Source organism: Sylvia atricapilla, chromosome 14, assembly GCF_009819655.1.
Source record: "Sylvia atricapilla isolate bSylAtr1 chromosome 14, bSylAtr1.pri, whole genome shotgun sequence".
NCBI lineage: Eukaryota > Metazoa > Chordata > Aves > Passeriformes > Sylviidae > Sylvia > Sylvia atricapilla.
Genome location: NC_089153.1, coordinates 16010727 through 16080807, shown reverse-complemented (window position 1 = coordinate 16080807; position 70081 = coordinate 16010727). Strand labels below are relative to the sequence as shown.

Sequence of the window (70081 nt, the reverse complement as noted above, 5' to 3'; positions counted from 1 at the left end):
CCAACAGGAAAGAGCATGTTTAAAGCAACAGAAATGCATGAGCAAAGTTGAAGCAGCACTATAATAATGATCTTTTTTGTTTGTTGGTTTGGTTTTTTTTAAAAACTCTTTTAAGGGTTTTGAGGCTGAAATTTTAGCTGGGTGTGTATCTGACCGTGCCTCTGGCTACCACCCACATCCAAATTACTAACGAGATAGGCAGAGCTTACTATATTTTCATCAAAATGATTACATTTTAAGAATTCCTGAATGTAAAAGTTGAGTAAAGTTACTACTGAGGGGGGAGTGCACTTTTTTTTTTTCTTTAAGAGAACTCAATTGTCTGGTTACAGCCCTAGATATCCTACCAAAGCTAGAGTAATGACAACTAGTGAACTGGCATTTCCTCTCCTGAAGGATAAATATATAGATTTTATTTTTGATGGCTATATATAACTCTATATCCTAATATACTAACATTCATCAGGGGCCAGCCTTTGCTCTCCATTTTGACGCGAAAAAGTAGAAAACCTAAAGATACCTCAAAGGATATCACTGATTTTTACTGGAGTTTTGCTATTCCATTGTGGCACACAAACTCAAATTGGCTGCTTTACTGGTTTCCCATCTTGGCTGTAAAGTCAGTTTTCAGTGCCCTCAAATTTAGCTGTAACAGGAGGCACGAGCCCGAGGAGTGTCCAAAGCCCACTTTGGCTATACCCTGTGCACGGAATGGTGCACGTGTGCCCATGCCTTCCTTAACTCTTCCTGTAGAAAGAATCCCAGCTCAGATCCCAGCTCTTCAGAATTAATTGTGGGGAGATAAAGACAAGCAGGTGGAAGTGCCAACAGCGCTAATTAACGCCGGCTTTATCGGAACTCAGTCCTACCTTGAGAAGCATCAGCCCAGGACACGCGAACGGGACGCTGACCGCTGGGTGCAGAGGGTTTAGTTTGAAACACGTGAATGAAGGAGTAGTTCTGAAAATTTATTTTTTAAGTACTTTTGAACTAAATGCCCTGGCCAACTTCTCCACCAAGGATGTAGCAGTGTGCAAACAAAGTGATTCTGTGGCAATCTCTGCCCGGCCCCAGGGGCCTGGGATCACCCGAGAGTCTCCCAAACCAAAGATTTGCCCTGGCACTGCTTGGAAAACATCTGCTCCCTTCAAAGCCCCCCTCATCCCTTTCCCCCAGCCCCCATTATCTTTATGAGAAGCAGTTTTTTCTGTTCAATACAGGCTTTAATGAACTGATACCTTACCGAGTTCCAAAGGTCAAAATGGAGACATTTGCTGTCTATTAGTCAAGTATAGCAAGGGAGCTGCTTTTACTGAAATCCCTGAAAATATTGACAACAGTAATGCAAATGCAGAGTGCTCTTGTGTAGATTGTCAGGGACTTTTTTTTCTCTGAAGTACATAATTCTAGTTGGAATGTTCCTTTCATTTTTTTAATGCTTGTAGGTGGCTTGGGGTGTGCTATTGTGCCGATCCTACCCAGCAAACAGGCGAGGTGGGTTTCCATTACAAGAAAATAACACTGTTTGAGAACTAGCTTTGAATAATAATTTTTTCCCTTTGTACATGACCTGCTGAATTTCGGTACAGTGTTTTTGTAGCTAACTTATTTTGTCATGCACATAATGTATATTTGTTATGCACTACTTTTGTATATCTTGTTTTTCCAACAGTGAGCATTTTTAGGCACACTTTTCACTGACGGGATATCTCTTTATGCAATACCTCAATTTTTTCATATTGCAAAGAGTAGCTTTTTGTACTTTTATTACTGAGAGATCTTCATATACTTCATTTTTTAATATAAATAATTTTAATAAATTTTATTTTCTTATATTCTGCTTTTTATACATTTCAGTGCTCTGCATACATTTTGAATTATGGATGTTGTGCACTGGCAATGCTATTTTAGAATCTGCAGAGAAAAGAAAGCATGTTGCTTAAACATCTTAGCCCAGCACCAGGTATTTGGTGTACATATAATTTAAGAAATAGTATATGTAAAGTTGAGAATTAAAGAAGAAAAAGCATGAAAGTGACAAATGACACTTGTCTTTAGACCCATGAAATTTAAATGCATAAATATAGTGTAGAAAATTTAAAAGTCAAGAACCATCAAAATTGTCTACTGCTTCTTACTGAGTTTTTAAAAATTATACACAAATGCAGACGTTTTTGGTGAATGTTTAGCCATTTTTATTATTAATAAAGAATCGATGTTAGGTGTTTGATGCAGAACCGTGTCTGCTCTTTTAAATTATATTTAAAGAATAAAAGAGAGCCTGCTAGGTGGGCAGGCATGTAATGTTAGTATGCATGACTAATGTAAGAAATCGTTATTCTACTAATATTCACTTGTGATTGTGTGACAAGCGTGTTTACAGATCCTTTGGTTACACTTCGATTTACAGGGCATAAAACAATTCTTCTCCATTACTCTGTGCTTCGGCAGTGCTGGCCCAGCCTCCTGACTGCACGGGGCTCGCTGGGGTTACCGTGTAGCCCCAGGCTCATTAACGTGCAATTAGCAATCGGTGGGGGGGTGTCATTAATGAGCAGCGGCGGCGGCGTTCCCGGGGGAGGGGGGGGAGTGGCAGAGTAATTCCATGGTTATTTTTGCAATGTACAATAAAGTGTTTCTGATTATTTATATGTAAAGGAACCCCACTGCCCCGTGCTTTTTGGTATAGTCTCTACTTCTCCATACACAGACCTCTGCAGAATGCAAATTTTCAACCTTGCAGTGACTGAATTTAGCGTTTTATATAAGGATGCTGTTGGAAAGACTTGATAATTCACCCCTTGTGTTTTTGAAGAGTTCAAACCTTCTGTTCAAAGGTGATTTAAAACTTGAATGTGATGAATTGTGGCAAGTTAACTTCAAGTTATGTGCAATACCTATTTCAGACTTCTGGAAGATCTTTGCAGTGTAATTCTTTGTTTTTAATTGCAGACATTTAAAATGTCATTTCTACTGTTCTAGTAAATCCTCTTTCTTGCTGGTGTTTCTAAAGAAAAGAATCAGAAATCAATCTTTCTACTAATGTAAATTTGAGATTATTTTTAAAAAAAATGGAATAAAACGTTTTGGTCATTTGCTTTATTTTATTATCTTATTTTAAAGCTACTGTGATAGCATTGTAAGAATTGGGACAATATTGTATTCAACTGTTTTATTTTTTATATTTTTAAATTTTAAAGTATAATTAGTTTTTATAATTTTCATCAGATTTTTTTGTTATATTTTTTGGAAGTGAAACTTTTAGCAAGTGGGTGTCTAGTTTTTACTAATCCCTAATATGTTTTTTCCCCCAATGTATTGCTCATATTATCAGAAGGAAAAGTTATTTAAGTATGTCAGTTAATTGTACTACTTGGCTGAATTTCCATATAGTTTTTACTGTGTATGGGGAGGTTGTAGTATTTATTATAGCATTTTAAATAAGGGTAATTCATTTTTTATTAAAGTCATTTTCACGTTTAAGTTCATATTTTTGTATGTTCTACTCTAAGTTATATAACACAAGTTACTTTTTTTAAAGAGTTCATTTGTTGAAGTGCTAGTGAAAATTAATGTTATTAAATAGTTTGCAAATGACTATTTATACCAGTATGCATATAATTTTTAAATATTTGTAATGTGAGATGTTGAATGAATAAAACTTTTAACTCAATGTTGCTCCTTAACCTTTTTATTTCGAGCTTCCTGCAGGAACTCCTTCCTTTGTGGCTGAAGCTCGTGGGGCTTGGGGAGGGGATTTTGTGGGGCTGTGTGGGGGGAAAAGGGTTTTAGGGGAACTTCTGCTGCTCTGCTCTGGTCACAAACACAGCAAAGGTTCCTTGGAGAGGTGAGGAGAGAACCACTGAGGCACAGGTAAACCCACAGCACTTTGGGCTGGAAGGGACCTTAAAAATCATCCAGTGCCACCCCTGCCATGGCAGGGACACCTCCCACTGTCCCAGGCTGCTCCAGCCTGGCCTCGGGCACTGCCAGGGATCCAGGGGCAGCCACAGCTGCTCTGGGCACCCTGTGCCAGCCCTGCCCACCTCACAGGGAGGAATTCCTGCTGAATATCCCACCTAACCCTGCTCCCTGTCAGTGTGAAGCCATTCCCTGTGTCCTGTCACTCCACCCCTTGTACAAGGTCTCTCTCCATCTTTCCTTCAGCTGCTGGAAGGCCACAGTTCTTTTTTCCAGGCTGAACAATCCCAGCTCCTTCAGCCTGTCCGAGAGCACAGAGCAGTGGGACAGAACCAGAGCAGGGCCAGGGCAGAGCCCAGCAAGGGACAGACACGGAATCCTTTTATTTGTCTCACGCTTGTGATCTGACAGTAACGAAGGGAAGGGATCTGACATTTTAGAGAACTTTCAGCTCATTTCAGCCTTTAATTTAAAATATCCAAATTTGAAATACCTGGAAAGTCTATGAAGTGTCGCTGCCTCACAGATCTGCTCTTCAAGGGCTGTTCAACACCTGCTTCAGGAATCCCGGAGTTGTGCCGCTAATCTCGAGTGCCATCACTGCAGGAATTGTGGTGCAAATGCTCAGTGCACGGTCAGTCTCATTCCTTTGTGTGGGCTCTCCGGAGCTCTGATGGGATTAATCCTGCCAGGCTGATCACTTCACTGGCTTTTGCCTTCATCTGGTGCACTTGGAGCAGCCCCAGCCTTTGGAAATCGGTTTTAAACAGGAATGCGAAGCTTTGCTGGTGGTTCCATGCCATGATATTCCCAATTCCCTTGCCGTGGCTGTTTGAACAGAAGGCTGGGATGCTTGGGATCAGGAGTGGCTGGAGGTGTATTTCCTGCCCAGTGGGTCAGGAATTCCTCAGTGCTCAGTGCCAGCCAGGCAGCACCAGACACCCGCCACCACTTCCAGCGTGTGACTTGGCTGGGAAACGTCATCCCTCTGTTCCCTGCACTGGGATTGTCGGGAATTAGCACAGCTCTTGACGTTGTTTTTGAGTGCAAATGGTCTTCAGACAACACGTGCTTACTTTATGTTCGTGTTGTTTTACAAGTGTGACAGACTTGAACTCTGGTCCTGGAGTATGGGAGGTTTAAGGCTTTGGATGGCGGTTGTGGAATCGGCAACGTCCTTCACAAAGTCCTGCAAACTTTGAGAGTTTCTCAGGATCCAATATCTGATTTACAGTTGGGGATTACAGTGTCTATTCATTCTAGAATTCTCCTGTTCTGAAGATTGCAGAATACTTGGGGAATGTTTAAGTTTTCTTACTAGGCAGAGATTAAAACATAGCAATCAATGAGGGGAAAGGTCTGGATCATTCAAAACTCCAAATAATCACTGCTGGGTGTGATGGGCTGATTCTGAATCGCTGCTGAGCTTCTTGGGCAGATGACACAACAAATCCACTTGGGGTTTCACTTGCACTGAAGCTGTAAGAAATGCTACAGGCAGACTCCAGAAGATGGAGGTAAGCCCTGCTGGGTGGAATTCCAGCATTCCCACCCTGTGTGAATCCCAGCTTTTCCCTTCCAGCCGGAGCTGCCCCCATCACAGTCCCCGGGAGCTCTCTCGAGTGCCACTTGCACTGAACGAGCTGCCACATTCCAGGCCGGTGCAGGAGGTGGATGGGACCGATCTCCCCCTGATTTAGAGGCTGAGCTTGTCTCCAGGACGGGCTCTGAGCTGTCAGGTTATTGTGGGACATTTTCTGCTCAGCCCTGACTCTCCCAAAACGCTCAGTGCTGCTCCAGGGAATCTGGGACGAGTCATAGCCTCGGAAAGGGGAGATGAGGAGAAACGCTGCCATCCCTTCCTGTGTGTGAAATAAGCTGATTCAGTTTGTCAGAGTGAAAAACAGCCTGTGGGATAAGAATATCCTCACAGCTGTCTGTGCACTCAGAGGAACTGAAGGGGGTGAATCAGTGCTTTGAATACATCACTGAAAGTCTTCCTGCGTCCCCATGCTCTGATTGATGCCATCAGATATCACCTGTTTTCATGGCACAGGAACTATAATTTCCTGGCTTCTTGTAGGGCTTGTCAGAGAGACAATTTGATACTAAATGCTGATTTATTTGAATGCATCTCTCCCTAAGGGAAGCTGCCTCACAGTCACTTTGTTCATGAAGCGTGGGAGACCGTGTTCTGTTAAGGTTCCTCCACGAAATTTGCTGGTCCAAAGTTCTCAGTCCTCCTGGTATACATAAAATATAAAGATGTATTAAGTCAGTGTTTGATCGCATTTTTCCTCCTGAAATTTAGTTTTGGTGAGTCATGAAAGCTGAGATTAAATCCTCTGAGCCCAGCACAGGTCAAGGATGACAGCGAGGACACATTTTGGGGTTTGTATTATTCTTAATGTTTAAAATGGACATAGTTTTATTGCTCTCAGCTGTGGGGTATTTTGTAATCCCAAAACTATGAGTTGCTTTGCTTTTCATGGGCATGAAGAGCATTAGTTTTAAATGGCAGAGTGATGGGGTGGATGCAGTGGACACACACTGTGTCCTCAGTAACTCAGACCAGATCTGAAATCCGTAAAAGGAGAGCTATGCATTTAAAAAAAAAAAATCTCTGCCAGCCTTCTCCAGCCCAAGGCTTGAAAAAAAATGTTTGCTCAGTGTAAATCACCATCTGACATCGCTGCTGACTCACGGGCCAGGATCAGTTTGCTCAGGGATTGTTCAGGCCTTGCTGTGCATTAAGTTGTCAGTTTGGCCGAGTGTCACTTCGCAAGGCAGCGCTTGTGGCTTTAAGCTGATGCCCAGCGCTGGGCTGCGTTGGGAGCACGTTCATGCCAAGTGTTTCTGAGTTTAAATGGCATTCCTCGGGTTCCTGAGGCATTCCCCTGGAAGCAGCAGCAGTAGCCCCCAGCTCTGCTGCAGTGGGCCAGCTGTGCACGGACAGATGTTGCTGTGTACACACAGAATCAGCCCAGCTCTTCTCTCGGTGGAAAGGGAATTTGCTCAAGCGTTGCTCTTACAGGAGGTGTCTGTGAGGGCAGAACAAAGCAGAGACTGCTTCCATTTTCTCTGCAGAGGAAGCAATCCATGGAGACAGAGCCCTGCCCTGCTCCTCTCCTGGCAGCACCCTGGAGTCTCTGGGGGAGGGATGGAGGAGGGAATGCTCAGTGCCATTATAGGATGGCCTTGCTGCTGAGAATCCAAAACCTTTGGGGTTGGAAAAGACCTCAGAGTCCATCGAGTCCAAGCTGTGCCCAGTCCTCACCTTGTCCCCAGCCCAGAGCACTGAGTGCCACCTCCAGCCCTTCCTGGGACACTCCAGGGTGTGTTGGTGGTAACACTTTGGCCTGGGATCCTGTTGGATCTCAGAGGAGAAGTAAGAAATTGTGAGTTTTCTGTGCCTGGTCTTGGGTTATCTACATGAATGCTGAATCTGGGGAGGATTTAGTGATTTTTGCATTTTACATCCTGCATGAGCCAGGATTCTTTCAGCACCTGGAGGGTTATGGCAGGTAGGGCTGAACTTCCTCAGCTGTGTGTTCTCTCAGGATCTAACTGCACATTCCCCTGAACAGGAGACTTTTAATCTTTAATATCATAGTCTCTGCAGCCTAAAACCTGGTAAAGTTTCTCTGATTTGGAAACAAATACCAGTAACTTGCACTTTTAGTTCATTTTTCATTTGGAAAATGAAATCAGAGTGAAGTCCTCACCTGCCTTCTGTTCATCCACTTGACTACCAGCCTTTCCTGGAAATCAGGCTGTGTCATTCTGCTGTAATCTCAGGGCTCATTTTGTCTCCTTGAGTTCTCCCCATAGTTTTATTTCCAACTGGCACTCTGTTGAAAAGCTGTAACACAAAAGTTCTGCTAAGCCAAGAGGTTTGATCTCCTTGATGTGGGTTTTGTTGTAACGCCTCTGGATCTTCCAGGTGATTTAGAAATCTCTCCAGGGGAGGGCTCAGGCTTTTCTAACACAGTTTGTAGTCTGCTAAATAGTTTTATGCACAGCATGAAGAGATGGGAGAACTGGCTTCTACTTGTGAGTGGTGTGGAGGAAAGGATTCCCATGTGTGTGGTTTGTAAAGCAGTAGGAGCTGTGCAGGTTCACTGCTGTGAGATGCAGGTGCTGTTCCATTTTCTCTCTCTGCTGGCCCATTACTGCTCACACAATTAACTGAGAGCCAGGCTAAATGATGAAATTTTACAAGTAAGAAGAAGCTGAAGGCAAATTCATTGCTTTGACTTAGCAGAAGTCGTGACTTTTGTTTTTATAATGATTCCTGGTTACATTAATAAATGGTCCCCAGTGTCTTTTGTGCAGTAACCACATACTAATGAAATCCCTCATTCCAGTGACTTATTTAATATTCTGTGAAAATGAAGGTGATAGAATAATTGTTTGTGCTACTGCTGAGGGTATAATTAACAAGGTTTGAGCGTAGCTGTTGTCAGAAAGAGCACGTTTTTCCCTGTTCACAGTGTCAGGCTCCTACTTCAGATGTATTCACCCTTTGTAGTTGATCAAGATAATGTTACAGTTAATGAGCAATGGCCTTGCCTGAGTTATGTTGAATTTAGGGTGAGTTTAGGTGAGATGTATGGAAGAAATTTCTCCCTGTGAGGGTGGGCAGGCCCTGGCACAGGGTGCCCAGAGAAGCTGTGGCTGCCCCTGAATCCCTGGCAGTGTCCCAGGCCAGGGCTTGGAGCCACCTGGGACTGGAAGGTGTCCCTGCCCATGGCAGGGGATGGCACTGGATGATCTTTAAAGGTCCCACCCAACCCATTCTGTGATTCCATGAATTCTGTGGAATCATGTGAATACTTCCCACTGCAAAGAATGCTCAGAGAACCCCAAATCTCCACCAGCAGCAGAAGGGTGGGATTTTCAGGGAATCCCTGACCATGCATGCAGCAATGCCCCAATGGCTCCCTCCTTCCTTCTCCTTGGCACCAGCTGTAGGCACCAAAACCTGCCTCATTTTCAAGACTGCCAAGGTTCATGGATGATGGCACATCCTTGGCCAAAGCAAAACTGAAACAATGGAATTCAGGAGCTGACACAAATCGTGAGATGGAGGAGCTGCCATCAGAGCACAAAGCAAACGAACGATGAGGTGCAGGCTGAAAGCTGGAATCTGGGCTATTTTTAACTAGATGTTTGCTCAGAGTGATTAATACAGAGATAGTGGCCAGCTGGTAGTCAGTTCACACGTGTGGAAAGGTGAAGAGCAGTGTGCAGCTAAAACAGCTGAACTCGACAGATCTGCAGAGAGATTTTAGGTGGCATTGATTTTCCTGAGCAGCAGCAGATCCTAAAAAAAGGATCTGAGCAGAATTTGCATTCAAGATCAAAGTGCTGGCAATGTGCTGTTGGGAAAAGTGGACAAAATGTGCCCCGCGAGGTCTGTGTGTTTGCATTAGCAGGGTGGAAGCATTTCTGTGAGCACAGGTGCTGAGAAACCACTGCCTTGGCAGCCGTGGTGCCCTGAGGAGGCCGGAGGAAGGAAGCAGCTGCCAGCTGGCACAGGCAGCTCCTGCCCTGGCAGATACAGCAGCGAGTGTTCCTGCACAATGCAGAGACAGTCATGGAATGAACACGGGGCTCTGTAGGTTTGTGTGTGAGGATTCACTGGGGGGTTGTGGTGTGGGCAGCACTGCAGCTAAAGAAGGGATTTCTTTGCCAGGGCTTTGGGATGGATGGTCCTGGGGAAGTTTCTAGGCCAGGACCAGTTTTTGATGAAGCTTTTGGGTTTAATATCCCAAACTCAACTCAGCGGCTGCTGCCTCATTGGTCAGTGCTGGTTTTGACAGAGGAGGAAGGAGTTTGGGTTTGTGGAGGGGTGGATTTGAGAATTGTAGAATCACAGAACATCCTGAGTGGAAGGGACCCACCTGGATCATTGATCCAGCTCCTGGCCCTGCACAGACCCCCAAAATCCCACCCTGGGCATCTCCTGGAGCTCTCCTGGTGCCCATTCCCTGGGGAGCCTGGGCAGTGCCAGCACTCTCTGAGGGAAGAACCCTTCCCTGATACAGGAGGTCACATTTGATATTTGAGGTCACAGTTGATCTCAAGGCTCCTGCCTCAGTGCTTGCGTCACACCTACCACCTCCTTTTTACTCCTCGCCCTTTGGAACCTGCAGGAGATGCCCTTTTATAAAAACAACAAATCACTCTGGCGAACCGTCAAGCCGTGCCTCCGCGAGTTGTTTTTCCCCCGTCGGCAGCCGCACGGGCGCCGTGCCGTTTGCCGCCGGCGGCTCCAAGGCCGGCGATCCCGGGGCGCGCGCTGCCGGCGCCGGTTCCGCGGGAGCGGCCGCCCCCTGGCGGAGCCCGTCCGCACTGCGCCGGCCGCTGAGGGGGAGAGCTCCGGCATCGGCGAGCCCGGGCTGCGCCACATCGCCGCTTGTCCCCAGCCCGCAGCGCTGAGTGCCACCTCCAGGGATGGGGATCCAAACCTCCCCGGGCAGTTCCCATTCCTGAGCGCCCTTTCCATGGAGAAATTCCTGCTGCTGTCCCCCCTGAGCCTCCCCTGGCCCAGCCTGAGGCCGTTCCCTCTCCTCCTGTCCCTGTTCCCTGGAGCACAGCCCGATCCCCGGCTGTCCCCTCCTGGCAGGGACTTGTGCAGAGCCACAAGGTTCCCCCTGAGCTCCTTTTCTCCAGCTGAGCCCCTTTCCAGCTCCCTCAGCCCATCCTGGGGCTCCAGCCCCTTCCCAGCTCCATTCCCTGCCCTGGACACATTACAGGGACGCTCAGCTACTTCAAAGCCTGAGGAATGACCACGGTTTGCTTCGTGGTCTCTTCGGATCTATTCCTGAGGGCAACACCATTCATGCTGCCAGTGCTGCTGAAAAAAATTAGGGAAAATAGGTATCTTCGTAGCATTTATCATTTCTGACTTGCAACCCTGTGCAAATTGAACTGTGGGAAGTGATCTGGAGCAGTATTTTAGTGACAGAGAAAACGTCAGTGGAACTTCATGTAAATTCCTCCCTGTGAGGGTGGGAGGCCTTGGCACAGGGTGCCCAGAGCAGCTGTGGCTGCCCCTGGATCCCTGGCAGTGCCCAAGGCCAGGCTGGATGGGCTTGGAGCCACTTGGGATAGTGGAAGGTGTCCCTGCCACGGCAAGGCATGGAACTGGATGGTGTTTAAAGTCTCTTCCAACCCAAACCGTTCCAAGATTCTATGACTTGAGCCCTTCAGTGGTTTAAGAAAGCCAGTTGTCACTGTCCACATCCAGCAAAGCCATGGCCGAAATGGGACACGTCTCTGCTGAGCACCTGCATAGGCCAGACTGATCCTGCCAGGCATGCTGTCAGTGTCACACATCCGTTGCTGCCTGAAGGACAAAACAATTATTTGATGTTTCATTATTGTTCAGCGCATGTCTGGAGCGGGTGCACTGTTTGGAGAGGAAATCCTTGTGTCAGCGCAGGCACTGCAGCAGCACCCATGCCAAAGGGATGCCAGCGGTTCCCCTGCTGCAGAGACAAAGCAGACATCAAACAACCTTCAGCCCGGAGTCCCCTTATCACTGGTACAAACAGATCATTAACTTGCATGAAATGTATCGATACGTGGTTTCAGGCAGCAGGAATGTGTACTAGCGCTGGCCCAGGGACGGGGCGACATCCAGCCCCTGAGTCCCCGGCTCCTCTCACCGAACCCTCGCTGCGGCCTCAGTCCCGGCTGGTCTCACAACCCTGCGTTCCTTCCACTGCGATATCTCTCCGGTTCATCTCACAGACCCCCAGCCCGGCTGCCCTCAGCCCCGGCTCCCCTCACCGACCTCTCTGTCCCCGGCTCCCCTCACCGACCTCTCTGTCCCCGGCTCCCCTCACCGACCTCTCTGTCCCCGGCTCCCCTCAGCCCCGGCTCCCCTCACCGACCTCTCTGTCCCCGGCTCCCCTCACCGACCTCTCTCTCCCCGGCTCCCCTCACCGACCTCTCTGTCCCCGGCTCCCCTCACCGACCTCTCTGTCCCCGGGCTCCCCTCGGTCCCCGGCTCCCCTCACCGACCTCTCTGTCCCCGGCTCCCCTCACCGACCTCTCTGTCCCCGGCTCCCCTCAGCCCCGGCTCCCCTCACCGACCTCTCGGTCCCCGGGCTCCCCTCGGTCCCCGGCTCCCCTCACCGACCTCTCTGTCCCCGGGCTCCCCTCGGTCCCCGGCTCCCCTCACCGACCTCTCTGTCCCCGGCTCCCCTCAGCCCCGGCTCCGCTCAGCCCCGGTTCCCCACCCTCAGCCTCAGTCCTCCGTTCCCCTCAGGCCCCGTTCCTCTCACGGACCGTCGTTTTCTCCTCACTAAGCCTCAATCCCCGGCCACCCTCACAGCCCCCAGCCGCGCTTCCCCTCATGCCCGCGGCCCCGCCGCACACGGAGCGCGGCCGCCCGCCCGTGCCGCTCGTGTACGTGAACAGCTTCGGCTCGCACCGCTGCGGCCCCGTGATCCGCCTGGGCTGGGGCAGCCGGCGGAGCCCCGGGCAGAGCGCCCCGGGCCGGGCTGGGGCCCCGAGGGCCGCCCCGGAGCCGCGGGCCGGGCACAGCGCCGGGCAGGGCGGCAGCGGCAGGCGAGCGGGGAGCGGCGGCGAGCGGAGAGCCGGCAGCGGTGCGTGAAACCCCGGGACAGCCCCGTCCTGTCGGGCTCTCTGAGGGCTGCAGGTGGTCAAACGTTGTCTTAATTGTCTGTGCCAGGAACAGCGGGGCCGGCAAAACCCCGGTGGGTGATTCTTCCCCTGTTCTGGGCGCTGCTGAGGTCACACCTCGATTGCTGTGTCCAGTTCTGGGAAAGAGGAAATTAAAAGCTCCCAGAAGACTGTTGTCTAAAGCGTGGGTGCTGTGTAGTTTTGAAATCTGCTTTGTGGCGTTTAAGAGACACTCAGTTAGCTCCCTGGTTGTAATGGAGTAAAGAAGGGGACAAGCTGCAGGATGTAAGGGTTGATACCCGAGAAGGTGACAGAAATAAGGATCCCTCTGGAATCATGAAGTAGTTTGGGTTGGGAGGGACCTTAAAAATCATCCATTTCCACACCCTTCCTAGGGACACCTTCCACTGGACCAAGCTGGTCCGAGCTCCATCCAACCTTTTCTTGGACATTTCCAGGGATGGGGCAGCCACAGCGTCTCTGGGCAACCTGTGCCTGTGATCAACATCTTCTTTAGGAACATATTGTAAATACTCAAAAAACGCTTTCTAAACTCTTTCTAGGTGACCCTCGAGAGGCTAAGGCTGACACCTTTGACTTTCCCATCCCTTCAAGAAACGTTGATAAAGTCATTAAGCGAAAGAAGAAAAAGGTATCAAGTGTGGCAGCTCAATTAGCTGCCTTGGCATCTGAGAAAGCTGCTTGTTCTCTGTGTGTGAGAGCATGAGGCAGATTAAAAGATGGAATTGGTAGCGTGTTACTGAAAACCTTACTTACAGAAAAGAAAAAATGGTATTATCTTCCCTCTCTGGAGGCTTTAAAATTCTGGCTCTTATTCAATAAAGCACTTAAGTGTGTGCCTACCTTGAAAAATGAGACTGTGCTGTTGACTTAAAGCCTGTACTGAAATGCTTTGCTGGATTTGGGCCAGGGTGCAGCACACCTTGGGGGTGAAACCCAGCAGGAAAAAGCTCTGCAGCTCCTCTTCTTCTCAGGTTTTAAACAAAGAAATCCCATGGGTTACAAATAAACGAAGGCAGGAACTCGAGCCATTAACACCATCCTTGGAGCAACGCAGAATTACTTTCTGCTTCACAAATGTGTTTCTGTTCCTGTTCAGTAGTTTGACGAATGCTTGAAATTTTAAGAGGGACATTTGTTAAGCAGTAACTCATTATAAGATTCTGTAATGTGTGAAGTACAAGTAATCAGCTGGACTAGAAAAGAATCATGTCATAGAGACTTGATTTAAAAACAGCAAAATGCTACCAGCTGCAGAGGAGCAGCTAATAACATCCTGGGATATGGCTCTCCTGGTGCATTGAATAGTCTTCAGAAACAATGAGGAATATATAGAATGGTTTAGCAATAAATGTCCTCGAGAAAGGAATCATCTTTAGATTTAAACAAGTTTCTCAGATGAGGTCCAGCAAAAGTCCAAACATCAGCACATCAACACCAGTTTCTGTTTGTTAGGCCACCTCTGCCTGAATGCTTTTGTCCACAATTCCAATTTAATCTTTTCAATGCACAAGTTTGAAACGTGCCCACTACGGGCAGAGCTTTATGCCTCTAAAATAAAGGTTTTCAACATCTATAAAACAAATTAATATCGATTTGATATGAAATAGGCAAGAGTGTTGCTATTCAGGACTCTGAGCTTGAGACCTCAGTTATGCTGCTGCTGAGGGACCACATGGGAAACTTTTTGCTCCTGGAAAACTGCTCAATCTCTTTTCCCCCCACATTTTGGATGACTTTGAAGAGACTTTAACAGCTCTACACATATTTTCATGAGCTTTGCTTATGTAGAAGGCCACTTCTCAAGTCCTGAATAAACAGGAGAGTTCTAGGTAAGAAAGGAGGTGGAGATCTCATGTAAAAAACCATGGAGGAATTTATATTTCTGGCTTTTAAACATATATCCCACATTTATATCCATTCTTCCCTTCTTTCCCAGTCCTGAACAAAACCCCCCAGCTGGACTTCATAGTCATTCTGGGGAATTCAAAGTTCTGCCCTATAGATTTTTTAATGCAAACTTTTTGTATGCTTCACATTTTATTTTTCAGTCCAAAGTCTGGCACAAGGTCTGGAAAGTGATTTCAAAAATGCTTGAGGAAAATGAAAAGTTCAGAAGTCGACTGTTGACCTGCAGGCACTTTGATGGAGAAGGTGGGAAATGAACTGATAATGTTTTATTTTACTAGAGAAAACAAATTGTTAATACAAGTGAAGATCCCAAGGTTTAAGGTCCATTCAGCTGTTTGGTTTGGGTAGTAGGTTTTACAACTCACAAATGGAATTCATTCCATGCTTTAGGCACTCTCAACTTTTTTGGAAAAATCCCTTTTGTTTCGTGGAGGGTTTTGTGTGTGTTAATTTGGAGGAAGGATGGTGGAAGTGTTTGCTGCAGCCTGACATTAAAGACATGCACATAAAACATCTGCAAGTTTTTCTGAACATGTGAAATACGTAATTAAACTTATTCACAGATGGGTCCAAGGCAGTAGTTGTATGAATAATAATTTATTTTTCCACGTAGGAAAATAGTGGTTGATTTCATACATACAATAAATAAATTAGATGCTCCCTAAAGGTTGCTGTAACACAATTTAACAAAACCATCGAACATGTTCTCACTCTGTGCCCTGAATGCAGCTCTTTCATTACTGGAAAATGACTTGGGAATTAAAACTGGTGCTCTGCATTCAGCCAATTTCAATTAGAGGCATTGTAGCTGCTGCACAATTTAAGATAATACAGTGTATGCTTACAAATGGAATTGGAATTTCTGGCCTCACAGTTGGATGAATTATTAGGAAAAAGAATATACTAATCCATGAAGAGCCACCAGGCAAGTTTAAAAATGCCACTTTCACCTCCAGCACTTTTTCTTCCCTTGCATTGGTGCTGATGGAAGTTTTCCACGTGGGAGTATGTTGGGGTGTATCCCAAAATGTAGGATCATTCCTGCCAGTGTCTTATTTTGTAAAGTGTTGGATTAGATTTCCACATGCATCACAAGAAAATACTCCCTCAAAAATCTTATTCATAAGAACAAAAGAAGTGCAATTCTGGTTCAGAACAGAAATCTCTACCCCAGTGGATGTTATTGAATAGGAGAAGAAATTCCACCGAAATATGCTTCAAACAACTTCTGCAATTATTGTGCAAATATTCTGCATTGTGTGCAAAAACACTTCTTCTGTTGGCTTGAAACCCGATTCCTGATTAATTCTGGAATTATGATATTAATTATTCATTATGTGCTATTCATATTCAAGGTTCCATTGGCCTCTGTCATATTTCTGTGCTAAGAAGTTCCAATCTAATAAATCTCTCTTCCCATGGAAATTGTTCCATGTGAGCTGAGATATTGCAGAAGTGCTTGTGCAAAGCTGTTAATGTATATATTGGACATATATCTATGTGTAAGACACACGCATCCATGGATATGTAGTGAATTAAAAAAAAAGGAGTCTTCCTGGATTAATGTTTGCTTGATTTCAGGAAAAAGAAGAACAAGTGTCAAGAAAAAAAGAAGAAATCTTTAACAGATTAATAGATTACAAGTTATTGTAAGAAATAAAACCTAAAATCTTGCTTATGTATGATTTCCTGGGTGGATTTGCCATCTTACCATAGTGGCTGTTTTTCTGTTTGTTATGTGCTGTATCACCTTGGATTTATGGACAGGGCCTGTCCCCTTTTCAGCCACTCATTTCTTTCAGAGAAAGAGCATTTTCTTTTTTATATCATTTCCAGTGACTTGAAAAACTTCACCAACCAACCAATCCCTTCTCCTCCCCTCTTACTCCATCCTTAATTGTAATTTCCCCCCTTTTCTCTGGAGCTTTAACTGAGAATTTCCAATTAAGTCCTATTTCAGTGACAACCATCAATTCTTACACCTTCTTTCTAATTAGCAGATTTTGCACAACATCAAATCTAGGAGATAAGTCTCCTATTGATCTGAAATTTTCATTAATCAAGAAGCAAATGGAATAATTGTAGAAGATATTTAGATAGGGATCAACAAGTCTGAATAAACTGGGTTCATTTTGATCTTTTTTTTTTTCCCCTAGATTAATAAATCCAGAAAATTAATGCTGCATTTTATTGCCTCTATAAATAGGGGTTTTTGAGAGAACAAAAGTCTACTTGAATTTTAATGTTACCCATTTAGTCCTTGGAATGCTGCAATTGAGATTAAATTCTATTCTGTGACTGCAAATGATGATTTTCCTCCACCTGATGTTCTCCTGCAGGCTCTGACAGGATCCAGAGGTCACAGAATGGGGCATACCTGGACAGGGTATGTGCACAGTCCAATACAGGCCAAAAACACCCACCCTAAAATAAACAAATTAATAATATTAAAAACGTGCACTGATCTTGCTTAGTGTTATGATAATAAATTACATTCTGAAGTATTGCTGACACTGAGCTCAAATTTTTCCTAGATTTCAGTGATTTGGGGGCCAGAGCAGCTCCATCCTCACAGGGAGGGCTCTGTGCTTTGCCAAGGCAAGGGGAGGTGGAATTTGCCTTATTCTTGAGCTAAATCCTTCCCTGATGGTCTAAAGAACAATCTGAACATTCTGAACAGTCTTTATTTGTCCCTCTTGATATAGAGACTTTTTTTTTAATATATTAATGGGAATGTACCAATTAATTTCTATCACTTTTTTTTTCTCTAGGATGAGTCCATCTTTGGCTGGGTGTAGCAAGAAAATAAAGGAAGATTCAGCCCCAGAGGAAATATAAACAAAGTGAAAGCTTTTATTTTGATCTAGTTCTTCCTGGAGTCAGTGCAAGTCTGCAAAGTGACTTCAGGGAACACAGGTTCTCTGTTGTTTGCTTGGTGTTTGTGCCTCTGCTGTTTAAGAGGTTTGTTTTTACAGTGGCTTAAACAGCTCTGTTGCAAGATATTTATCTCAAGCCATTAAGTCTGGTGTTTCACTGAGCTATTAGTTTCAGAAAGCTTTTTAATGAGCATAATATTGGGACAGTTTGCTTGCAAAAGAAGAGATACACATTTACTGTTGTCTCTGTATTTATATATTTTATTTTTGTAGCTTGTCAGAATAATAAACACAAATTCAGTAAGGCAGAACTCCCCACAAGACATAAACCCCACTTTCCTTTTTTCCTGGTTTGAATAAATTTGACTTTATGATATTAAAATATTACACAATAACCCTCTCTGTTCTTTCATCCATTGATACATGAATCTCAGTGAATATCTGGAATATGAAACCAGGTGAATGTTTTTTCTCTCTCCTGTTCATCCCGAGGCACATAATGGCACCATCACAATCAGGAGGTGTTGTTTATCTACCTGACTTTAATAACACAATATAATTTTCTTCTGTTCTGCAGCTTAATACTTGAGCCCTTGATTGACTGTTAAAGCCTTTTAAGCCAGCAAATTGTGTAAATGGAACATGAAAACTGCATAAAAATAGTTATGTATATGGGGTTCATCCTGGGAGTAAAACATTCACCTGTCACTATGAGACGTCCTTGCTTTCAATAAAAGGATTGTTTCCTCCTGCCATAATGTCTTGGTGTTTGCAGATATAATGACTACAGTGTCAGAGTGTTGAGCTTTGATAACACACTGGTGATTGTGTCATTAGGCAGCAAAGCACTTGGAAATGTTTCATCTCTGTTTTCTTCCCGGTAAAACTGGAAGTGTGGAACTGGAATGTGCCTTTTCAGGGACAGCTGCAGCATCAAGGTTCTCTCCTGGTTTGTGGTCGGGTAATATTCGGATTTTACCTAAAATAGTTGACATTTCAGCTTGGAAAAAGAAATGAGAAGGCAAAGTATTCAGTCAAGACGTGATCATTTTTTTCTGGCAGAGCAAAAATGTCACAGTTCTTTGGTATTTTCAAAACACATGTTTAGAGTCACACGTGGGATTTTTGGAGGGGTTGAGAGGTTTTTTGACTAAATGAGATGGTCTCCCTGTCCCCACAGTTCTATCAATGAAATGTTTGCATTTGCAATATTTAGTTTATAATCCTGGTTTGCCAGTTGTAGAGTTGTTGCTCTAACTTTTCTTTTCTTGTAAACTGCAGCTGCAGTTGGTACTTTACTGGCACAGACTTCAGGGGCCCTGGAAACACTTTTCTTCCAGATGCATAATTGCTACTTTAACAGGATAGATGAGGTGCATTAACCTCAATCTCTGCACAAAGTTTAGCCGACACATTAAGATTCTTTGGGTAATACAGACCTCTGTCTGTGGGACTGTTTTAAAAGAAATTATAAAAGATAAGTATGGCCCTAAATCATCCCTATGTACCTCCTTCAGTCCAAAGAGTCTGTGTGGTGGTGATGAGATAATTAATTGGTTGGGATCTACTAATCAAGAACTTTCATTTGGCTGTATTTTGAAAGGCTCTTACATTTTGCAAATCACTTTGGGCCAGAACAGCTGTTGCAGTGGGGAAAAAATGCTGATTCAGGTTCAATTTTTGACATTTTGGGTAATGAAGTTCAGCTTTCTGCTGTAGTGACCAGATTTCAAAGGTACAGTTGGGAACAAGTGTCATCAGAGCAGTTAAACTGCTGGAAAAAGGGCCTGGAGAAGAACCCAGCTCAAGCTCTGCAAACCATCCCCATCCACTCAGACCTCTGTGCATTCTTTTTTTTTTTTTTTTAATTCATGTGATCATTTAAGTGTAAAATTCAAAAGAAATGTCATTGCAGTGTTGCATTAAAATACATGTTAAATTAAAATTACATGTTCCAAGTAAGTAACGTGCTCTACAAGGAGAAAAAGGGATGGATGAAAAGCTTTATTGAAACCCTCTTTGTTAAAGGAGGGAGGAGTAAATAGGGGACCCTCAGGGCACTGGATCACAAGAGTAGAGATTCAGAAAAGAGCTGGTTCTTCTCTGGAGACCTTAATCTTCACCGCAGAACCAAGAGCAAGTGTCACACTGTCCTGCTGTGGCTCCTGAGCAGTGCTGCTTTTCCTTCACATTCTTCAAAATGCAGATCAGTTACCTGAAGTTTTTAATAACAAATCTCCCTTGGAGTGTGAACTGAAGCAGATGTGCAAATACAGAGGTCACACTTTGTCTTTGCTTTGCCTTGCTCTCAGTGCATAATTTACCTTTCTATACAGAGCACAAACTCCAGCTTATTCTCAAAGTTTGACATTTCTTTATCTCTGTGAACTCTTTAACTCTGTGAACAGTTGCCAGGAGATCTGAGGAGGCTCCTCATTGTACAGAGGTGGAATGGAGCAGCCAGGACACAGAGTAGCCAAAGGCATTGCTGCTGAATTTCTGTTATCTGTAAATAATGGTCAGACACTTATCTTGTGATCCAAAAGCTGGTCTGGATAAGCTCTTTTCCTGTGTGTCATAAATACAAATGACTTTGGTTGAAGGTAAGCAGTGGAGAGTAAAGCCTTTGGGGTTTGTATCACTGTTCCATGCCAGCTGGAGATTAATTGGTCAAAGTTTGGCTGGAAATAGAACATCCTGACATGTTTTGGTTGAAGTTTTCCCATCTGAGGAGTTTTTTTCTGGTTCCTGGAGCAGCTCAACTGAGGCAACTCTGCCTTGGAGTTCTCTGTCGAGGGCCTGGGGCTTGAAACTCCAGCTGGTGGCCTTGGGCTACCACTTCCAAATGCTGTAAAGCTGAAAGCAGGGAAATGCTGGGAGCCTGAACTCCACAGTGATTTCCATGAGAGCTTGGCTGAGGCAGGACTGCTGGAGCTCCTGCCCCCCTGCCATGGAGCTGTGGCTCTGGGCTGTCTTCCCAGGGTGTCCTCAGCATCCCCTGCCCAGGAGCCAGGGAGCTTTGGGAGCTCCCACAGCTACTGTGTGCTGCTGCTGCCAGAGACCATGTCACCCATCAGCTGCAGCCTTGGGGAACTTGGGGATGGTGTTTTGGGAGTGTTTTGATGTTTCTGAAGTGGCCTTTCTTGGAATTTCCAGTTTGTGAGCATTTTCAAAAGGGTTTGTTTCCTGCTTGATTTGGCCCAAAGGCGCCAATTGAAATAAAACCTCATTTCCTGCAGGCTGGAGGCTTGGCTTGCCCAGCAGTTCCTCTGCTCATGCCCCATCTGCTCTGGAGCTGGGAAGAACCGGGTTGCTGTGTCCCACCAACTGAGGCTCTGCAGCCCCATGGCCCCTGAAGTTATCACAATGTGGCCATTACAACATAATCAATCACCAAGGTTAATGATATTTCACTTCTGATTCCTTCCGTGAAAAGATTTCAGCTCTGAAGCAAAACTTGAGAGCAGGCTGTGGAGTTTCCAACACGGTTTGATTTTTGGGAAAGTAGAAGGTGACCTTTGTCTTCACTGAACATTTACATCCAGAAAATGTCTTTGTCTTTAGGGGCCTCCCTGGTAGTCAATGTTCATGTTTTAACTTCAAAGCCTCTAATACAATTTTGCATGGACTCTGGCTAAGGAATAGCCTTCAGCAGGCAGCTGAACTGTAGTTTCCTTTTTCTTTGGGAGGGGGAAATGACTGAAAGCAAATTTTGGGCATATTTGACATTTTGCCTGTGCAGTAGGCCCTTAACTATAAAGCAAAACAGAACTTTGATTTATAGCTCTTGTAAATAACTCTCAGTGACATGGGCAGGTTTGTGTATTATGTTTCTTTTCATTGCATAAGCACTTATATAACTCTGATGGTTGGAATTTACATAAAAACCAAAGCAGCCATGGATGGGTTTAACATCATGGGCTTTCCAGCAAACTGAAGTAGCAGGAGAGCCTATGGTTGAAGAGGAATTTTTCTTTAGGAGGAAAAGAGCAAGTTTTATTGAAGTATATTATGCCACAGTGGATTTTTAATAAATAGTCACAGGATGTTTCTCACTCATTAGTGACGGCATCAGGACCCTCTGATCTGAGGCAGGAAAATTCACATGTGAAAGCTTCAGCCCAGGGAAAATGAATGTGGGTAGCTGCAGTTTCATTTTGTTGGGAGAAAAGTTACGGAGGCCCCTAAGGAAAAGAAGGAATATGCCTTGATCCAGGGAGGGTGATCACCCCCTGGAAGATGCTGAGTGCTTTGTCCTCCCAGTGACTGTGGCACCTCTTTTATTGTGTCTCTTGTGCTGAATACGTGGAGCAGATTAAGAGAGGATCTCTTCTTTTTTCTCTAGATTTGGGCTCCACGTTTGTGTCTCACCCGAGGGGCTCAGCTGAGCTGTGGATGCTGCTGGGCTGGGCTGTGAACAAATCTGATTTGTGTCGTCTCCCAGAGGTCATGACAGGATCCCTCCATGCTGGGAATGTGTGAGATTTATTGCACTCCTGGCAGTCTTGTTTGAGGATGAACAGAGGCAGACTGAAAGAGCTGTGCAGGAAGGCTCAGGATGGCACTGACAAATGTTCCCTCTCTTCCGGAATCTTTGTAATCTCCTGCTTTTTGAAATGAATAATAAACTAACATGGCTTTTAGTTTTTTCCCCTGTTCTGCTGTATGATTGTTTTCTGGTTCCTCCTGTGTGTGACAGGGAGTCAGGAGGCGCTGGTGGAACTCTGTGGAATGGATGAACTCCTCACAGCAGTGGCCACGAGTAGTTAAACCAGCTTAGAATGGACGTGGTCACATTTTACACCTCCTTGTATTTAAATTCCTTCAGCTACAGAAAGGGTAAAAAATTTTGAGTATGGTGCTACGTTTTCTGTGATCTCCCAAGAAAAAGAACACTGTACTGGTTTTCAGGGCTGTGTTGGACTAATTTTGACGTGAACTCAGGTGAATGTTTGAGAAACAAACACGATCTTTTGGTAGGACAGTCTGAGGTGGATGATGTTACTCCTAGCATTGCCCTGTCATGACAGTCGTGACTTCCTCAAACTTTGTCCTCATTCAGTGCCTTTAAGTTTTGTAGTTTCTCTTAGTAACCCCTACTTCCCGTTCATGCATTTTCCAGTGCTTTCATTGAAAGCCTGGTCCAAGATTTTCAATATATGAAACCAGATAAAATATTGTTCCTTGTACTAATGAGCAGGAACGTTATAGAGAAAAGTGCTTGGTGTGCAGGAAAGGTATTTTATGAAGTGAGACAATAAGTGTTTCATAGATCAAGGAGCAAGTGAGTAGAATAATATTCATTAACATTGAAGAGAAGTTGATTTATGTGTTCAGGCTTGAAGTGGGGAGAGGCTGAACTTGTGCTGTGACTGATGTTTTGTTTGCAAGCTGCAGAATTGGCAATACAGTGAAATGTTTGTACCCAAGCCCTGTTACCCTCCTTTCTTCCTGGGCTCAGCTTCACTTGGGCTTCACCTTGGGCTTCAGGAGAATCTCAGCTCTGGCACCTGGAGAATTTCCTTCCCCTCCTTCTCCCCCATCCTTGGTGTCTGCAGAGCTGTTCCTCTCACATATCATGCAGCTGGGCAGTTTTACCTCCCCATTCTTAAATCTTAAACTTCTGTTTTCCAGAGGTGTTACCCCCTTGGAGCTGCTCTGTGGGACATGGAGGAAGCTTCCAGCAGCTTCTCACAGAAGCCATCCCTGCCACACAAACCCAGTGCATTGATAATTGTGGGAGACTTAGGAAAGGAATAAAGAGAGGCATATATTTTTTTTGTTGACAGAAGAACTATATTGTTTATTCCTCTGGAGTCTCATGTTGCTCATATCGCTGCCGTGTCTTATTGCCTGTCACTGAGCTGTGCTGTGTGGGCGGAAATGTCAGCCTCTGAATTGGCTCTGTAAGAAAATCTGTGTGTTACTCTGATTCCTCATACTCACTTGGGCTTGTTTTACTCTTGTCCCCACAGAATGTTCACTTTTTGGGATCTTGCTGGCAACTTCAGACATCTGTTTTTTTGCCATGAAGCATCCTGCTAAGTAAATTTACTCCTGGTAGTCTGTTTGTTCGTTTGTTTGTGAGAGAGGGATTTTGGAAAGAAGTATTTTCAATATAAAATAGGCCACACTGACCCTTAAGTAGTCACAGGGCTGGTTCAGCCTCGTGGAGGAAATGGAAGTTACTGGATGTAATTCCAAGGGAGGCTTTGCATTATCTCTCTGCTCATCTCCCTCCACCACACTGCCAAAATTCTCAGATGGTGCCACTGAAAAACGTTGCTTAAAATGTGCTTCCACCCTGAAAAGTCAAAAGGTAAAAGGAGCATCTGCTCATTTTTCACAGGTTCTTGCAGAACTGGAAAGCTTTTGGGGGAAAAGTGGCTCCTGGTGCCAGTGCTGGAGTGCTGGCCATGCTGAGCTGGGTTCTCTGGATCACATGGAATATCTCCAGCAGAGCTGAGCTCTGCTTGTTATCAGGAGATTTGCAGCTACACAAAAAAACACAGGAAAGGTGTTTTACAGTGGGAGCAATGCACAAGAAGGAAGGGGATTCCTCTTATTGCCTTTTAGGTTTGTTACCATGAAAAACACTCAGGCCTAACCAAAAAAGGTTAATATATCAAACTCTGTGAGTTCAACTGAGCAGAGGTAACCTCATTGGCAATCTTATTTTTTCATGATGCAACCCCAGTTCCCATGGGTTTGCCCAGGTGACTCTGGAGATTTCACATCACTGTGTTTGTCAAGTGTTGCTTAAGACCTCTCTGAAGTCAGAGCCTCAGCTTAGGTGTCATTAATGTCATACTTTGGCTAAGCAGGATATTCATTGCCAGTGTTGACATGGATGAAAATTATTTGCTTTTTAGATCACAGGATGCATTTGAAAGCTATGAAAGACATCACTTTGCTTTTCAACAGAGCCCTCAAGTTGGTAATTACCAGACAAAGGTGGAAAACCCAAATGCCATTTTCATGGAGTTGCAGTGTAACACACCTCAGATGGATCAGATCCAAGAGGATCACTGCTTAAGAAATCATTCTTGAATTTCCTGAATGTGAACTCCCCAAACCTTCAGATGTGATTGATTTTTTCCCCCAGATATTCTGAGAACATCAAAAAACCACTTGCCAAAAATTCGTAACACTCCAAGAAAAAGTTGTTCAAGGTTAAGTTGTATCTGTGGCACAATTTTATTCTTAAACCCAGAAAAAAAAGTCTTGGCTTAATTTTACTGTAGAAGTTTGGCCTGAGGCAGAAATGTGATAGAGAAAATTCCAACCCAAGCATGAAAAACTGGTGAAACTGTTGGAAACAAGATCTTTAATGGGCCGTGTAAGGTGATGTTAGTAGCAGGTAGTTTTAGCTGCCCTTCTCTACTCCCTTCCTCTCAGCTCTTCCCACTGTACTGTGAACAAGCTCTACCACTGCAGTCAGCACTTCCCCTCACTCTGCCAAAATACAGCTTTAAATGAGTTTTCACAAGTCAATTCTCAAAGGCTTTATTATGGAAACAGTTCACGCCTTCAAGGAGTATATTTAGGTCTCGTGAAAAATGCCAAGTTGCGAGCTCTGGAGGCAAATTCTAAATTTATAAACAAATCAGGCTGAAGTCATCCCAAAGTATCCCGTGTCTCCAAGAGGAGCGCTCAGCCTCCTGCTGCAGGAGAGGGTGGCTGTGGTCCTGCCCTGTCACCCCAGCGTCTGAGAATCACAGAATCCCTAAGGCTGGGAAAGACCTCCAAGATCACTGAGTCCAATAATTAACTCAGCACTGCCAGGTCCTCTGTTCGACTGTAAATGCCACGTTTACATTGTTGTTGAACGCTTCCAGGGATGGTGATTCCATTGCTGCCCTGAACAGCCTCTGCCTGACCATCCTTCCAGGGAAGAAATTCTTCCTAATATCCAATCTAAACCTGCTTTGGTGCAACCTGGGGCTGCTCTTGTGACCCACCCCCAGCCGGCTCCTGCCACGTATTGGGGTGGGCACAGGGGACAGCGGCCGAGGGCCAGGAAGCTGACAAAGGGATTGGGAAACCTTCCCAAAATTAGGGCTGTTCAGCCTGGAGAAGGTTGTGTGGAGAACCCACCGCACCTTCCAGTGCCTGAAGGGGCTGCAAGGAAGCAGGAGAGGGACTCTGCATCAGGAACTGGAGTGACGGGACAAGGGTAAATGGCTTCATACTGAAAGAGGGGAAATTTAGGTTCAGATATGGCCAGAAATTATTCCCTGTGAGGGTGTTGAGGCCCTGGCACAGGGTGCCCAGAGCAGCTGAGGCTGGATCCCTGGCAGTGTCCAAGCCCAGGCTGGAGCCACCTGGGGCAGTGGAAGGTGTCCCTCCCTGTGGCAGAGGGGGAACCAGGCGATCTTTAAGGTCCCTCCATCCCAAACCATTCCACAGTGCTATGTCACTGTGTGACACCCCAGTGAGGCCACACAGCGCTCACCACCCACCGAGGGCCAGACCGCGGCGAGAGCGCTCCTATCCCCGGTGACGCCACTCAGGATTACCTCACGCGTGCCGGGGCCGTGCCGTGGAAATGTCGCTGGTGTCCCCTCAGGCGCGGGGACGCGGCCGCTCCCTCGGCCGGCAGGGGGCGCTGCGGGCGCGGCGCGGCCGCCAGGGGGCGCTGAGGGCGGCGGCGCTGAGGGCGGGGGAAGGAGCCGCCGCCCCGCCCGCCTCAGTCTCCGGCGGAGCCGCAGCCGGCGCAGCGCTGTCCCTTCAGCACCGCTCCCCCCGCGGACGCCGCGGGCTCCACACCGGCCCCGCCGCCGCCTCTCGCCGCCTGCTTGGCAGTAAGTAACGGAGCCGTGCCCGCACAGCCCCCGCTCGGAGCTCCGGCGGCCGCGCTCCCGGCGAGATGGGAAGGGAGGCTCCCTGAGGGCTCCGGGATGGGCAGGGGAGGAGGGTCCGAACCCTCAGAGGGGCTGCGAAAATGGGAGAAGGGTATCAAAACCTCTCCTGAGGTCAGTGAGAGACGCTCCGTGTCCCCGTGTCCCGCTGCGTGTCCGCGGTGGTGGCGGTGCTGGTGACATTCCCGGTGGTGCTGGTGACATTCCCGGGGGTGCTGGTGACATTCCCGGGGGTGCTGGTGACATTCCCGGGGGTGCTGGTGACATTCCCGGGAGTGCTGGTGACATTCCCGGGGGTGCTGGTGACATTCCCGGTGGTGCTGGTGGCTCTCCTGCCAGCACTGGTGACATTCCCAGTCGCCTTGGTGGCATTCCCACCAGTGCTGGTGGCTCTCCCGGCGCTTCGGGATGTGCTGTGTTTGGGCTGACAGCGAGGGGTTTAGATGCTGTTTGTGGGGTTTAGATGCTGTTTGTGGGGTTTAGAGGCTGTTTGTGAGGTTTAAAGGCTGTTTGTGGGGTTTAAAGGCTGTTTGTGGGGTTTAAAGGCTGTTTGTGGGGTTTAGATGCTGTTTGTGGGGTTTAGATGCTGTTTGTGGGGTTTAAAGGCTGTTTGTGGGGTTTAGATGCTGTTTGTGGGGTTTAAAGGCTGTTTAGAGGCTGTTTGTGGGGCGTCTGTGTAAGGCAGACGCTTTGGTGAAGTGACATTCCCTGAAACCCAGGGACCGACGGCTGAAGCCAAGAGCAGGGCAAGGCAGGAATTGTCCCCTTCCCACCGCCCCGGTGACATTGCTCATCTCCCCCGGTTTCAGGTCTGGAAAGCCGGGTGCAAGGATGGTGAAGCTGGGGAGTAATTTGAACGACAAGAACAACAAACAACCATCCAACGAAGATGGTTTTCAGACAGTTCCTTTGATCACGCCTTTGGAAGTAAATCACCTGCAGTTCCCGGCTCCGGAAAAGGTAAAAAAAACCAAAATCAGAATGTGCTCCTGCATGGTTGCGCACACGTACGTGCCCCTCGGTTGTCGCTGGGCTCTGGTGATAGGAATTGTGGCACGTTTATTCAATAAATAAAAAGGGGTTATCTTTCGCTGTGTGTTTATCTGTTTTAACGTGGCAAATAAGCACGCAGCAGAACCCCCAGCGCCTTCTCTTCTCAAAAATGAACCCCAAATATTCATAAATACAAGTGGGGGAAAAAAAAAAAAAAAAAAAAAAAAAAAAAAAAAAAAAGCTTGGTGTGTTTCCCTTGCAAGCGCTGGGGAAACTGAGGAGCAGTGTGCAATATGTTATTATCAGTAAGATTAATGGCCTGCTTTGAGAGGAGGTAATGTGATAACTCTAGCGAAATAAGCAGCTGTTTTAATTATCTCAGTTAAGCTATTTTTTTTTTTTTCTGTGTGGCTTTGCAGAGCTGATTTGGGCACTGAGGATGCTGATTTCTCTGGGGACAGTGGCTGAGTTCCTGGGGGACAGCCCAGGGACTCATTTGGCCCCAGGGAGGGGACATTGTTCTCTCCTGCCCTCTCAACTCTTCACACACCTGAATGCAGCACTAAAACGCCCGGGAATGTGCGATTGGCTGCGGGTTGTGTCGGGATTTTTTTTTTTTTTGGCTGCAGCGTGAACTAGAAAATCTTTTGTCTACATCCCTGTGGGGATGATACATATCAGTGTAACCTGGTGAGGACATGATGAGACTGTAAAAATCCGTATTCCCCAACAGCCCTCACCAAAACAAAGCCTGTCTGCAATGTAGTTCCCAGATACCACAGAGGTGGAGCCAGCCCACCCCAAAGTACAGACGGAATGATTAGATCTCGCAGGATAATGGAATAACAGCAAAATTAACGCTGATGGTTATTGAACATATATCCTGCTTTTACCGTGGTACAAAATGAATTTTCCCTTAGTACATTAGGAGAACATGGTGATGGATGTGCTAAACCTCTCTAGGTAGACAAACCGTGTTTATTTTAGGATAGAGCTGAGTCAACTGCCTTGACATCCTGGGAACCAGAGCGGTGCCAGACAAAGGAACTGGTTCCATTTTCCACGTGCCTCGTGGCAATCAGGAGCAGCTTGGCTGCGTTCAGGGCAGTTGGACTTCTGTGCATTGTCGTGAATCAGAGACTAAGCCAGCCCTTATCTGTGACTCTGATAAATAAGATTAAGCAAAATAATTCGGGCAAAGCCATATGATTTGTCACAAATGTCGGAAAAGCTCAGAGGGAACTGTAGGTGTGTATAAGTGGCTCCTTTGATGGCAGTACAAAGGGCTCGTTGAGATCACCCAGTGTCACACGACAACGTGGCATTTAAATGACTCGGGGAGCAGGTGAGACGCGGATTACCCAACAAAGATCACTTTTCAAGCTGATCAAGTGCGCTTCTCAGCACTGCCACAGTTCCAGCTGCCTGTTGGTGAACAAACACTGGCGTGCGTCGGTGTGGTGTGAATCCTTGCTGATTCTTCTGTTGAAACATGCCCACATCAATAATTCACGTGTTGTTAGGTTACATTACCTTCATTAGCATGTATTACTGCCAATGCATCTACCAACATCCATAATTTTCTTTGCTGGAAGTGTGGGATGTATCTCCAGGTGTGCTGAGCGTGATTCAGAACTCATTAGAGCCGGAGCTATTGATTTCTGCAGGCTGTGGTTCATCTCCTCCGTGCTGCAGGCCTGGAGTCAACGGGCTGGAAATCCCTTCCCCAGGAGGAGGAGAGGTTATTGATGATAAAAGTGATAAAATAATTCATGACCTGTTTCCTTTGCTCTCCATAAAAGGGCTTCTGGAGGGGTGAGTTCACCCCAGGGCTGCTTAAAGGGCTGCTGGTAAAGAGCTGAGGATGAGGTTAGGTGAGAGCGCCAAATTGCAGCTTTGTTCTTGAGAAAGCAAAGCTGCTGCTGAATTCAGGCAGGCTGTTACCCTGAGGAGGGGTGGACATGGATTTCAAGTCATTCAGGGTATATTCTTCTTTGGACTTGCCTTGCTCTCAGCAGGCTTGGTTAAGAAAACACCAAAAATTGACTTTTTTCCCCCCGATTCTTCCTAAAACCTGCGAGCAGTTGATTTTTAGCCCGGGAGAATGAGACCATGAGGCGAGGCGCTTGCTGTGCCTGCTGGGATGCTGCAGGAGCGAGCAGAGCCGGGTGTGGGCTGTGAGGACAGCTCCCGGCTCCGCGGGGCTCTGCAGCCTCGGGGCTTTCCTGCCGTCCCTCTGCCAGCAGCCACAGGGAGCAGCGCTGCCGGCCAGCCCTCTGTAAGTGAAACCTAAAAAAACCCCCAACCCTGCTAAAGATTCCCCTTTCTGGGCTTCTCTTTGCTGTCAGAAAGGATCTTCATTGAGGAAATTCTGAGCTTTTGACCTGGATCTAACCTTGGGGTCAGGGCAATCCAGAGTGCATCAAAACCAGGGCAGGGAGGTTTGGGTGCAGCTCAGGGCTTTGTCCTTGCTCCTTCTGGAGGAGGAGTAGTAACAGCTTTGGGTAGTGATCCAAGAGTGCACAAGGCTTGTGCTGGCAGCCCAGCTGCTGTCCCTACAGTAATGCCTTCACCTGGTGTGTATTGACATGTTCTGTTCCTTTATAGGCTTTTTGTTTCAGTTGAGTCTTAGATATTTGCATGCAAGTTGAAGAACATCAAACCTATTGTTTTTTGTATCCTTAAAAGCACCCCACAAAGCCTGTGAATCTGCAGACTGAAAATTGTGACTTAAGGACCTTGAATTCTTGTTTTCTTTTTCCATTTTGAGGTCATTTTTGTAGCTGAATCACTTTGAGAGTCACTCAACGTGACTCTCAGCGTTAACCTATGTAGATGTTTCACCAGTGCTTTCCATCATCTCTTGCCAAGTGTTTTTTGTGTCTGGCTCTTCTGTCAGAGAAAGGATGCAGAGAGAATATAAAAACGAGGCTTTTGCTGATGTGATGTAACCCCTGAAATCCAGCTCTTTTCAGATAATTCCTTGAAGAAATCCTATGGAGGGTGAGAAAGGAAAACTCTTATTAAAGGTGTGCTTAACTTTCCTGTCTGTCCTTTTGGGTGTGCTTTCCCAACAGGCTTGTTTTCCAAAGCCCTGGGAGCTTAGCAGCTCTCTCTGAGTTCCACCTCGCTGCTGTTGGAAAAATGCAGGCAGGACTTCAGGAGGCTCCAGCTTGGCAACCCTTCTTTTTTAAAACTGCAGGCCACTGGAATGTCTTAATTCCTTCTCCCACCAAAGGAGGATGTCCCCTGCTCGTGCTGCTCCTGCAGCATCAGCATTCTCCTCCTTCTGTCAGCACTTGTGTGGCTGCAGGGAGACAAACAGACCCAGGACAGGAATTGTCCCCCTAAGGTGCTGAGCCTGCTGTGCATTTAAATTTACTGGCAGTCTTCAAGCATTTCCCTTGTCCCCTGTTCCCTTGCTGGAGCAAAAGGCACAGTCAGGTGCTCCTAAATCATTTTTGCGTGGCCTTTTTGGTGACACCCGTCCATGTAACAGCAATAATAGCCCCATCAACAATGACAAGCCCTTGACCTGGCTTTTTATGTTTCTGAATTTCATTTCTTCTGATTCAAAAAATAATAATAAAAAAAAACCCAAACCAAACCCAACAGAAGTCTTTTATCTTTCAAGACCAAAGAGAAAAAGAGAAGCTGTTGCCTTGTTTTCCAAGGCATAGACAAACAGCTTCAGCTGTGATTGTGTCCCTGCAATGATAATGCTGAAAGATGTGCAGCTTTTCAGGGACCATTCTGTTCACTGAAATGTTAAATGAGACCAACAACTGGGGACCCCTTGGTCTCTTGGCTCGCTTCCGTATAATTTAGCAGGAAAGACCTCTGTTCTGGCAGTAAAATCCTAATTTTACGTAACACAAAAGTGCATGAAAGCTCTTGTCAGGCTGTAAAAAACATCTGGCACCTCTTTTGTGGTGAAGGCTGCAGAAGGCTTATCATGTGGTCCATTGTTCTTTATTTTAAATGCATCAGGAGGCTCGAGAATTAATTTCTCTAGTGGCAAATTCCTGCCACCAGCGCCGGAAAGAAAAAAAAAATGGATGTAACAGCTCTTTTCAAATGCTCTTCCCCCCCTGCACTCTGCCCCCAGCCACAGCCCTCTCTAGGCATTTACACAGAGTTCCTGGAGATCAGGGGGGGTCCCTGGTGTTCACAGCCTGTCCCTGTTGGTTTAACAGAAAATAACGTTTAGTCCTGGCCAGCTGAGCAGGAATAATTCAGAGTAGCTGGATGAGTGCTCCTGTACCTCGGGGACTGCTTGGAGCTGCGTGCTGGATCCCGGTGTCAGGCTGCCCTCTGTGCAGCCCTCTGAGCTGTCAGGGCAGCGTGGGGCTGCTTTTTGGGAGCTGCTGCTCGTGCTGGGGCTGGAGGCAGCTCAGCATTCCCGGCTGAGCATTCCTGGGCAGCCGCGGGAGCTCTGCCGGGGACAGGCGGCTGCTGCTCCTCTGCTGGTGAGGCTGGGATGGAGCAAATGGCAAAAGGAGGGATGGAGCAAATGGCAAAAGGAGGGATGGGGCAGGGATAGGGATGAGGCAGGGGGAGGGAGGAGGAGGATGCAAAGGGAAAGAAAACATGGATAAAACAAAGGAAGGGGATAACAAATAAAAATAAACAGGCTGTCTTGCCTTTCCCCCATCCTTTCCTTTCTCCGCTTGGGATACTCTGCCTCATCCCTCCACGAATAGCAAAGTCTGAGCCTTCTTCTCATCCCCCTCCTACACTGTGCAAATTCCTTTGTCCTCCGGGTGTATATTAGAACTGAACACAACCCCTGCTCATTAGGCTCATTAGGCTGTAATAAATCTTTTCATAGCAGCGTTTGAGGAGCCTCCTTGATGCTGTTTGCACCTTTTGGACAGCCCCGCTCAGGTCCTTGGCAGTTCCTGCTCCTGTTTGGATGTCCCTCTGTGCTGGCCTTCCTCTCACACACCAACTCCTCCACTAGAGCTGTTCACAGGGTGCTCACAGGGACCTGGAGCAGCTTCCAGCAGCCTCCCATCATCCAGAGAATGAGCTGCTGCAGCAGAGCTTCACTCTGAACATCCCAGGATTTGTGTAGCCCGGGCACAAATCTCCCTCCTTAACTGCTCTGCCGTCAGTGCCTGAATTAGGGGCTTTAAAGCTGCCTGGGTTTGTGAGCTCCATTACCTCTCTTAAGCCCAGCTATGTCTGCACTGCAATTCCTGGAGCTGCATCCTGCAGAAACAGCAGGAACGGACTCAGGGAATGGGTGCTGGGCTGTGGAGGCTTTGGCTGAGCCTGTTCTTTTTTTCTACCGTGAAATCCCACTGCTGGGGGTGGCAGTGATTTCAGCAAGGCTGACAACTGAACCCCACATACCAGTTCCTTACTGGGCTGGAAAGGAGAACGGGGCAGGAGTCTTGGCTGCTGTAAATCAGGACGCTGAAGGGAAATCAGTTCATTCACCCTGGCCAATTTGTGATTGATTCTTTTGTCTGCTTTGCTAAACCCTCTCATGGATGAAGCTACTGAAATCAATTTTTCTCACCCCACCTCCTGTGGGTTCCTGGTGGTTGTGGGCACCCAGGGGTTGGCAGGGAGGCTTGGCTGAATAGATTCCAGGCCCCTTTTGTTCCTGGGGCTGTGCCTTGCCCTTCTCAGCTGCTTTCAGCTCCCAGTGCAGCCTTTGCATTCTGTGCTGCCTTTCACTGGTGATGCCAGGGCTGATTACATTTGCTGTCTTTGTCCTTTTGCCATGTTCCTTATGCCTGGAATATCCTCCTGGCACTGAGTCAGGAGACTACTTTTTTCCTACCTCCCTCTGTGAAACTCATTTCCAGCACAACACCCATTAGATGAGCTGATACAGGGTAAAAAAATAGTACAGCACTGACCCTGGCTTTCTCCAGGGGCTACAGATTTGATCCTAGGCAGATTTAAAAAAAAAAAAAAAACAAACAAAAAAAAAACCCAAAAAAACCCAAACAAACAACAAACCTGATATTTTTACTTTGCTGCTTGATATTTCAGGCACTTTATATATTCAAATAATGACTAGGATGCCGTTACCTCCATCCCAAATGCCAATTTTCATCCCAGCCTTTGGGAAGTCTGCCTGCTGAGATGTGTCCATCCTGTAGATTTGGAAGCAGAGCTGCCATTCCTGTAGGATGGGAGATAGCTGTAACCATTTGGGGAAGCTTTAAAGACCTGATTCTCTAAAATCTGGGAATTTGCAGCATGAGGATTGCCAGGTAATTTGAGATTTGTGCACTTTATCCTGTTTCTGGCAGTAGCCAGGGCAACAGTCAGGAGGAGGTACAGGAGATGCTGCATGGAGCTGCTCATGCCTATAAATGTTTCATCCTAAGCCTGCAAGGCCAGAGATTGTTTTAAGCCCTCAGACATGATTTCCCCATCTCTTCTCCTCTATTCTTTTAATGCTAGACTATTTTAACTTCAGCTGCTGTTGGCAAAGTGCACATCTCATTGGCTCCTTGGAGCTGGCTCTGTGTGAGGATTTAGCTGGAGAATTGTGTGTGCAGGTGGAGGATTCTGGCCATTGCTTGGCTTGGAGCACACGAGGAGGGGAGAACCTGCCCCAGTCCCAGCAGGTTCAGTGCCAGCTTTAGCCTGGGGACACCTTTTGCTGTCACCTGTGCCCTGCTGCACCCTGAGGTCCTGCTGAGCTGATGCTTTGGTGGGTAACAAAGGAAACCACGACATTGGTGCCAGTGAGAAGTTGGTATTTTCCCTTCTGTTTCTGCGGGGAATGGAGAAAGGTGTGGAAAGGAAGGAAGCTGAGTCTCATTTTCATTTAAAAGGCAGCCTGACTAATCCGCCTGGAAACGGGTGGGGGTTTTACAACCATTTTGTGGGACTACAAAGTCCGGCTTTGAACTTGGAGGGAACCTTTCTCCTTGGTAGCAGCGACACATTTTGTTTATCACTTCTGTCAATCTGGCAGCCACTCCGACTGAGAGACTCTTCATTATTAATAATCCCAGGAAGTAGTATTTTAAATTTTTATGGTCTGCGCTTTGCAGCACCTGAACCACAATATATTACATGCACCGTGGCAGTGGAGTGGGAATTACAGCAGGGCTGCATGTCCTTTTCCAAATGAATAATTTAAAGTTTTCACAATGCCAGTTATGTTAAATATTATTACTCATTTCTTCAGGGAAAACCATAGAGCTCAAACGCAAATATAAAGTGGCAATAAATGATGTTACATTTAGCCAGTTGGAGACAAGGCTCAGAATTCATATCAGTTCATTTTCTGAAACACTTACTTCATCCCTTTGCTGGAAAATCCTTTTCAAGGTTCCGTGCTTAATGGGATATTTTTCAATTTGTCACATTTCACATCTACTCTGCTCCTTCCTCCTCACAGCAAATGCTTTTAATATAGCCCACTTGGTTAGAAGCTTGCTTTCTTTTCCCTTTCAGCAGCCCAAATCCCTGGATTTCCCAGCAGCCTCCCACTGTTTACCTTCTCAAGGTTGTCGATGATGGATTTCCTGCTGGTGTAGGCAGACTCTCATCTGTTGTTTCTCACCTCAGCACACCTATAATTTTCCAAAGCATCGCTACAGAGAGGGTGCATGGTCCTGCATCCATTAGAGCTGAGGAAAGATTTCCTATTGATCCCAGCCGTGGCACTGGCATTAAGCCTGGAATAATAAGAGCATTTCTGTTTGGGGCTCAATAAATGTATTAGCAAACAGCATCATTAGAAACATCTTGTGTGGAGCAGAGTGATGGATGTGGCTCGTGGTCCTCTTGTGCTGGGCTTTCACAATTTCCTCGGGCCATTCCCTGCAGGCTGCTCTGAGCTCTTCAGAAGTGTCTGAGGGACTGCAGTGAGCATCCAGAAGATCCAAGGAAGAGAACAGAGTGTCAAAACCTTTCCAAACATGGGATGTTACTGCATCTGCTGACCTGGGATGGCTGAGGGGGACAATTCTGCAGAGAGCTGCCATTTTCCATAAGTTGTCTGACTGCCTTCCCACCCTGATATCCTTTGCTAGTCCCTAACCCCAAAAATGTGGTGTTTATATGGAGAATCTGCTGGAGCTGCCATTCTCTCTCATTGATGAAAGTCTGAGAAAACATTGCCTTGTAAGCAGTGAACCAAGTGGTGGGAACTCCTGACTCAGCCACCAAGTGGGACTCAGCACATCGTTAAGATTCCTTTTTTGTCTTTTTTTCCCCTACTTTTCCATGAGTACTATGGGATGCTGGGGTCCTGCTGTGTGCAGAGCCCCTGAGCACTTGATGAAGAATTCCCCAGGATCCCCAAGTGTCCGTGCTGGAGCTGGCTGTGGGAAGGAGCCTGAAGCCAGCTCCGATGGGCCAAAGCCTTTAAATGCACACTTAACTTGAAATATCCGGCTCGTCCCCTGATGTTAGCAGGACTACTTGCATTAAGGAAAAGCTTAAGTGCTTTGCTGAATCGGTGGTTAATTAGCTCAAATTCTAAACAAGCCTGGTTAAGGAGGAAGCTGTGAGAACTTCAGTGTGGGTTCCTGTAAGTAGATGTGACTTTTTTGCTGGTCCACGGAAGCCCTTTTCCCTCCTCTCATGTTCTCACAACCACTCTGCAAACCCCATCTAGGAAGTTTCAAAGAACGAAGAGCTTTATTTTGGATGTAAAATGAAGAAAGTCCCGGGTAATTTATTGATGTCTCCTTTACCACACATGCAATGGACAGCTCCCTTCCCTCAGCTTCAAGGCGCTGTATCTCTGGGAAACGGTGTGGAAACTTGAGGAACAGACCACAGGAGCAAGATAATCTGCAGGGAGATTCCCTGAGCTAAATCCATGTGGAAGTTCCCCGTTAGAGCAACTCTTTTCCAACATCCCCGAGGAGAGAAGGCGGAGATGGAACTGGAGCCTCCCCAGGACCCCAGTTTCCTTTTCCCTGTTTCCAACCCACAATTCCCAAGCCAGCTCCGCTGCAGAACACCCAAGGAGAGGGGTCGGGGCTCGTTCTGTTGCTGTGGGCTGTAGCACACGGCGGCAGCTCTCCCAGGAAAGCTGTCGTGGTGTGAGATGGATGTTCCTTGTTTGCACGGGAACAGTGGGATCTGGGCTGCCTGCGACTGCTCGGGGGCAGCGGCTGATAAACGAGCGCTGATCATCGCCCCGACTGCCGAGTCAGGAGGCTTTTATTACTGCGTGTTCAACAGCAATTTGGGTGGAATTTCTGGAAGACTTCACCGCCAGGAATATTTTTTATTTTTTTTTTTCTTCTCTCTGATAAAATGGAAAAAGGAGGTGAAAAAGGAGTGATGGCAGGGAACGGGGGAAGGCAAATCTTTCCCACCCAACTCAAATCAGAAAAGCTGGAATATGAAAACAGAAAAAGCAAAAGAAAAAGGCTAAAAATGAAGAAAGATTTCTTTAGAAGATTGATTGTTCCTTTTCTAAATTTGCACTTTTAACTCTGCAAGAGTGAGATCCATGCTTAGGCTGATTTATTTTGCCTGTGGGGGACTGAGCAAGAAGGAGCTCTGTTCTTCTCAGTGTACACCCCATGCCCTCAGCAAAATTGCATTTTTATCATTGCTGCCACCATACTGAATGGTCCCCCCGACTGCAGGTTTTCAGTTTTCTGTTTGACCTTTGTCATTTGATTTCTGTGCTCTCCTCTAAAAAAGGAGACTTCGCTGCCTGCCCTTTCTTCTGCTGAGTAATTCCAGCGGGTGTCTGACAAAGACACTTCTGGAGAGCAGGTTTTTAACTTCTGCCATGCTAAAAGCCCTTTAGCAAAGGTGCTCCTTCTCTCTTCTACCAAAGTTTTTTAATACCTGAGCAAAACGCTGCCCAGGGTGACTCTGTGCACACTTTCACTGCTGGCACAGACAGAAAACTGTGTTTCAAATACCTTCTGATGTGGCTGGGGCCTGAACTTGCTTGTTTATTCCCAGATGTGACAGAATTGCTGCTGGACCTGAATCTGGTGATTGATGAAGGGAAGGGCTGTGGGGTTAATTTTCAGACTCTGTATCCCTACAAGACTGCATGATTCAAACTTTCATGCTCGTTGGTGCAATGGAACAGTTAAAAAAATAACCATAACCAAATTGGTGTTGATGATGAAGAAAATTAAATTATAGCTAGAAACAAGGGAAGTTTTTAATTTGATTTTTTTTTCTTATATTCTTTCTCCATGGTGTTTCATTAAGACGCAACGTTACAGTTTGTGGAAAACCTCTCACATAAATTTTAAAAAATTGTCTGCAGCTAAGATTGATACCAAGCAGGAAGCATGAATTTGGGAGAATTGGATATTGTCTGAAAACAGAAAGAGCCATTTCCAAACACTGGCTGGCAGGTGCTGCTGGCTGATGCTCTGTAATTTACTGTACTGGCATTACAAAAGGCCAGGGAGAAGACTGAAGGCTGGCCAGCTGCATGAGGCTGGGTGCATTTGCCTCCTTCTGAGGGGGAAAATGAGTTTATTGCTTGTTTGGAGCTCAGAGCAGACCTGTGCCACTTTGTCTTGGCTGCAGAGAGAGCTTTGCTTAATTTTGCCCACAGTGTGTTGGACAGGATGGGGAAAATGGGGTTTGATTCAACAAATGGGGTTCAGAGCAGGGTCAGGATTCACCCCAAACCTGCCCAGTTTCTCCTCGTGGATCATTTCTCATTTTCTGTGTTGTGTCATCACTAATCCTGAGCTCCCAACCCTCATAGAAATGGACTTGAGTGGCTTTTTGTCCCTTCTTCTCGCCAAGTATTAATATTGCAAATGCTCCTGTAATAAATACTATTGAGAGGGATTCGCTGGAGGGTGTAAATATTCATCAGCCTTTAATGATTTGCATTTGAATCCAGAAAATTGGCTTATGACTCCTCACTGCTTTTCTCTGGCTCTGATTTCCACATGCATTAAATGCAGGAGGATTAAATACCTGGGGTTCTCTTTGGTCCAAAGCAGACTTTGCTGTCTTCATTTGGAAATAAGTCCTTGATTAGCTGAGAACTCAACCCTGTGCATCACTTAATCTGTTCCAATCCTTCGCCACGGTTTTGTTTCTAACGAAGAGCTTTAGGATCACTCTTGTCACTCTCATCTGCAGCAGCCTCCACTCCTGGAGTTTTTCATTTCCACCAGGCTGCAGCTCAAAATGAGGAGCCAGAAAGTGCAAGGGTCTTCTGCACCTCATTTTATAAGATTAGTAGGACCTGGATTAATCAGACACAGATCTTAGGGGAAAAGCCAAAGTGATAATACAAGATAAATATTAATAATCTGGAGCCTGAATGAACTGAGATACCAAATTGCCTAAATTTAAACTGGCTTCAGCAGAACTTGTTTGGACAGAGCTTTTAATTAGTGAGGCTTTTCTCTGGCTTGGGCTGTTCTCCTGCCTGTTGAGCATGATATAAAAATTAAATACTCCTAAACAAAAGTGGGTGTCAAACATTTTGCTGTCAGCTATTTTAAGGCTCAGTGTGATAAGCTCACTGTCCTAGTTCTGTGTATCTGCTGATTTATCTGCCTCTCTTATTCCTGAGGGGGTGAGGGGTTTGTGTTCATTTATGATGCTTGTGTAGGTCCAGGGGATGGTTTCTATAGAAAAGCTTTGATAACAACCCAAAAATCTCTGCTGTGGGCAGAAGCCTGAAAACTGTTGTTATCTTCCAGGTAATTGTGAAAACAAGAACAGAATATCAGCCTGACCAGAAGAACAAAGGAAAACTCAGAGTGCCCAAAATTGCTGAATTCACAGTCAGTTTCACTGATGGGGTAACAGAAAGACTAAAGGTAAGAAATGGTTGTTCTGCTGCCTTCTGATGCAAATGCCACTCATTTTAAAATAACTGAATCAAAGTGACAGGAAAGACATAACAAATTTAACACTCCACTCATCACCAGGGTCAAAGAGAGGTTTATCTGCATGAGTGTAAAGGGTTTTTTTTAGGACAGGCATGAAAATACCTTCTTAGCTACAACTCAAGTAGAAAATGCTTTTCTTTCCCAAGAAAAGGATAAAAATACATTCCAGCTCAAACTGAAAATAAACCAAGTTTGACTCTTTTTTCTTCTCAAACACTGGTGTTAAAAATGAAATTAAAAATCCCAGTGAAGACTGATTAAAACATTTTGTTTAGCCTTTTAAAATTCCTTTTGTCTCATAGCCAGACAGCCCTTTTCATATTTAAAATACTTTGTTATAATTATTATATTACTACAGATTAAAAACTATTTCAAAATGCACAGGGAAAAAAAAAGCATTAGAGAAGTATCCAAGCATATCCTGTCCTGTGAGCAGTTTTGCTTCACAGGAATTGGAATTTTCTGATGGAAAATGTTTCCTTGGGAAATTTTCAACAGGCTCTACTCAAACATGGAAAGAAACTCATGAATTATTGAGTGCAGTCGGTTCCTGTTGACTGCAGCACATTAGAATGGCTCAGTTCCTCCTAAAATTAGACTCCAAATGTGTAGCTGCCAGTTTTTCCTCCCTTTTCACTGGGAAGACCTGGTGCTTTTTCTAAACCACAGAGCATGGCAGTGATAGAAATGTGAGATCTGATTGCTCATTTTCAAAGTCAGAGGGAATAGCAATCATTTTGAGGAGAAAACAGAGAAAGTGGGCAGTGCCTGGTGACATTCCTGCTCCTTCCAAAGCATAATTTATTCTTAAAACTTGTGGGAATAAATGTTTATGGTTCTTGGGTTTGATTTTGGGTGAGGTTTTTTTTTTTCAGTTTGATCTAAAATTTCTTACCTGCTGTTGATATTTACTGAATTCTTCCCTGAGCTTATTGTGTGTAGCAGCTCTTAACCACCAGTGGTAACTGTCTATTGTACCAGAGTAAAGTGAATTAACCACGGTTAGATCCCGGTGTTGGAAACCAGAGCAGACATTTCCGGTGTCACACACAAATCAGAGCCCATGTGCCTGAGAACCAGCAATAAATTCCGAGTCTCCTGGACTGATGGCTTTAACCCGCAGTAAATGGCCTTGTTGGTGTTGTAAATGCTGCTGCCTCAGTGAGTATTTAACACTCAGCCCTGGAGGGTGTGAAAGGCAGAGTAAAACCACGGAAAGATCTGGCTTTCTTATTTGAAAAAAGAACATCTCCTTACACAGCCAGTTAATATATAGCTCGTGGATAAATCCTGTTTTATCTGCTCCTTCTGCTGAGTATCTCGTTTTTCCTATTCAAATTCCCGACTTGCTGTTGCATTCAAATTCTCCTTTCGTGCATTTTTCCCTCTTCCCATCCTGCTGTTGGTGCAGTTTTCCCCTCACTCTCGCAGCTCCAGCTGGGAGCCCTGGCAGAGGTGGGAGCTGGGCCCCTTCCTACAGAGCCTGGCAGCATCACAGTTTCATTTTTGAGCTCTTTCCTTTCCCTAAAATCCAGATGATTTTCATTCTCTACTCTTCAATGTCAACTTATTCACCAGGCAGCCTCTGCTCTAATACTGGATAAAGCTCTAAGCCTCTCTCTGCCTGCTTTTCATAAGGCTTCCATGTATCCCATTACATTTGTAGGATTATTCCCTGACAAAATGAGCCGAGATAATAGCTAATATTTATTACCTTTTGTACTTTTTATTGCACCACATTTTTGTCCCAGTGCGTATTTTGAGTGAAGTTATTAAAAACCCTGCCCTCTGGTTCTAAGCTGCCCTATTATCTGGTACTGATGAAATCATCTTACATTTGGGTTTTTGTTGTAAGAGGAAATCACAGTAAATACTTAACTTTTATGATCTCAGTTTGGCTACATTTTTAAAAGCTTGAAAAAAAGATGGCTGTAACTGTGATCATCATATCCTCTTTTGCTTTTTGGAGGGTGGAAAACCCCTCCAAGATCACTGAATCCAAGCTGTGACCAGTCCCCACCTTGTCCCCAGCCCAGAGCCACCTCCAGCCCTTCCTGGGACACTCCAGGGATGGGGATCCAAACCTCCCCGGGCAGTTCCCATTCCTGAGCGCCCTTTCCATGGAGAAATTCCTGCTGCTGTCCCCCCTGAGCCTCCCCTGGCCCAGCCTGAGGCCATTTCCTCCTGTCCTGGGGCTGCTGCCTGGGGAAAGAGGCTGAGATTCTGTGATTTTGTCCTACAGAAGACCAGGATATCTGGAAAAAAATTGGAGGCCACATGAACCTGCCAGCCAAATCCACAGATGTCCTTTCTCTTGCCTTTTGGGTATCTTTTATTGAAGAAACTAATGAATTATTAGACAACTTTCTCACATGAACAAGCCCAAGCCAGAATTTAAGCTTATGCTTGCATATTTCTCATCCATCCAGAATAGCCCAGATCTGAGCTCTTTTAATTATCATAAAGAAGAGACTGTCCCTAGGCAACGGTTCTTATTTCACACCAGCTCTTCCAGGAACCTGAGATAGCTGCTGCCTCTTGTCACATCCCCTAATAGATGAGATTATGATTCTCTCCAGCTCAGCACACCGTGTCCTGGAGGTTTGACCAATTAGGCTGATTCTTCAGCTGCATGACTCAGCCCGTGCATCCTTCATAAAAACTGTTTAAATACTTGTGTGTAGATGGGTTACAAGAAATTGATGTTAAAACAAGCTTATGGCTGAGCCATCCGTACAGAAAAGAAAATTCTTTGCTCATTTTACTCCTCCACAGAGGAGCAAAGAGAACATTTTTCTAAGCTGACAGGTGGTGATTTATAGACCTTGCCTTCTCCAGACTGCTTCTACCTTTGGAGTGTGTTCCTCTAGGAAGTTTTTGAGCTGCAGAGATCTTGTTTTGCTGAGGTTTCCCAGGCTGAGGGGGAAGGGGGGCTGCTCTTTGCCTTTCGTTTGCAGTGGTTTGAAGGGAGCTCCTGTTCCTGGGCTTGGCCATCCTGTCACAGCACTGATGGGCCTTAGAGAGGGTTTGTAAACGTGTCTGTGATTCCTCTGTGGGGTGACAGCTCTAACCCTCTGCCTCTGAGGCTTCCTGCTCCTTCTCACCAGTGACAGCCCATCTTACAGCTCTTAAGAACAATCTCATATGTGAGGAATCATTCTGTCCTTATTTCTGTCAGTCCTGAAAACAGAGTGAATCCCTTTTGCTTTTTAAGCAGATTCCCCACCAAATGAAGCCTTGTGGGGAGAGAACAGGAGAACAGGGTTTCCAGTGACTCCTTTTCTCCTCCAACCCCAGTCCAGACAGCACAGAAATCACCCAGCAGCATTGATTTATTTAGATGGCACCAGAAAAGGTGCTGGAGTGGCCTTTCTGTGTAGGCTTACAGAGCATTGGGTGGACACCTGGAACTGCTGGCCCCTTACTGGTTTTACACAAACTGGTCTCTCTCTAACACCAGTCTGAGCTGTTTCTCACCACTGCCATTAATTATTAATTATTTTCAGGGACTATTAATTGTTTTCAGGAAGGTAATGATTTATTGACTATTAGCTGGGCAGTAGTTATCTGCCATAATTACCTGACTTCTTAGGTCTTCCACAGTTCTTTCCTTCTCATGGAACTTTAAAAAGTTTATATTTTCAGAGTTGGAATAATTAAAGTCAGTACTTGTCATTAACAGAATAAGTTGGGAGTGGGTGTACGGGGGAGAAATCGAGATATTAAAGATGTTTTCTGCAAGCAATTTATCTACCTGGAGAAATCATCTGCAAGTATTGATGAAGACTGAGAACTTCATTCTTCTTGCTGCAGTTTGGCAAGATGCATTTTCGAGTCACTGGCTGTGTCATCTGTCCCTGCTGAGTGTGCAGTGACAATTATTCCTTATCACTAGATCATCCCTCTCCTCCCTCCACGCTGAAACTGCTCTGACACACACAGATCCAGGGACCAGTGATGTAATTATTGCCCACACTTTTCATCAGGTCCTTAAAATGTAGTGGAACCCATTCAAATGTTTCTGTTGTTGAAATGCTCCTGCTGGAAGGATTGTTTTCCTCCGACTTAATTCAGAACAAAGTCGCTTTGTCCCCAGCCACACCCTACAAAACACCGTGATGCAAGAATTGTTCGGTGATCAAACCCAAGCCAATATCCGAAACGTTTGGCTCTTAATTAAGATTGTTCTGGGCCAGGGAATAATTTCCTGTCGGTAACAGCTTTGCTAAATAGAAGATGCTGCCCTGATTTCCCCACTGGAAGGGATTTGAGCCATCAAATCCCCAGGAAATCCACACTTTGCTGCACACACGGAGCCCCAAATGTGCCATTTCTGCTCCCCCTTCCCAAACTTCCCACCCCTGCCAACTCCTCCTGGGATGTTCTGCTTCCACCTGTAGGCTGCTGCTTTATGCTGATAGTTCTTCCTGCAAAGAAATCCCAGAAAAAACCGGCTAGGGCTTGCCGTTGTACCCATTCATAGGTAAATACATTTGAAAGTCTCCTTGAATCGTCGAGTTCCCACGGGGCAGGAGTAACTCCTGGTGAAAGGACTGCTCTGCTTTTTAAAAATCCTCTCCGCACCGGCGTCCCCATGGCAACTGCCACATCCCATCGCTTATCGGAGCCGCCGCTGGAGGATCCCATTACCCCGGTAATGGCAGCGCTGCTCCGGGGCTGTACTCGGGGACTTCTCCCTCTGCCGGGAATTGCTGCCGGCGCTCTGATGCTGTTTTCAGGATCCGGGAGAACAAGGGACAAAGCGGAGGAAAAGCAGAATTGTGCCTGGCAGGCGCAGGGGAGGAGGGAGTGGCACCAGCAGATGGGCTGGAACTGGGGTTTTCTCTTGAACCTTGTACTCAGAGAGGGCTTGGAGAGCTGGCATTAGGAAAAGGTTGATTTCAGTCCTCAGGGACTGATTTGGAGAAATATTTCCTCCCTTTTGGAGTTCCCAGCTGTCACCAGACAATCTCCTTTCCTTTTGGATGCAGTGGGCAAGTTCCTGCAGGGTGTCTCACTGAGACACATCTAAGTGTCCTCCAGACTGAACGATTTGAGTGTGGAGCCAAAGCTGCCTCTTTGGAGGCTGAATATTTTCCAGTGCAATGCAGAAGGTGACAGATTCTCCTTTCCCATAAAAACACCCTGCCCAGCCCTGCCTGGCCTTGATGCAAACTCACACCTGGGTGGCTTCAGGCTCCCACTCGTGGTGTGCATGCAGGCAGGTGAGAAATGGTGCTGCTCATCTCTCTGCCTGAGCTCCGAAATCCTTCTTCTGAGAGTTTCTGGGAAGAGGACAGGTCACATCTGTCCCAGTGGCTCTCCCAGGCTGCACGAGGCAGATTGATGGAGCCGTTTGTGATCATCAGTGACAATCAGGAGCTGTGAGGATGAACTGAGTGGGGATTTGTGGCTCAGCTGCCAGGGAACAGATCTGTCTGATCACAGCCCCAGGTTTTGCTATCAACCCTGCAAAGGTTTCCTCTGTCTGGGCAGGACTCTGGGGGTTTTGTAAGAAGTCCCAGCTAATTCCTTATTTTTTTTGTACAGGCAAGGGCCCAAAAATGTCATGTCCATGTTTAAAACACACAAGAAAAATCTATTTTGATTTCACCAGAATGCTCTTTACTGGCTTAGGGACCACCTAACAAAGCAAAGAAAAGAACATCAATTTTTTTTTTTTTTTTTTTTTTTTTTTTTAATGAGAAATGGACCATTCCTTACATTCTTGTTTTATGTTAGTTTTACACACATAGATACTCTTTTACAAAGTCATGAAAAGCCTCCCCACTCTATTTTATTTTTGCCCTTTGTGAGCACTAACAGAGTAATCAGCTGAAGGGATTTGTTCAGTTTGGTTTGTTTTTTTTGGTTTTTTTTTGACTGATTTTTGGAGAGAAGAAGAAAATGAATTGTTATGCAGAAAATCTCTAAAGGTGGAAGTCACAGAGAATATTCACATGCCTAAATTTTCGTGGGGTACACCTGCTGAAAGTTCATTCTTCAAACCAAGATATACTGAAGGAAAAAAAGATTTACAGAGTAGAAACCTCAACTGATCCTTGGCTTTGGAGCAAAATGCTTGACAATATTTCCATAAGCCACCACATGGAGATACCCCTGGTGTTAATTACAGGCTGTAATTGCAGTTCCCATTGGGCCTGGAGGATTTCTCACACTGCATCTCTGTCTCTAACCCCACTCTGCACTTACCTCTGCCACCCCACAAGAAATCTGTCAGCATTTGAGGTGAAATGAAAGATATTTAATGCTGGTGTGGCCACTGTAGCCAGAGACTGAGCAGGATGGAGGAGCAGGAAAGAACTTTCAGCTGAGTGAAAGCAAAGTTTCTTGCCTGTTGGGAAGTGCATTGAGTCTTATAGCCAGACCACTGAATGCTGAAAAAAAAAATAATAATCAAGGAAGTGCAAAGCTTCACTCACACAATTTTCTCTGTGCAATGTTTCACTCTCTCTAAAGCAGCACAGGCTGTGATTGAATGTTAAGCAGAGCTGAGCTGCCTCTTGTTGGTACTTGCAGATGTATTAAAGCCTGTTGGGTCGGATCCACAGCTAATGGAACTGGCCTCGTGCCTTTGGAGGCAGCATAATCACCTCGATTTTTCCTTTCTGTTGTTTGCTTTTAAAAGAGTGGCTCTTGTAAGTCATTTGCAGCAATAAAGCTTCATCTTTTTAATTCAAAATGGAAAGGCTTTTAATTCATAAGTTACCCAGGGGACACTTTGCTCACCAAGCCCTCACTTTGTTCTCCTATAAAGCACCCATATAACAAGTTTTTAAGGAGAAATGGGTGTTCTGGACCATGAATGTAAAAATATTATTTCCTACTCATGATGGGAGACATGAATGCTGAAATATAGGTGAATTTGTTGCCCTTTCTTGAAGGAACAAACTTCCAAGTGATTTTTTTCTTCAGGCACAGGAGTGCACTGAACAGAGGTGTTTTAATTCATGCAAGCCTGACCTTTGGAAGAAGGTAATTTCTCATCTCAGCTTTTCCCTAGAGCCAACCTTGGCTGTGGCATGGTGCTGGTCTTTGGGTGGTTTTGCCTCAGAAGCCAAGATTTGGAGAATTTGGATATTTGCAGCTTTGGGTGGCCCTGGCTGGGGTTGTGTGAGTGGGGAGTGAGCTCTGGAGTTGGATTTGGAGGGATGTCAGGTGTCAGGAAAAGGCAGCAGCAGAGCAGAGGACACAACCTGCAGTTCCAGGCGTGTTGCCATGAGCTAATCCCTGAACCCATTCCTGCTCAGCGCTCCCAAACCTTTCCCTGCACCAAATCCAACATCAGCGAGGAGTGAGAGGGGACAATTTTGCATTCATGAGACTGTGCAGAGGTTGAGTCTTGGCAGGCAAAGGGCAGGCAAGGAGACAGTTTATTGATGACTTGATTCATCTTGTGTTCCTGTTAATGCATTTAAAAAGGGCCTGTGATGAGCTGAGGCATCCATTGCCATGTCCCACGTGGAGTGACCAGAGGAAATGTCACAGCCAAGGCTCTGCCAGGGCAGCAGGGAAGGGCTGCACGTCAGGAAGGCTTGGAGAGGATATTTCTGTCTGCTGCAGTCCCACTAATTGAAAAAACACCTCAAATGAGGGATCTGGAAGGAAGCCTCTTCCAGCATTGCTCAGCTCCTGAAATGGGCTGCCAGGTGTTCTCAGGATGGGGCTTTGGGAAGAAAAGCTCCTTCCTGAGCAGTTCTTGAGCTACCCTACTTTTTTAATTTGGGGAGTCTGCTCCATTTCTTTTGAGGGTAACAGACACAGAATCATTGAATCACCTGGGCTGGGAGGGACCTGAAAGATCACCTAGTTCCAGTGGAAAGGGACACTTGAAAAAAAAAAGAATATTCTTATAAGAGGAGAGGAAAAACACTTTTATAAACCTGCCTGGTCTGCCAAAATGGCCATGTATTTATTTGGTGTACCCAGAAACAGCATCACCCCATCTCAGCATCCCTGCCTGCTTGATGAAGGAATTTTTTAATGGCGTTAAATGGCAGAAAAGAGAAAGCAAATCCAACAGAGCTTTTTATTTACCTAAATGGAAATTCACTGATACTCATTGGTGAAGCAGCCTCATTTAAAATGGCATTTAGAACTTCCATAAGGAACGGGGGCTTGGAAACGGAGCCATGAATTTTCCATGCAAGGGGTTTGACTTGGCACAGGGAGATGTCACGCAGCCCACAGCTGGCACCAGACACTGTTAAAAAGATCTGAGGCTATTAGTGCCTAAACAGCCACTAGAAATTACATTACATGATGGAGACTGGCTAATATAATTGAGCCAGCTAGTTATTGTGTGCATAATTTAATTATTTGACAAATTGCTTAGAAACACGGTGTGCTCCTTCCACACTTGTGCTGCTCTCACAGCTTCAGGAGGTGCAGAGCAGAGGAATTGCTGGTGACTCTCCTGGAAAAGAGTTGTTTCTTTTTGTGATTTGCAAACTTGGAGAGGTTCCCTGGTGTTGTCACAGTGGGCTGGGGTGTGCAGAGATGGGAGAGCCCAGGGGGACGTGGCTGGAGGGGAAAATGGCTCAGAGACAGCCAGTGCTGTTCCTAGGGGAGTCTTCTGAGGCTTTGGGGTACTTGGATAAATGAGCCTCTCGACTCTGGGAGAGCTCTGGGCTTTGATTGCTGGGCTGAAAGGAACCCATGGAATAAAGGAGCAGAGAATCCCAGAATGGTTTGGCTTGGAAGGGACCTTAAACCCATCCAGTGCCACCCCCTGCCATGGGCAGGGACACCTTCCACTGTCCCAGGGTGCTCCAAGTTCCATCCAGCCTGGCCTTGGGCACTGCCAGGGATCCAGGGGCAGCCACAGGGCCTAATCACCCTCGCAGTAAATGTTTTTTTCCTAATATCCCATCTAACCCTACTATCTGCCAGTGTGAACCCACTCCCTCCTGTCCTGTCGCTCCAGGCTCTTGTAAAGTCTCTCTCCATCTTCCTTGAAGCTTCTTCAGGCCCTGCAAGGCCACAATTGTGTCACCCCAAAGCTTCTCCTGTCCAGGCTGGACAATCCCAGCTCTCCCAGCAGAGCTGCTCCATCCTCTGCTCACCCTGGAGCCTTCTCTGGGCTCTCTCCAGCAGCTCCAGGTCCTGCCTGTGCTGGGCCCGGGGCTGGGGCAGAATCCCAGCCCTTTTCCTGCCGCCCCCTGAGGATCAGCCCAGGAGCAAATGGGAGAAGTTTCTGGCCCCCAGGATGATCCCATCCTCATCTGTTCTTATGAAAACTGGGGCCAGATTGGTTTATGGTTATGCATTGTAAATTAAAAGAAAAAAAATCATCCACCCTAAAACTTCATTAAGAAAATACTAAGGAATATTTTCCCATAGCCCTAAAAACATAGAGACATGACTGAGGACATTTTCTTCTTACAAAGCATCTCCTAAACAATGCTTCTAAAGAATCTGGACATCATCTGGAATAAAGCTGTGCTGTAATAATAAAGAACAAATCCTACATCTTCTTGAGCAGTACCAAGCAAATCTGAAGACCCAATTGTGTCATTTTTTTTTGCAGTTAGCCTTTCAAAATTTCGGAGGCGAAGCTGTTGCCAGAAGATCAGCAAAATCAGCAACTTATTACAAAAATATTTCGAACAAGGGGGAGTGAAATGACATTTTTGAAGAAGTGCAGTCAGATCATTTTCACTGCCAGGGTAGATCAGGGTGTCTGGGTGCTGAGCAAGGCACCACAACAGTTCTTTGATGGAGTTTGATCAGTGGGGCAGCTCCTCCTGGGGTGTGTTTGGGGGGTTCCTCATCCCCTGTTTGATCCATCTCAGTGTCCTGGCAGCCTGTGCCTCCCTCCCTGCCAGCACACCGGAGTTTTCTCTCAATCACAACCTGGATTTGGGTGCTTTGCACTTGGATTCCATCCTGGAATACACAGAAACCACCAGGATAGCTGGATCCAGGAGCTCCTGATCCTTTAACTGTACCTCTCCCATGTGGAAATCTGATGGTGTCAATCTTCCATCTCATTATCAGCTGGAAGAAGTTATGGGATGAAGGTGAAAAAAAAAAAATTGCCCTCCTGAATTTTTCATTGTCAAGCAGAAATCCTTATAATGGAGTCAGGAGTGCATGGATGTATTTGGACGCCCTTAGATGATTTTGTGATTTTTTTTTCTGCAAGTTAACTGGGTTGTCAGGGATTGATGGGTTTCCAGGTGTAATGGAATTGCCATAAACTATAGGAAAAGCTTTGCTGCCTCTCCAAGCACGGCTCTTAAGCTCCTCTCTGAAATAACCTTGACAGAATATCTGCCAGTTTTGTTCATAACAAAATTCGCCTTGTTCTTTGCCTTTCTTCTTCTACAAAGAGAAAAATTAAAACCAAGAGAACTTCTTCAGCTGAATTGCCTATTAAAGGTCACAAAATTTCCCAATACCCAGCAACACTGAAGGTATCCTGTAGAACCAGACATGGCAGCAGCAGTGGAATCCTTTCCTGATAAAGTGGAATTTTGTGAAAAGGCTGAGAAGAGTGCAGGCACAAAAACAGGCACCAGAGGCTTCTGAGGTCTCTAATTCACATTACAGCTTCAGAAAGTAGGGAAATGGTGCAGAATTTTGTAGGGACTTTAATGATTTTGTATCGTTTTCTGTGATAAGGGATCTCTGCCTCTTCTCTGGGGCTGGCTGCTTTTCCTGTAAGCAGCAAGATTTGGTTGGCATCTTCTTGGCTCTGCTCCTGGTTTAAGTGTGTATAAGGTGGGAGAAAAGTGTCCACAGTCAAACAGTGATTTACCGAATCTAGAAATAAAATCAGGCCTGATATCTGAGAAGTGCCACCCACGCTGAAAGAGGGGAAGTTCAGGTTGGATGTTGGCAAGAGATTCTTCCTTCCGGGGGTGGTGGATCCCTGGCAGTGTCCAAGGCCAGGCTGGATGGAACTTGGAGCACCCTGGGACAGTGGAAGGTGTCCCTGCCCATGGAATGAGAGGATCTTTGAGGTCTCTTCCAAGCCAAACCACTCCATGATTCTATAGACTATGAATAAGGAATAAAACTAAAATCCTTGCAATGGAAAAAGCTGTTAAATGGATGCTCTGCTGTTTGGATGTGCCATTGTTCTCTGGTTGCCTTTTAAATTAGGCTTTGTACTGGAGTGAGAGAGGGGAAAAAGGGAATTTTTGATGAAAAAGGAGATCCTGGGCAGCTGATGAAATGAAAGAGGATGCTTCCAGAGGCTGCATGAAAGCCAGGTTAGCTGGAACACCACTGCAATTAGACATCCTCTGCCTGGCACAAAACCTGCTGGCACCTGATGTCCTGCTGCCTGATGAGGATGGATCCTTTTATTCATCTGTGCTGTGTAAAAATGCAAAAAAAAAAGTTCATTATCTCTGGGAAAAGGGGGGAACCACCCCCAGTGTGCTGCTATTGGTGGGAGCTTGCCATCATCCTTCATGGATGTTAAGGGCCTCTTCCCACATTTTTTGGAGGATGAGGGAAGAGTTTTTGCTGTGGTAATGATGTTCTCTGTTCCCTCTTCAGGGAACGTTTGGGAATCATGTGAGATTTTGAGGAGAGGGCAGGAAAATCCCCCCCCTTTTCTTTCGCCCACTCGAGCAGTCACACGTGACAGATTCATGCCTGCAGCACTTCTAGGTTTTATCTGCTCACTAAATTTTATTTCCCCTCTGTGAGTGTTTATATTGCTTAGAGATTGCCAAGGTTCGTGTTAATCATAAAAAAAAAAAAAAAAGTGGAGGTTTATTAGGTATTGCAGCTCTGTGATTCTTTGGTGTTTGAATGTTAATGAAGCTTTCCATGCTCTGGAATATTTGGAGAGGTGGATCTGAGCTCCTCCGTGGCAGAATATCCAGGGGTGGATTTTTCTTCCCTTTCCTTTGGGGTTGAACATCTTACATGACATTTCATCCGGAGCAGATTTCCCCCATTTATCAGCAGGTGTAATATTGTCACACCAATTCTGAGAGCACAGGAAAGGCAGGAGGGTGAAAATGGGCTCAGTTACACCCTGAGGGGAAGGGACAGCTCAGCACAGGGACCTGCTCCTGGGCCATCATCAGTTGGGTGGCAGCACTTGGCCAGAGCAGAGGGGAATTTGTCATTTTTAGGGACTCAGTGGGCAGACAGGAGGAAGGAACCCCTCAAATTGCAGTTCTAATGGTTCTTTCATAGGCTGTGCATGCACGTGGGATTTAGCAGAAGAGCCATGAATTGACATTTATTCTCACTCCAGACTGCTCAGTTCTTTCTTCTTCTGAAGGCTGAGTTTCAAGCAACGTTTCTTTTCTCATTGTACATTTAATTCGAGGCAGAGTAGCCAAACTGGAGAGCTGAGCACTTCTTATTTCTGAATTTCTAGCCAGGGCTGCCCCTCAGCACTGGCTGTGGTAGAACAAGATGTACACCTTGCTCTAGCCCCTTCAGATTAACCTCCAAGGACACTCGTGTCATTGTCATCATGGATTTAGTGCCTACACTGGAATTAGAGGAAGTACCAGGCTCCCCTTTGGAATGAGGAGGAGCTGATGGACGTGTTCTACTGACCTATCCTCAGGATTGTGGTGGTTCTTTACGGGGAGGGATCTGTTTTTCCCTACAGGTCTCCTGTAGGAAAAAGCAGAGCGTATTTAATCCAGGAAGTCTCTCCTTTTTTACTATTTCAAAGGGATTTTTTTTCATGTGTAATACAACTTCTTTTAGAGACACAAATCATGTCAAATTCCATTTACATCTGCCTTGAATCCAGCTGAGCCTTTATCACCATGGAAAGGGACAGACTCCCCCCGGTTGGGAACCCAAGGGCTGCTGTAAAACTGCTCTGAAATATTTCTATTCTAATTTTTCTTGGTCAGACTGGTGCAGTTCATAACACTGCACTCCTTTTGTGCCACAGATCCCTCTGCAGCTCTCCAGGACTCCCTGACAGTGTTCTGGATCCAGCAGTAAATGCTGCTGCCTCTCTTGCTGCCTTTGGCTTAATTGACCCATTTTGCAGCAGATGAGGCCCCAAGGAGAAGTTAATCCCAGCAGGAACATTAAAAGGCAGGTCAAGGCTTCAGTGAACTCTTTGTCCTTGGTAAAGCCTCTTAGCCCCAGTCTCACCTTTTTACCCTTTTTTCTAAAATATTCTGATTTAACAAGGAATTCAGGAATCTCTCCTGGCTAGATAAAGAGTCTCCATTGCTCTCTCTTCCCTGAGTTTTGGATGTGATGGATAAGATTTGATGCCAAGGATACAAATTTGCTTTCACCCTTTTGTCCTAACCAGCAGAACTGTAGCTCTGGATATTCCAGGAGTAATCCCAGTGTGCTGTGTAGGAACCCCTCAGCAGGCACTTCATCTTTCTGGGAGTTTGCTGGGAAATTCCTGCCCTGGCAGCAATTCCAGTGGCCCCTGGAGTCCCTGCAGGATAACAAATCCCACTGGTCCCAGGACTGAAGGGGAGAATCAGAGCAGATTTCAATGTAAATTATTAAGCAATTAATAATATTTACTGATCTGCTATTACTAATATTTCATAATATTTCTGGTGCAAAAATAAGATTACATCAATTAATTCTGAGCTAAAACCAGCCTGCTGTTTATTAGCTGCTGTTCTTGACAAGCCTGTCCCCTCTCCTCTAGGAATTCTCAGTGTTTTCTCACTTTCTGCCATCACCTCTCCTGCAAGTTAAATCTCCTGTAGATAGATAGGATGCATAGATCAGATCCTGCAAAATCCTGGTGCAGCCAGCTCTAAGTTAGACACTTGGAATCCAGAGCCATTTATGCTGCATTTGTGGAATTATGGGACCAAGGAAGCTTTGGGAAAGGGGAGGATGGGAGTGTTTTACATCTCCTTGCTCAGTCCTTGAGGACTAGAGAGCTCAGCAAAAATCAACACTCAGGGCCTCAGTCCAGACACTGAGCAGGGACAGAAAACTTGCTGTTGGATGAACTGTTCAGGAGGGAGCTGGAAAAGCTGGAGAGAAGGGAGCTCCAGCAAAGGCACAGACGTGTGCAGCAGAGTGTCCTGCTGGGCAGTGAGGAGAGGGGAATGTTTGCTCCCCAAAGGGGGAATTGTGGCTGGTACCTCCAGCCCCAGCATCTGCTCTTGGCCTTGCTGTGGGATTTTGTCAGTAGTCAGGGTGTTGTCCTTTTACAGCTTGGAGGAATAGAGAGGGATCCCCTTTCTCCTGCAGGGCACAACTGATCCTGGTGGAATTGCCCAGGAGGCACAAAAGGCTGTGAGCTACAAAGACCTCTCTGCTCCTGCCTCTGCTCCCAGAAAAATGGGATCTGCCATGGGCACTTTATCCACACCTCACTCCTGGAATGTGGGCTCTGGCTGCTGCTGGGCCAGAGCTGAGAGCGTGGCAACACAAAGGCTCCCAGAACACCAAATATACAGCAAAATCTACATTTGCCAAGGGTTAAACACAGGAATGTTGGAAGTCCGTGGGGGGATGGGGATGATGTGGGAATCCAGGATATTGGATCCAGCATTCAGTCAATTACCATGCTTAGTTAAGTACTGCACGGTGGAGTGAAGGCTGCAGTCTGTTAGAATGTCTGTTCCTATAAGTCATTTAATTATGAGGTTGCTCGTATGCCATTTTAACATATGTACAGTAACATTATCCCTCTTTTCTAGGTCACCATCCTCATAAGCCTGGCTCTTGCATTCCTTGCCTGCATAGTGTTCCTTGTGGTGTACAAAGCCTTCACTTACGACCACAGTTGCCCAGATGGATTTGTTTATAAGGTAAGGAACTTCAGAAGGATGAATTGCCCGAGCTAATGACAGGCTTTAATTGCCTGCATGGTTATAGCCCAGGCTGCTTTTTTTTCTTTTCTTTTCTTTTTTTTTTTTTTTTTGACCAGGCCAAACAGAACATTTGGCAGGAATGTGTGTTGAGATGGAAAAAAAAAAAAAAAAAGTGTTCTGGGAAATGTGGACGTGCATCTGACTCCATCAGCTACTGTTACAGTGTAATTGTTGGGATTAGCATTTGGTGAACACTACAGACAGATGTTCAGCAACAATCCCTCATATTTGTGAATGGATTTATTGCAGCTGGGATCCTGCATTTGCTTCCCACACTCCCGAGTAACTGATGTTTACTGGCACACATTGTAATGCAAAGCAAACTGCTGCAGTGCTGACACTCTGCCCTTTGTGAAAGAAATCCAAATTTGCCCAAGTAGTTCACTTGTAGGTGCTCCAGAGCCTTTATCAAGAACAAAATCATGTAACAATTGCTAAACCCCAGTGATTTTATATTGAATATTCATGGAACTGTTTGTCTGGTCTGCTGAGATTAAAAAAAATATATATTTTGCAAAATAATTAACTGACTTCTCACTGTGAATAAACTCATGAATTCACAGGAGTCTTGACCACAGAAGATCCTGTGTATCTTCTGAACCCCCAGAAGACTGGGGATGATATGTGAGCTGGAAAATAGAGTAAGATGTTGGTGCATTAATCATTGTGAATTATTCTCTTAGGTTATATAAAAAGGGAGAATTGGAATTATTCAGACTGGAAAAGAAAAAGCTTTGGGGTGACCTAATTGTGGCCTCCAGTACCTGAAGCTGGTACAAGAAAGATGGAGAGAGACTCTTTCCAAGGGCCTGGAGTGTCAGGACAAGGGGGAATGACTTCAAAGTGACAGAGAGAAGGTTTAGTTGGATATTGGGACAAAATCCTTCCCTGTCAGGGTGGTGAGGCCCTGGCACAGAGAAGCTGTGGCTGCCCCTGGATCCCTGGAAGTGTCCAAGGCCAGGCTGAGCAAGGCTTGGAGCAGCCTGGGATAGGAGAAGGTGTTCCTGGCCATGGCAGGGGTTGGAATGAGATGAGCCTTGAGGTCTGTTCACAGAGTCATGAATCCCAGAATCAAATCCAAACCTTGTGGTAAGATCTGACCCACTGGGCTGTGCCATCCCCAGCCGGGTGCTCATCCCACAGCTCAGGTAACCCTCTCAAACAGAGCAGCACAAAGCAGATTTGCTGCCTCTGCCTGTCCCCTGCCTGTGTGGGGATTAAATCTGCCCTGGGAGGTGCAGAGCTCTTGGCCAGCAGGTGAGCAGAGCTGTCAGCCCTGCCCCATCCTCACTGTCACCCCAGCCCCATCCTCACTGTCACCCCTGCCCCATCCTCAGTGTCACCCCTGCCCCATCCTCAGTGTCACCCCTGGCTCCATCCTCACTGTCACCCCTGGCTCCATCCTCAGTGTCACCCCTGCCCCATCCTCAGTGTCACCCCTGGCTCCATCCTCAGTGTCAGCCCTGCCCCATCCTCAGTGTCACCCCTGCCCCATCCTCAGTGTCACCCTGGCCCCATCCTCACTGTCACCCTGGCCCCATCCTCACTGTCACCCCTGCCCCATCCTCACTGTCAGCCCTGCCCCATCCTCAGTGTCAGCCCTGCCCCATCCTCAGTGTCACCCCGGCCCCATCCTCAGTGTCACCCCGGCCCCATCCTCACTGTCACCCCTGCCCCATCCTCACTGTCACCCCGGCCCCATCCTCAGTGTCACCCCTGCCCCATCCTCACTGTCAGCCCTGCCCCATCCTCAGTGTCACCCCTGCCCCATCCTCACTGTCAGCCCTGCCCCATCCTCAGTGTCACCCCGGCCCCATCCTCAGTGTCACCCCGGCCCCATCCTCACTCAGCCCCGCATCGCTGAGCCCTGCTGCCGTCGGGGTTGCCAATAGCAACAGGTTTGGAAGGCTGAGCCGGGCTCGGTGCATTCCCAGGACACCGAGAGGCAGCTGCAGCGATGTCAGTGCAAACAGGAGCCCCCTGAAAAAGCCGATAGCATCATCACTCTGCTTCTCTTGCTTTTCCCCCTCCCAGCACAAGCGCTGCATCCCCGCCTCGCTGGACGCCTACTACTCGGCACAGGATTCCAACTCCCGGGGCCGGTTCTACACCGTCATCAGCCACTACAGCATGGCCAAGCAGACCAGCTCCCGGGCCGTGTCCCCCTGGCTGCCCTCGGCCTCGGCCAGCCACGACAACAAGGCTGCCAAGACTGAAGGTCATTAAAGGGACGGAGCCGGGAGGGCGGCGGGGGGACAACACGGCGTTGCTGAGCCTCCCCTCGGGGCAGGAGTGAATCCAACCCACGTGTGCAGGATCAGCTTTCATGGGTATTTCTTTTCGTGCGTTGTTCTCGTTGATTTGTAACCGAGTCGAGCTCTTGTACAAAGGCATGTTTGATGTTGACTGTACCTTAACGATGTAAAAATATTTTTAAATCATTGCTTAACTATTTGTTAGAAAAATAAATTAAAAAACAAAAAAAGCGAGTTAGGCGAAGAGCCAGAGAGGATAAAAGCAGCAAAGAGAATCTCACCAAGTTTTGTCAGTGCTGGAAAGCTGTGACAGAGGCTCCACACGCAGTGAAGGAAGAGCTGGAATCCTTTCAAGAGGGGTAGAGAGAACCTGGTACAAAGACGTGGTGGTGCTGTTTGGTTTGCCAAAGGGGAGATATTTTGCTGTCAGATTGAATCCGGTGTCAGTGTTCATTCACTGACAGAGAAACACAAGCATCCCCTCCTTCCCCAGACAGGCCCACATGCAAACACAAACCCTGCACAGCGCCACAAGGAAATCCAGAAAGTTCCTGGTGTTCCTGATGAGCCACCAGAGTGCTGCTGGTCCTGGCCAGGCTCTGAGGCTGAAATCCAGGCTGCTGCTTGGGGATGGAGCAGGATATGAGGGCAGGCAGAGGCTGCTGTAGTGAAATCTTGGATAAACTTAGGAGCACAGGACTCAGAGCCAGGAGTTCAGGACTCTGCTTCTGGCATAGATTCCCTGCATGAGCTTTGGCCATCTCCATGAGGCTTCTTCCTTTGGGACCTCTCTCCTGAGGGTCACCAAAACTCAAAGAAATGCCGTTATGATCGGAAGAGCATCTCAAAAATGCTGCTAGTATTGAGCCTCTAACTTTTCAGCCCCCAATTTTCCCATGAAATGAGATGCTCCTGCTTCCCTCCTTCAGCTTCAGCTCTTTCAGCATTTCCTGTCATTCCAGGTCACTAGAGAGAGGTACAAATCAAATCTCTGCTTGCAAACCCAGGGCAGACCCCAAGCTTAATCCAGCCCTACCCAGAGTAACACATCCTCTCCCCACAAATGGCACTTGAGATTAGTGCAGGCTGGTGGGATTTAAAACAACCCCCAGGATTCTCTTTTTTCCAGTCTGCAAGAGCAGGGAGAGCTGAGCAGCAGGAGCAGAGTGCACAGGCAGGGCAAGGCTCACCTTGGCCTGAGCTGCTTTTTCAGATTTTTGGCTAGACTGGGATGGAAATTAGGAACTGACCCCTTCTACCCTCGCATTGGGCAGTTTTGTCCTCCATGTCAGAGACAGTGGGCAGTGTGTGAGGGCAGAACTCCTCAGTCCTGCAGGCATCATGAGAAATAACTGTATAGTGTAGCTAAAACTGTAGTGCCAAACGCCATCGTCTGACTCCCTCTCCTCCCTCCCCTTTCCACCTGTAAATTCATTTCTCACTCAAAATGTACAAACCACCCTCCTCCTCCACCGACAGCCCCAACTCCAGCAAAACCACTGAACAGTTTATAATTTTGTGGTGTATTTTTTGTCAGTAGGTAGCAGAGACTGAAGTATTTTTTGGTGTAATTCTTGAACTTTTCTGACGGGATTAAAATAAAGTTCGATGTGACTGAGCGTGGCTCCCGTGGGTTTTCTTGGCACCCCGTGCCCTGAGATGAGGGCTGGGATTTGTGTGGTGCTGCCAGGCAAAGGCTGCACCTTACACCAGCCCCAAGGTGACTCTGGATTTCAGGAGACATTTCCAGAGCTTCCCATTTTGCCCGGATTTTATTCCCTGTATTCTCACCCGTTTCCAACAGGAAAATTGCAATTAAACTGCAGCTCATCTCCTACTGTTTTACAGTGGAGCTCCATTCCCATGTTAAAGGGAATTCCTTCCAATGGACTTCCTGCCCCTTTTAAAACCAGTGGATTACAGGGACTTTTCCTGGCAGCAATGCCTCCCTTCCCAAGCATTCCTTGGAATGGAGGGTTAAAGGAAATCCAGCTGACAAACCAAGGGCCACAGCTGAACTTTGGGAAAGTTGAGCTCTGTACCCAAACTCCTCAGCTTGATTTGTAACAAACCCACAGCTGTATTCATCTCACATGCTTCAGAAAACAGATTGTGTTGCCTCAAATCCCGCTTTGAAACGGAATGATAGCCTGGCATTAAATTGACTCATTCCCAAAGGCTGAAGAACATTTTATAAAACCTTTGGATAGCTTTCCTTCTGAAAAAAAAAAAAAAAAAAGAGAGTATTCAGAGTTGTGAAATTGAGCTACCGCAGGAGAAAAACCACTCTGGTGTTAGAGGTCAGCACCGAGTACTTGGGAAATGTATTAAAAGGATCCAGTGCTGTGCAGGATTGAGTCACAGGATAATTTAACCATGGAATTCTATTGCCAGTTGCCCAGTAATACTCTGTTTACTTGAATCAGAAAAACCCAGGAACCAAATCACTTGAATTAAAAGGGTTCTAGCTATTACTAGATAAGTGAGTCAGTGGGGATAACCATTCCTATGTAATAAGGGAAAGATCAAAATCTGTATAGAGCAGAATAAAAAAAAAAAAAAAAACAAAACCAACCCAACCAAGAAAGACTTGGAGAAAGTAAAAGAAACCAAATAACTCAACTCCTGCTGCAAGTCCCATCACTGTGAATATTGTTATTGCAGCTTCTCTACAAGCTGCAGTTGAGCTTCCAAGATTCAGCCACATATTTTTAATCAGGGCAACAGGGAGAAAATCGGAATTGTAGTGCATCATCTTATTATTTCAGTCTTTAACAGCCTCCTTCAAGGTTGATCATGAGTTTTCAGCTCTGATTAAAGAGCGTGTTGGTGACAGCCTGGGCTCATCAGGGCTGTGGCTCTCTGTGCAGCCTGAAGCTCTTGAGGGGCTCTGGAGAGAGATGTTTTCCTGAGCTGTGCCTGGGTGATCTGGGGAACAAGAGCCCTCCCTGTGCCTCCCAACATCTCTGTGATGGCCAAGCCCAGCAGCTCCTCACTCTGTGCCTGACCCTGCTGCAGCAGGAATCTCTTCAGGGGATCTTCTCCCTTGTAGTAGAGTTTGAACTCATCCCCCAAAATTCCCCTGCGCCTGGAAGAGTTGTCAGTCGTGCAGGGATGGGTGCCTGTTTGTCTGCCCCACTGGAGTGGCAGGAGGGGTGGAAGGAGAGCTGGCAGCTCAGGGATGAGCTCAGCTGGCATCCAGGGCATCGTGGACAGCCAGCAACCCTGGGGAACAGCTGGCAGAAAATGGGGGGGGAAAAAAGAACTCCAGCAAAGTGTGGTGATGGCATGGTGGGAGCTCAGCTGAGCCCAGCCCTGGAAGGAGAAGGGAGGGAAGGAACTGTGGCTCTTGGAGCTTGTGGTGCAGAACAAGAGAAATGGTGGAGTCCAGGGCATTCCTCTGGGTGCCCTGGGAGGCCACAGACCTTGGCAGAGAGGTTTGGGACTCGAGCAAGAGGGTCTTGGAGCTGTACAAAGGGGTCTTGGAGCTGTCCAGGGGGGTCTTGGAGCTGTACAAAGGGGTTGTGGTAGACCCTGGCACAGAGCCCAGGAGGACACTGCCTTTGACTTCAGCCCATGGGAACAGCTTCCAGCATTGAGAGAAAAATTGCAAACCATAAAGGTGTGAAAACAGTAGTTTAGCTTAGCACAGGATGAAAAATTATGTAGTTTTGGGTTTTTAGAATGTAGGTACATGGGAGATAAAATGGAGGATTTAGGGTGGTGACCTGAGTTCTTCCTTCTCACTGTTCCATCTTCTGGTGACAGTGGCACAAAGTAGTTTAAGGAGATTGGGTCAGAGTAGAGTTGACCCCTTTAGTACAGGTGATAGATATTGGAACAGAACTGTAAACAGGTGATGTGTAGTTTCCTGTATGAAGGGGCTGCAATGTCCCACTGTGACAGGAGTCACCTCATGTCCCAGCTGCTGTTCAGATCCCTGGAGCTGGGCCTGGAGAACATTGTGAGATGTGAAATAATAAACAACACCAGAAATCAAGAAAACAAGAAGACTCTTGTTGAAGAAAAGAAGAAGACTCTTGAAGACTCTGCTTCTTTCTTGTGACCTGGCTCAGGTCTGACAGAGGCAAAAAACTCTTAACCACCTTAATCTCAGGTAAAGAACCGAACCTGAGAGAGAAAAAGAAATTGGCACCTGCCAAGGCGTGGAAGCAGGAGCTGCTTTTGTGCTGTAACCCCGTGACCCTGAACCACTGCATCCTCCTCGCCTGACGGAGCCTGCCTGGTTTTGGGACAGCCTCTCTGAACATCTGCAGTGCCCTGAGGGCAATCACTCCAGCGCTGACTCCAGTCCGCTCAGATTCCTGCAAAACCAGGGCGAGCAGAGGAGGTGCCCACGGGGCACAGGGGCACAAACAGCTGAGCTCTGTCTGTGCGGGGTCTTGGAGGTCACTTTGTGCTTTGGCTTCCAGAGACAGCTCAAGGCACTGCCCTGAGATCAGAGAAGGAACAGTCCCTGTCCCTTTGCATGTGATTTTTCATCCCCTTTATCCTCCCCCGTGCTTGCCAGCTGTTCCTGGTTTGTAAGAATACCTCCAGTGATAAGTGTAAGGGTCGTGCACTGAGCTGTCTACAATCACATTTTATACGATTAGTCAGGGGTTTTTAAAGCACCCTAATTATTACAGTCAAACTGGATTAAGCCATTCCTCTAATAGATTTTCGGTTCCTGTAAAATAGGCCAGGGAAAATGACTTACGGGAGGAGCTGAGGGAAGGAAAGGCTCCTTCCTTCCTTCTCTTTGCCCTTTGAGTTTTAAAAATGCCAGCAGTGACAGGGGAACTACAGGGATCCCACTGGGAGCAGGGTTGGGGTGTCTGGCACTCGGTTCCCCTTCTCACCAGCACTTTGAGGGCTAAAAGAGCTCAAATCCTTTTGATTTAAAATGTTACTTCAGCGGGGAGGGTGGATGACAAGTCAGTTGAGAGAGTGTGGGTTGCTCCTTCATGGAAAATAATCCACGGGAAGCACGGGAGGGTGGGGAGTGCAGCTCCCTTGTGGCTGAAGCTCTGCTGCTGGGGAAGGCTGGGCAGGATTAGTGCAGGATTTGTCCAGATGGTGATGGGGGAAAGCTGAGAGAGAGAGGACATGGAAAAGCCTCTTAGCAGAGAGTACACGGTTCATCCTGGCACAGGCAGTGCCCTGCCCTGCCCCAATGGGCATCCCCATCCCAATCCCGCTGCTGGATCTGCAGGATCCGTGTGCTGGATGTGCTGCCTCCATCCAGGGGCAGAAACCGCAGCCCTGGGCCTTGCCCTGCCCTGACAGAGTGTGAGCCCCACTGGGGTGAGCAGGACTGGGAACCTGCAAACTGAGCAGCCCCCAAGAAAACACTGACCCCAGTTCTGGACAAATCACCTGTGGAGGCTTCCCGTGGCACCAGGGAGGGATGGTGACATTGTGACATTGTGCTCAGTGCTCTCTGTCCCTCCATCCTCACAGGCTGTGCAGGGACAGCACGAGTGGCCACAACCTGCTGGGGCTCTGAGGTCCCACAGCTCTGTGCAGGGAGGATTTCCTGGGGTGATTGGGGCAATGCCAGCAGCAATTCCAGCAGATGACAGCACAGGTGGCACCCAGGGGCTGGAGCTGGGGCTGCACCAGTACCACAGCCCTGCTGGGTCACTGTGTGCCTCCCCATGGCCTCGGAGCCCCAAAATCCAAACTCCCGAAAGCCTTGCAGCCCCCAAATCCCTTCTGCCCCCAGCTGTCCTGGGGCAGAGCCACGAGCTGTCCCTGTCACTTGGGTGGCAGCAGCAGCAGCTCAGGGCTCTCTAAACCCTCCCTGCCAGCCCCTCCAGCCGTGGCCACGTCTCCCTGCTGGGTAAATTGATTTCTGTGTATGTTTTCTATGCCAGGTTATTACAATTACTCTTCAGGATCCTTTGGGATGAAAGGCTATTATAGAGATGAAAGCTCATTAACAATAAATATAAAGGGTCAAAACTCCCCATAAAAATGTATTAGAAACAGATTTTGGGTTGGAAATGTAAATATAGCATTTGGCAGCAGCCTGGACTGGCTGGTCTGGTGTGTAAGAGAAGCTTAATCCACTGGGAAGATGGGGCTACTTTTATAGTGGAATTACTGGGTGAATTATGGAGTTTAACTCGCTGGAAAAATAACTTCTGCCTACCATCAATAAAAAAGAAGGAATAATTGTTGCAGTGGGGAGGAAGAAGATTCCTCCTGCTAAAAATAGGATTTTTGTGGTAGAGCAGAACAATCTTTGGGAATTTACAATTATAAATGCTGAGGGGAAAAAAATAAAGGTGAAAAGGGAAAATTTGAAATTATAGTGGTAGGAATGAATGTAACTGAACAGTGAGGAAAAACCTACCTTTTTTTTTTTTTTTCCAGATATGTTTTCATAAATTCATATATAAAGGGGAAGCTGAACCTGGCTTTTCCCAAAAACATTTGAAGCACCAACATTCCCAATACTTTTTCCTCCTGCCTTGAGCACATTCGAGCTGCCTCACCCACCCAGGGGTGTACATGACCCAACCCTGGGGGTGCCAGGGCTGTTCCTGTATTCCTGCCAGGAGAATGGATCCACGGGGAACCTGAGCAGGGACTTGGGGACACCCTGGGGGACAAGGACCCGAGCAGAGCTCAAACACAGCCTGGACCGGCAGGTGCCAAAGGCTCCCAGCAGCTTTCAGGTGGCACAAACTCATTTTTAGTGCCTCGAGTAAAGGCTGTTCCACAAGGTCCACTTTTCCCCCGTCGCCTCCTCAGGCTGAAGGAGCCCCACAGAGGGAGAGAAGCAGATTTTGGGGGTTTTTGCCGAGGAAAAGGCTCTGTCAGCAGCAGAGGGTCCCGCGGGGCTCTGCTCAGCTGAGCTGACTCAGGCTCACCAAGATGCTGCAGTCACTTCATGTTTAAAGATGCAGCATTCCCTCCTTGCTCCTTGTCATCCCTCGACAAAGGCTTTATTTTTTTTTTTTCTTTTTTGGTGGTTTTGATCAATTGGCACAATCACCGAGACCTTCAGATGGGTAATTAAGACGTTCAAGTCTTTGGCTCGTACACACTGAATTAATGTGTGCACGCTGTCACCGCTCCCTGCAGCCCACCCCACGATCTGCTCCCTTCTGTGCCTTGGCCAGGCTTTAAAAAAAAAAAATACCACTGAAGCTTTTTTTCTTAAAAATCAAAACCGACTAAGGCATGCCACTTTAACCTCCCCGAGCTAAATAAACAAAGAAAGGGAGAAAAATCTATTCTGTGCCTTACTGAGCTCCGGGTTTATTGCTTTTCCCCTGCTGCATCCGATGTGCAGAGCACAGCCTGGGAAGAAGGGATGCCTGGCTCCTCAGCACTTTGATTTCCAGGGAAATTTGGGCTGTTGATTTTTTTGTGTGGGCGCATATTAATGACAGAATCCCGGAATCCCAGAATGGTTTTGGGTTGGGAGGGAGCCCAAGGGCAATCCGGTTCCATCCTTGCTCCGAGCCGTGCCCAGCCTGGCCTCGGCTGGACACCCGTGAGAGGGGAGGGAGGATCTCGCTGTAATCAGCAGGGACTACACAAAACGAGCGAATTAATTCCAGGGAGAGCGCTTCACAGCCTGTAATTGGGCACCGGGATGGAGCTGGCGCCGGGAGGAGGCTGGTCGAGCATCCCTGACTGCCTGGGATCAGGTTTTCCCGGGGAATCCCAATGATTTTCTTGCTGAGAGGAATAACCCCGGGTTTAGGGGGTTATTAAATCAGCCCCGCTGGTTCCTGGTGGAGAAACACACCTCGAGGTGAAAGGGGAAGGTCAGGGCTCGGGGTGCCGCAGGGATCGCTGCTCGCAGGGGTGGAAAGAGCCTTGGGAAGGGCTGGATCGGGAGCAGCAGAGCCCCAGCCCCTCCGGCCACTGCAGCTGCCAGCAGCGAACAGAACATTTCATTTTGGGTTCTGTTTCTTTGGGCTGTTCGAAGACATCTCGCTTCGGCTTCTACTGCAAAGAAGAATTGAGATTAAATGCTCCGTCTGTTTTGGTTTATTTTCTTCTCCTTCCTTTTCTTCCCGGTTTATTTTCCTGCCCCGTTGCTGCACGGTCCCACTTGTTCTGACAGAAATCTCTTCTGCCTTTCCCCTCGGTTTGTGGGTCTGCTCTTCCCCCTCTCCCTGCATCGGGATTTTAAACCAGCCCGAGGAGTAGAAGGCGAAGAGCCTCTTTCAGTCCCAATCCCTTCTGGCCACCGATTCCTTTAGACAGAAAGGAGAAAACACAAACTCAGCGTCTGTGTCTGATCCAAACCCTCCTTCCCTCGGGGTGACCTGCCCTGGGCGCCCTGATCAGGGATTTTCCTGCTCTTTCCTTGGGGAAGACCAGGGGTATCCTGCTGAGAGCTCTCACCTGAGATTTCCTCAGTTTTGTTTAATTTTTTAGTATTAGTGAGATACGGGATGATCATTTCCATCCCTTTAGGAATGATCATTTCCATCCCTTTAGGAATGATCATTTCCAAGCCCTTTAGCTCCGAGGGCTGCTCACAGCACGAAGCTGAAGGAGAGGTTCTCCTCCATGATCAGCCAGCCCAGGATCTCACCCACTTGGCCTGGGAACGCCCTAAGAACAAGGTTTGGCTCCAGAATTGGGGGAAGAAAAAAAAATATCCGTTTTATTCCCCATAACTTCACACTGGCTGTGAATTCTGTCTAGCAGGAGGAGAGGGAAGTTTAGGGGAACTTTTGTCCTGCTGTAAGACAGGGAGGTGTTAATGGCCCCCTGCTCGGGCTGTGTGCTCCCTAAGAGCAGACACAGAGGCATTATCGGGTTAATTATCATAATGAGCGTGTTCTGTACAAAGGTCACTCCACAGCCTGGCCTGGCTTCGGGGAACTGAGGAGGAATAGGAGGGTTTGCCTGTCTGACTCCCTGCACAGAGGGTGCCGAAGGCATCCCAAAATAACCCCATTTCATCCCAAATGAACCCCACTTCATTCCAAACCAATCCTACCTCATCCCAAACCAACCCTACCTCATCCCAAACTAACCCTACCTCATCCTAAACTAACCCCAGCTCATCCCAAACTAACCCCACCTCATCCCAAACCAACCCCACCTCATCCCAAACCAACCCTACCTCATCCCAAAGTAATCCCACCTCATCCCAAACTAATCCAAGCCCTGTCCAATGTGACCTTGGACATTTCCAGGGGCAGCCTGGAGCTTCTCTGGGCACCCTGTGCCAGGGCCTGCCCACCCTGACAGAAGGATTTTGTCCCAGTATCCCATCTAACCCCACTCTCTGTCAGTGTGAACCCATTCCCCTTGTCCTGTCCCTCCATCCCTTGTAAATAATTTCTCTCCATCTTTCCTGTGGGTTCCCTTCAGCTCCTGGAAAGCCACAATTTTCAGCAGGATCAGTCCTGCTGCCCGGGGGGGAACTGAACCCTTTGGAAGGAGCATCCCTGAATCTCCAGCCCTGTGGGAAAGGGAATTCCCTGAGGGCAGCTCTTGGATGTGTTGAAATCAGAAAAAAATCCACCATTGACTGAACCCCCCCAAATTCCTTCCTGCCTGATTTGCAGGTACAGAACTCCTATTTTTAAAGTCATTTCAGGTGTTTCAAACGCTTTTCTTTGGCTCCTGCCTGGTGCTGAGGAGCCTTGCTGCAGGCTTTAGTGGCAAATAGCACAAAGGATTTATTCTCAGTTTTACAAAACATTTTTTCCAAGTCGTTTTTGGTGCCACACACGATGTGTGTGATGAAGCAGAGTGGCTGAAGGAAATTTTTGGCTCGTTGTAGAAGTGAGGATGATTTATCCCCAGCTTCCCCGCTAAGGAATTCTGTGCTCACCCCAAATTACAGTGAGTCAGTTTTTTGTCTCGTTCTTGTATTCCCCTTCAAAACTGTCTTGCTAAAGCCCCTTGTAGCTCTCTGTGTATCCCAGCAATGCTGAGCACCAAGTGAATTCATATTAATAGAGGCCCTCTGGTCTTTAATAATTCACACCATTGATTTTTTTTTTCCTTGTCTGTATTCCTGCAGTCTCCTGCACCTTTTGCAAATTATAACGTAAACCCAAACTGGGCTGCACTCGGATCTATTTTCCTAATACACTCCCATCATTTCTGCCCTCCAAGGTCCCCTTATCCCAGCTATAACTCTCGTTAATAGTTTTGTCCATTTTCTGCAGTCTTCCTACTCGAGAGCCAAGAAAACTGAGAGGAAATGATTTAACTTAGAGAGGTTGGGAAGAAGGAGCAATTATTCCTCCTGTTCATTGAAGTCTTTTTACCCTCTGCTCTTCAGCACCTGCATTTTGTGAAGATGCCAACACAAGGCAGCAAACACTTGGATCCTCTATTAATTGCATTAGGGTTCAAGGTCAAAGCTCTGGCATTCCAGAGGGAAAAAGAGTGAAAGGATCGCTGGTGAGGCCTGGAATGACACAATTCCCCCCACCTTGCTGCAGCCACAGCATTCTGGAACTGAGCTGTGAAAATTCCAGGTTCATGGAGCCTTCTCTTCCTCCTCTTTGCCGTGGCAAACCAGGATGTGCAGCCCCAGCATTGGAGGGAAATTCTGCGGGAAAACCTCCCACTACCTTTTTTTTTTTTTTTTTTTTCCTCCTTCTTTTTTAGCAGAACAGCTCCTTTTTTTCTTTTTTTTAAATTTTTTTTTTTTTTAAGCCTGGAAGTTCTCCGCGGTTCCACGGCGGGAGGAGGCGGTGGAAGGAGGTACAAAGCCGGGGGAGGAGCTGGGGATGGAGGATGCTTCTTTGACACTCTCCCTTTTTCTTCCAAGTGCCGGAAAGTTTAGGCTTCCACCCACTCCCGGAGGGGGGTTAGGAAAAAGAAATTATTTTCTTTTTTTGATTTTCGGGTTTTTTTTAATTTTTAATTTTTTTTTAATGTGGTTGCCTTTTGTTCCAGCTCCTTCTGCCTTGTGGAGCCCTGATAAGTATCAGTATGAGATCCGCGGTGTTTAAAAGGAATTTGTGCTTCTCTTAAACGGGGAATGCCCCAAATCTCCTCTTGTCTCTACGTTTAACCCCAGGGATGGAGAGGACACAGCCTGGGGTGGGACAGTGCCACCTCCAGCCCTTCCTGGGACACTCCACGGATGGGGATCCAAACCTCCCCGGGCAGTTCCCATTCCTGAGCGCCCTTTCCATGGAGAAATTCCTGCTGCTGTCCCCCCTGAGCCTCCCCTGGCCCAGCCTGAGGCCGTTCCCTCTGCTCCTGTCCCTGTTCCCTGGAGCACAGCCCGATCCCCGGCTGTCCCCTCCTGGCAGGGACTTGTGCAGAGCCACAAGGTTCCCCCTGAGCTCCTTTTCTCCAGCTGAGCCCCTTTCCAGCTCCCTGAGCTCCTCCAGACCCTTCCCAGCTCTGTTCCCTGGACACTCTCCATCCTCTCCCATTCCCACTGTCTCAGAGCAGAGCTGTCCATTCGGGAGAATCCCCTCATCCCAGAGCTCCCTTTGCTCAGTTCAATCCCTCTGGGAAGGACCAGGCTGATGTTTCACTGTTCAGCCCTGCGGAGCCAAGTCCAGAACTCTCCTGAAGAAGAGGGGAAAAAAAGAGAAAAGGGATGGAATGTCAAAAGGGGACTCCAAATGTGAAGCATCCTCCTGCCCCTTTCCAGGAGCTGGGATTTCTCTAATGGTGAATTCGGGCGTTTTCTTCACCCAGTGTCTCACCCTGGCAGGGGCAGAGGATTTTACTGACCACCACCCGGAAAAGGGGATCCCAGGTCCCATCTGATCCAAAGAAATTCCTGTAGGGAGGCAGCCCTTTGAGGTAATTAACAGGTCACAGCACCCTTTGGGCCATTAAAGACTCAGCAAACCAAAAGGGCTGTGAGTTCTGCCAAGGCTAATTCAGCCCTGCTGCATTAAAATAAAAAAGGAGAAAACAGAAATAAACAGGCCCAAAGTCTCTCACACAGCAGCTCTGAGCTATTGCTTTTTTTCTACCATCTGAAATCTTATTAACCTGCGAGTTGTCGAGGGTTTTAAAATTATTTTTTCACTGCGCTTTTTCTTTTCTTGATTTCTTGGTTTGTGCCACAGCCAAACGACTCTGGGGTGAATGAATTCCAAGAAAGCTTTTGAAGTAGTTTGTAAATGCAGCAGAAAATAGTTGTAAACTTAATTGAAAAAGGCAAGAAGAAAGCACAGTCAGCTTTTTTTTAAAAAAAGCATTGTTCCCTGGGAAGATCAAATGGACATCCAGCTCGTTTTGCATGAAGGAATTAAAAAGAGGAAAACAGAAAAACCCTTTTGGCGTTTGTTCTGCTGGCCCAGGTGAGGTGCAGGCTCTGCTCCTTGGGACAGGATTCCTGTCCCCCACCTCCTGTCCCCTCTTTGTCACCATTCCCCTTCCCCTCTTGTCCCCAGCTGGGCTGGAGGAAATGTGAAATAATCCAGAGCATTTGCTGTTTGCGGGTCAGTCCTGCACAAAAATCAGCATTTAGGTCACCAAGACCCCCTGAGCAGCCAGGAGCTGTTCAGGAGGAATTCTGCAGTGGTGTTATCACAGAAATGTCAGCTACCAGAAGCTTTTAAAAGAAATGTTTTAAAGGAGTTAAAGGTCGTTTTTCAAAGAGCCCCAGCCATGAATCCAGACCCTATTCCAGACCCAGATTTCAATTTCCCCTCAGTTCTGATTTCACCTTTTTTGTAAGGACTAATGGCTCTATTTTCCAGCTCGAGTGCTTCCAGGAAAATCAGAGTCTCAGAAAATCACAGAGGAGGAGAAACACACAACAGTCTTGTTATGTCACAGCAGCACTGAAAAGAACATTTTGTTGTTGTTGTTGTTAAGAACTTCTTAGATTTGAAATAGGAAAAAAAAACAAAACAAAACAAAACAAAAAAACCCAAAAAAACCCAAAACAAAACAAAACAAAAAAAACCAAACCAAAACAAAACAAAACACAAAAAAAAAAACCAAAAAAAAAAAAACAAAAAACAAAACAACAAAAAAAAAAAAAAAAAAAAAAAAAAAACCAAACCCAAAACCAGAGCAGGGACAGGGAGGAGTGATTTTTGTTCTTCCCCACCACTGAGGCTGGGACCTTGTGACAAAATTCAAGGCAGGAGAGGCAGAACTTGTGAGGAGAGAAGGAAGAATTGAAGCTGTTCGTGCTCAGGGTTTGAGTCTGAACACACACACTGGAGATGGCTGAGGAGCTCCTGGGATTTCCCTGAGTTTCCCAAGGAAATGGAGGGGAAATTCCTTCACACTGGGAGCTCTCTGTGGGTAAAGAGAGAAAAAGTGGGTTCTTTATCTTCTTTTCTGTTAGAGCCCAGGATTAGAGAGAGGGTGTTTGTGTTTGGACTCAGATGTTTATTAGCTCTTATCTGAGTTGTGAGTTCCAGCTAACAAAGTGAAAAATGGCTCTGCCTCTGTGTCTTTCCAAGGTCCTTTAAGCACACTCCTCATAATCCCAGAGCTGTCACTCGGTTTGGGGAGCCTTTTCCATTTGCCCTCAGGTCGTTTGAGGTGTTTGCTTGGCACAGAAAGTCTGAAATTCTCAGTGTTCAGGGTTCCAACAAGAAATAAAAGCCAACAACAACAACAAAAAAAACCCAACTCCATTCCCTGGTTCTCTGTTTAACCAGAAATGCCCTGCCAGCATCCTCTGGGAGCCAAATTTGGCTAATTTTCCCTGGACTGCTGTCGCTGGTGTCCCTTCCTGAGCCAGAAAAACGAGTCCTTTTCTCTGCTATCCCTCACCCCAGCTGAGAAATTGCTCTTTTTGCCATGAAAATCCTTCTTCAGACTCTTCCTCCTCCCGCCTCCGGAGCCTCTTGGTGCCTGTCAGAGTTCCCCGGAGCCTGGGGGTGTGAGGAATGGCTCTGAGGACACACAGAGCACGGGGAAAACGCTTCTCCTTCCCTGACATCTCAATTTCCCCGCAGGAGGCTCAGCCAGCCTGGGCTGGGGCCGCGTGTGGCTGTGAAA

The 70081-nt window shown here is 46.7% G+C and overlaps 3 protein-coding genes across 3 annotated transcripts in view; all 3 read left to right on the top strand.

Annotated features, from left to right (window-relative positions):
• LOC136367602 (cytoplasmic polyadenylation element-binding protein 4) overlaps window positions 1-3673 on the top strand; it is a 175435-nt gene extending 171762 nt beyond the window's left edge. Inside the window, exon 8 of the mRNA XM_066329367.1 lies at window positions 1-3673. This exon is cut by the window's left edge and continues 756 nt beyond it. The gene's annotated coding sequence lies outside the window, so the exon portion shown is untranslated.
• An 8616-nt stretch (window positions 3674-12289) lies between these two features.
• Window positions 12290-17369, top strand: LOC136367311 (uncharacterized protein C5orf47-like). Its single transcript, XM_066328829.1, has 5 exons — window positions 12290-12542; window positions 13143-13231; window positions 14652-14754; window positions 16851-16897; window positions 17283-17369. The coding sequence occupies exons 1-5, from the start codon at window positions 12290-12292 to the stop codon at window positions 17307-17309; spliced, it is 519 nt and encodes a 172-aa protein (XP_066184926.1). The 3' UTR covers window positions 17310-17369.
• Window positions 17370-26119: 8750 nt separating this feature from the next.
• Window positions 26120-56195, top strand: LOC136367599 (neuronal vesicle trafficking-associated protein 2-like). Its single transcript, XM_066329364.1, has 5 exons — window positions 26120-26191; window positions 27058-27208; window positions 38881-39000; window positions 53718-53828; window positions 55926-56195. Exons 2-5 carry the CDS (start codon window positions 27080-27082, stop codon window positions 56115-56117), a joined length of 552 nt encoding a protein of 183 aa, XP_066185461.1. The 5' UTR covers window positions 26120-26191; window positions 27058-27079; the 3' UTR covers window positions 56118-56195.
• The last annotated feature ends 13886 nt before the right edge of the window (window positions 56196-70081 follow it).

Bases quoted from the DNA above. Each gene is read 5' to 3' on its own strand.
- LOC136367311 (XM_066328829.1), top strand. From the start codon at position 12,290: ATGCCCGCGGCCCCGCCGCACACGGAGCGCGGCCGCCCGCCCGTGCCG. The intron at 13,232-14,651 runs GTATCAAGTGTG...TTTATTTTTCAG, and splicing joins TTAAGCGAAAGAAGAAAAAG to TCCAAAGTCTGGCACAAGGT. The intron at 16,898-17,282 runs GTATGTGCACAG...TTTTTTCTCTAG, and splicing joins ATGGGGCATACCTGGACAGG to GATGAGTCCATCTTTGGCTG.
- LOC136367599 (XM_066329364.1), top strand. From the start codon at position 27,080: ATGGTGAAGCTGGGGAGTAATTTGAACGACAAGAACAACAAACAACCA. The intron at 27,209-38,880 runs GTAAAAAAAACC...GTTATCTTCCAG, and splicing joins AGTTCCCGGCTCCGGAAAAG to GTAATTGTGAAAACAAGAAC. The intron at 39,001-53,717 runs GTAAGAAATGGT...CCTCTTTTCTAG, and splicing joins GGGTAACAGAAAGACTAAAG to GTCACCATCCTCATAAGCCT.